At 48.9% G+C, this 71,449-nt stretch overlaps 1 protein-coding gene and 2 pseudogenes across 3 annotated transcripts in view; 2 read left to right on the top strand and 1 right to left on the bottom strand.

The window, feature by feature from the left end:
- The window catches only part of FAM3D (FAM3 metabolism regulating signaling molecule D), a 13,954-nt gene extending 10,939 nt beyond the window's left edge, over positions 1 to 3,015 (bottom strand). For 2 of the 3 annotated variants that reach the window (XM_058678778.1, XM_058678779.1), the window contains exon 1: positions 1,339 to 1,572. In XM_058678778.1, the coding sequence (XP_058534761.1) occupies positions 1,339 to 1,519 (181 nt within the window). In that variant the 5' untranslated portion in view covers positions 1,520 to 1,572. Of the gene's footprint in view, positions 1 to 1,338; positions 1,573 to 2,876 lie in introns of those variants that run through there. The other variant, XM_058678780.1, reaches the window with a different exon arrangement.
- A 37,048-nt stretch (positions 3,016 to 40,063) lies between these two features.
- Positions 40,064 to 40,273, top strand: LOC101530679 (ubiquitin-like protein 5; annotated as a pseudogene).
- Positions 40,274 to 56,556: 16,283 nt separating this feature from the next.
- LOC131482933 (protein BUD31 homolog) lies at positions 56,557 to 70,537 on the top strand (annotated as a pseudogene).
- Positions 70,538 to 71,449: the final 912 nt, after the last annotated feature.

Raw genomic sequence — 71,449 nt, 5'->3', positions numbered from 1 at the left:
GCAAGTGCAGCAGCCTTGGTGGAGTCCCAGCATGCAGGGAGACTCTGTGAGAGACCTTGGATCCAGCCACACCTGCATGGACAGTCATGGACTTCCCCATTACATGACTCAAGACACCTTGCCTGGTGAAAACCAGTTAGAGCTGGTCTGACTCATCGGAAACCCCTGCCTCACTGGCCAAGGGAGTTAGGAGTTCTTTTTTGTCCTATTTCTCTGCCACAGATCCCTTAGATGATTTGGAAAACCACCTTGGAATAAAAGAGTTCTTTCCCTTGAGACATCTGGCACTTAACTACTCCAGTCGACTGCAGTGACTAAGCGCGTACAAGAGAAGTTAGACTGAGTTATAGGGAAACTCAATATGCCAATATAGGGAAAATTACATATCAATATAATAAAAAATAGTGCTCCAGTAATATATGTGCTTCAATATTATGCATTAAGTAATAACATGGGGGTGAGTACCCAGGATGGGAAACTGAGGTCAATGAACTGTACCCCTTTCCTGGCTCAAACAGGAGTTGCTTTGTCAGGTCATCTTTCCTTGACACCCTGCTTGGCACTATCAGTCTTTGCGGTGACTCTGATGCTGTTAACCTGTTTCATATTTGCACACATTGTAATCGAGTCTGTTGTCCCTCTGCCTGTCCACGCATCCATCAACCATCCATCACCCAAGCATCATCCATGCATGTATCTGTTTTACTCGTTCAGTCCTCCCAGTCCTCTGCTCTCTGCCAGGTGTTATAGATGGATGCTCACAAAATAAAAATCCTTGTTTCCAGGAAGTTTCCAATTCTAGAGGGTGGGGACAGGTAGAATGAAAGAACCCAATAAATAAGCAACATAATGATGAGTGATGAGTGCTCTGAAGGAAACAAGCTGACCTGGCAGAGTGAGTGTGAGCTGGAAGGAGGGGACATGGCTACCACAGGAAAGGCACAGGAGGGCGTGTCTGAGCAGAGAGCTGAAGGCTGAGAAGGGCTGAGAGGGGCAGGAGCAGGTGAGGCGACGCAACACACAGACACTCGCCTCCTTCCCTCTCTGCCACCTTTGCTTCTTCCCTCAGTCCTCCTTTCCTGGGATCACTTCTCCAAAGCAGGCACAGGCCAGGCCCAGGCCCAGGCCACAGCCTTGGGAAGCCTTCCATCCTTCCCTGTTGCTCATGGGGCTCCAGCCTGCCTGACAGCCTGGGGTTGCCTCTCTCACATCCTGCCTCCTAGGACGGCAGGTTTCCATGAGCAGGTGCACACTTTGTCATGACTGGCTGCTTCCCAGGTCACCCGGGGCTGGAGGAAGGAATGGGGTCCTCAGCTCCCAGGAGAGGGCTCCACTCACCCATCCAGCGTGGCAGACGGATGGTTCTCATGGTGAAGTTGATGTAGCTGCGCACAAAGATCAGGGTGGTGACCAGGACAAAGGTGAGGGCCAGCATGCGGAGCAGTCCTGTGGAGCAAGGAGAGGCTGCCAGGAGGCCACAGCACCAGAGCCCACATGGCAGGTGCAGACTGCACTGCATTTCATCAGGGCTGCAGGACAACAAGTGAATCTATATGCCATGGCCGAATAGTGAGGTCCTGTGTTCCCCAAGGCGGGTTCCCTGGGGGAGAAAGTGCACCTGCTGAGGCTCGGCCCTCCAGAGTGCTCTACACATGAGGCCTGGGAGGATGCCCTTGGTGCTATGAAGCAAGGGCTGGGAACGGTGCCAGGGGAGCTGGAGGCTGATACTGGGGGTGAGACCTGGAACAGGAATCAGGAAGGCTGCTGGGTCTTTGGGTGGGAGCTCAGCCTGTAAACTGGAGTCCTTTAGTCACTGAGGAGTCATGGCAGGGCCCTTGCACTAGACTTGTGCCTTGTTGGAGAGAATGTGAGAGTTAGCAACTGCAAGGCAGCCTCTGGGGTGCCTTGACAGCAAGGAGGACTGGCCCTCCGCATTTTCCGTCAACTCCTCAGAGCCATCACCACCTCCAGCTACTCCATGAGTTTCTGTGCAAGCCATGGCTGCCCCCTACTGAGTACAGGGACTGGCCCTGGCCCTCTACCGAGTACAGGACAGTGGAACCACCCAGAACCTCCTGCTCCCTTGGCTGTCTGAGGAGCAGCACTCAAGCTCTCTGACTCAGTTCCCCTCTGCCCTGTCACCCAAGGTCAGCGGCTTCCTTCTGAGCTGGTGTCAGTGGCTTTGTACTGGTTGCTGGCTCATTGGGGGTGCAGGCTGTGATCCAGGGACCTGAGTACCAGCTCCCTGTGGGTGGGTGGATGCCTTGTCTTCTTGGGCAACAGCTCACATTCACTCTGCTCTCACGCTGTGCCAGGTCTGACTCATTTCCCCCATTCAGGAAGCTGAAACTCGCACAGCCAATCACCTCCCTGTGGTTACTCAGGCGTTAAACGGCAGAACAGGTGTATGAACCCAGAGGAGCAAACAGACTTCAAACCAGGGCTCCTGTCTTCTCCCAACTGGGAATGAACTCAGGGCGGATAGGAAAGGTGTCGTGCCTTTTCTGCTTGGTGCCTTAGTTTCCCTTTTAACGCAAAGGGGTAGAGTGAGGGTGACAATGAGAAGAACTTTGTCTTCCTTGTGCCTTTTTTTCTGAAGAGTCTAGAATAGTCCCCCTTGAGGTTAAATTTCCAGGCAGGGCCAGGTGTTTTCGAGATGGGGCCCATCCCCAGGACCGGTGCCAGGTGCAGCTGTGGTGCCTGGGTCTTCCCACCCTGGAGCCCAGAGGCAGGAGGTCATGCCAGGCTCCCCTGGGTTGGTTGCTCCTGGACTCCTGACCTGACCATGAGGACAGGCACACCAACCCTCCAGCCCCCTTGCTTTGCACAGTGGGCAGACACAGCTCACAGGAAGCGACCCCAGTGCCTGGTCCTACCTGACACTCTCATCCTGTGCAGGGGAGGGGCAGCTTGCGGTCAGCAGAAACCTAAGGAGAGAAGAAAATCAAGTGGGCAACTGGATCTGGAAATGGTCGAGCCCGAGGATGGGGAGCAGGTGCCTGCCTCTGTCCTACTGGCGGACTGGATTCACTCACTCACCTGTCCCTCTGCCCACCCAGTCCCCATCTGTACTGCCCATACAAAACTCTGAGCTAGCTCCTGCAGCTCAACCATCGGGAGGGAGGAGCCAAGTGCTCCTTGCTGATGGACCAAAACGGAGAACCATCTGACTCACAGGTTACAGATGTGGGGGCACTGGTGCTGTGTATGGATGGAATGCAGCATCTCCCTCAGTAGGCACAGCCTGCACTGTGGGGATGAGTAAGTGCGAGGCACTGTGGCTCAGCCCAAGGCTACTCAGCTTGCAAAGGTGGGAGCCAGAATTTGAATGCTTGACCAACCCTTCCCTTCCAGTCCCCTCCCAAGGCCACAGGGAAAAAAAATTTTTTTAAGATTTATTTTTATAGGAAAGGCAGATATACAGAGAGGAAGATCTTCTGTCCGATGGTTCACTCCCCAAGTGGCTACAACGGCTGGAGCTGAGCTAATCTGAAGCCAGGAGCCAGGAGCTCTTCCAGGTCTCTCACGTGGGTGCAGGGTCCCAAGGCTTTGGGCCGTCCTCCACTGCTTTCCCAGGCCACTGGCAGGGAGCCGGATGGGAAGCGGGGCCGCCAGGATTAGAACCGGCGCCCATATGGGATCCAGGCGTGTGCAAGGTGAGGACTTCAGCCGCTATGCTATAGCGCGAGGCCCCAGAGGAAAGTTTGAAACCAAGGTTTCCTTCCTTCATGAGTCCTGCATGGGGTAAGGGGCGCCATCTTCCCACCTGGCACTGTGGTGCTTGCATATGGTAGCAGTTATTGTGAATGCAGCTTTAAAAGCCCCAGGAGGGTGGGGAGCAGGGAAAGGAAGGGGAGCAGAGGGGCCGGGACATCAACCATGGATGGGAGGGTTCAGGGGAGGGAAGACGAGCAGTGAAAGGGACAAAGGGGAGACGAAAGAAGGAAGAGGGGACGTGCCTGGCACAGTAGCCTAGTGGCTTAAGTTCTCTTGCATGGGGCGGAATCCCATACTGGTGCTGGTTTCTGTCCTGGTTGCCCTGCTTCCCATCCAGCTCCCTTCTATGTCCTGGCAAAGCAGTCAAGGACAGCCCAAAGACTTGGGACACTGTACTTGTGTGGGAGATCTGGAAGAGGCTCCAGGCTCCTGGCTTCGGATTGGCTCAGCTCCAGCCGTTGTGGCCACTTGGGGGATCAGCGGATGGAAGATTTTCCTCTCTGTCTCCTCTTTATCTGCCTTTTCAATAAAAATAAATAAATCCTTTTTAAAAAAAAGGGAGAGAGGATTGGGGAAGGGGGAAAGATAAGCAGAGATGGAGAGAATGGAGGTTTCCTGCCCCCCATTCTTTGGGGCCAATCTGCAGCCTTCTCTGCCTGCTCACTGCCTCTCCTCTGGCATCTCCCACCCCTTCCCCGACTCTGCTCCTGTTTTAGAAAGCACCTCCAGAGCCCAGCTGCCAAAGAGTCAAGCCTGACATAGGAGAGCAGCACTGAACCCCTGGCTTTTGCTAACGCCGTCTTTGACCCTGGCCACATCCCGGAGCCTCTCAGCTCCCCACTGAAGCACCTGGCACGATCAGCCCTGCCTCTGTAAGTCAGTAGCAGTGGCAACTGACAAACCACAGTTCTTCTTTCTTGTCCTGCTAATTATGCAAGTCCGCCCACCTGTCCTGACCCTGCTCCCCGCCGGCCTTACAGGTCAGAAACCCGAGCTGTATCTGGCGCTGCCCCTGGAGATTTTTGTCGAACTTTAACTTCCTGAAATTCAAATTGCCACCTTTGGTTTCCCATCCGAAAGCACATTATAATTATGTGACCAGGGGTGAGCCCCCATGGGTGAGACGTGGTTCCTTGTATGTGGAGGAGCCAGGAGAATTGAAGGCCAGACAGGATGGAAGGACAGACTTAACGCCAAGGCCACGGCCAAAGGGGGCTGCTCAGGGCACAGAGACAGAGCCCACTGAGGGACAGCACTCAGAAGGGGCAGGGGAGGGGCAGAGTGACACAAAGCAAAAGCAAGCTTGCCTCATGTGCACACACATAGCGACATTCAGAGACAGGACAGAGAGCTGGGGGCTTGGTGGGGGTGGGCTACGTACCTGCGTGGGAGGCTAGTCTTGGGCTACCTGGTCCATGCCCAGCCGGGATTCCAGAAGGGCCAGGGCCAGGCCTGACTGAGTGAGGTGGGATCTGCGGGCCTGCTATCCTTCCCCGGCTAAGGCCTTACCTGCCCACCTCACACCCGCAGGGCTCCCTGACGTGCTGAGTGTCCAGCTGGCTCCCCTGGCAGTCTGTGGCTGAGCTGGAGTCAGGACTGGGCCTACTGCAGGCCAGGGAGGGGAAAGACACCTGGGGACAAAGACGCAGGGTGGGGCAAGAAATCTCTCCACGGCCCCCAGACCCAAAAACATTCTGTCTTCCTCCTGGTCAGAGATGGTCACAACCTGTTCTTCAGGTTAGAGCTGCTGGAGAATGCTCCTGCTGCCCCTGACGCTGGCCTGCCGGCCTTAGGCCCAGGGAAGAGGGCCCCGAGGTACTTGCCACCTGCACAGGTGGGATGGGTGTTGCTTTGAAACTCTCCACTCTGATCCAGCCTACCAACCTACTGACCTACTGGGAGAGCCCACTGTCTACCTTCACTGTCCTGGGGCCAGCTTCCTCTGTCCTGCCTCCCCCTGGTTCCTACTATCAGGCTGCTGTGTCAGCCACCTGCACGAAGTGTGTGCCTTCACTGAGTACACTGTGTGCTTGAAAATTTGGAGACTGAATGAACTGAATTCTCACAAATTCCTCGCGGGGGGGGGGGGGGAAGGTGATGAAACCTCTACTGGAGAAGAAAGTTCAGAAGGGGCAAGTTACTCATCTGAAGTCACACAGCTAGCTGTGGATCTTACTCTGGGAGGGTTCTGTGCACATCCGTGAGAGAGCAGGTGGAGCCTCAGGCTGGGGGGCCACGGCTGTGAGAGTCGTGCCCTGGAGTCTCACTGGGTCTTGTAATTGCAACTCTCTAGTCTGAACATGGGTCCCCTGCCTCTTTCCTGGACCTCATGCTCATCCTTCTGGGAAGTTTTCCCTGGCCTTCCAGATCAAGGTTGAATTCCTACTGGGTGGGAACACATCTATCGTGGCATCCTACCTTGACACACAGGCCCTGCCCATCAAAGCTTTGAGATTTCCTGTGATGGTTTTAGGAGTAAGCATGTGACCCAAGCATGGCCAATCAGAGCCTTTCCCTGGGATGGACAGAAGGACACTGGGGAGAGACACTCTTCTCTGTGGGAGAAGCTGTGATAGACATGCCTTCCAGAGATGTGGGTGAGCACCTCGAGCGGAGCATGTGTCCTTGGCCTTGAGAGAGCCAGGCAGAGAAGAGCCTGTGGCACAAAGGGAATGCATTTGGGAAACAGACCTTCTGCAGAACTATATGATGAGAGCGATGCTAATTCCTGTTCTGGAAGGGGTGCTGGTCAGTGAGCAGCCTGCCTGGAAGGGACTTGCTAGAGACAGCATCTATCTCCTCTCCTGTCTCCTAGCAGGCCTCAGGCATCCCTGCTGCTTGCAGCTGATGTATCAAAATGGCTGGGTTCCTACCTGGATGTTTGCTCTATCAGGAGCCCCACAGGGCCATCCCAGCATCTCCCAGTCTGTTTGTGACATTTCTTAATGGCACTACCAGGAGCCAGCGCGTTAGCGTTGTCCTGGTTTCTGAGCCTTGTGTATACAGATGCCTTCCAGCTTAGCTGTGACCTGTCCCAGCACCAGGACAGAGACAGGCTTATCGCATCTCCAAAGCTTGCAGGGTTGAGTGGCGTCTCCTGGGGGAGAAGTGTGTGTGCATAAGTTCCCTGGCTCCTGCTGCCTCCAGACCCTTCCCTGACATTCCCAGAAATGTGCGAGAAGGCGCCTTGTCCTGCTTCGAGGTCAGCCCTGAATTGCCCTGCAGGCAGGGGCTGTCCTTGCCTGGACCCCAGTGCTATCGCCTAGACTCAGGGAAGATGGGCTGAAAGTGATGCTTGAAGGAAGGAAGTGGCTTTCTGTTTGGGAAAGGAAATTGGCTGACTCCTTGCATCTGCATGGCTTCTTCCTGTCCCCCCTTGCCTCTTGCTTTCCTGTGAACTCAAACTGTATCCAGGGCTCTCACTGAGAGTTTAGACTACAAGTAGCCATTGCTGGAAGTTGTGGCTGCAGCCGTGTTCCCCCTCATCCCTGGATATTTGGCAGTCTCTGGGGGGCTTCAAAGGCATGGCTGTGCTTGGTTTTCTGTGATTTTGTTCTCCTCTCCCTCCAGGTGTGCTAGCCAGCCTGCCAGGGCAGGGATTCACTGCGAGGAATGAATGGAAGGCTACAGGGGTAGGATGGGTTAGAGGGAAGAAACAGAGCCAGGATGCACATGTAACACACTTGAATGGCATGCTGGGCTCCTGGCTTTAGCCGGCCCAGCTCCGGCTGTTGTATGGGCATGAGGAGTGAGTCAACCAAGGAATGGAGGATCTCTCCCCCTCTGCCTTTACCATAATAATAAAATAGATGGTAGTAGAGAAGGAGCCACCCACACCAGGCCCAGATTGTAAAATGTCCCACTTAGAACCTGGGGTGTGCACAGCCCTGCCCAGACTGGGTTTACTCCCTGGCCCCCAGTTTCTAACCATTCCCCAGAGCTGTTCTGACCACCCAGGCTGATGGCCCAGGCCTGTGTGAAGTTATTAATGTAACCAGCAGCTGGCTTTCATCACCTAATTGTCCTTCTTGTAAATCCCCGATATTTATCAGCAATTATTGATCATGTCTCCAATACAAAGGGTGATAAACAGATTAAATCCATAAACAATGAGGCTGGTGGCTCAGACAATCTGTCCCCATGACATTTACTTGGGAAGGAAATAAGACCATTATTTCCATTCTGTGCTGCTTTGTTGCTTTAATAGGGCGTTCCCCAAGTCTGGCCTTGTAGGACTGGTGGGCCTTGAAGATCTACACAGTGTGAAATGCAGGAGTGGCTAGGAACAGGGTTGGGCCAAAGAGGATCTTACCCTCATGGTCCTGAGGTGGTTCCCAAAAATAGATGGCTCAGACTCTGCTCAGGGACATCCCCCAATCCTACCAGTTTTTCTTAAAGCAATTTAATCCTCCAGTAGCTCCATGAGGAAGCTGGGGAGGTCAGGCCACACCGCTGGTAGGAGGCACAGCTCCTGAGCAAGCTGTGGAAGCTTCTGTGGGTAGTAAACACGCTGGGCTTTGCAGGCCTTTGTTCTCAGTTGTGCCAACTGTTCCGTGTTCCTCAGATGGGACAGCAGTCATAGTGAGTGAGTGAATGAGTGATTATGACTGTGCAACAATCCAACTCTATTTCTGGAAGCAGGTGGCAGGTTGCATATGGCCTGCGGGCTGTAGTTGGCCAGCTTCCACTCTAGCAGAGCCCCTTTTGGTTTTCAGGCATGCATAGCCCCAAATGCTGCCTTTTGGGGCCTCATCTTGCCTGGGCTGGCTCTGCAGAGGTGACAGAGAGACCCTCGGGATAGGACAGAGTTGCTGTGATTCTGTTTTCTTCAGGACGGTCATTCATCACCTGCTGCTCATTTCTCGTTCATGCATGAGTTGTCGGGGTGGGCTGGTATGCCTGCTTAAGGTCATTTCCCAGAAATAGTGAGAATATACGCATAATGGTATGTATGGGGGGATAGTTGTTGAGTGGGGCCCGGAGCCCTGTCTGGCTTCTGGTGTGACACTCCGGACACAGCCAGCTCTTAGTTTCTTCATCAACATGTGGCCATCCCAATTCTCAATTCCCAGTAGAGTGGAGATGAGATGCCGGCCAGCACCCAGTCCATGCTGCCTGGGCTATATGAGTGACAGGTTTGGTACTCTGACCAGGGAATGGGCTTCTCCAAGTCTCCATGGAGTGGGGAGAGTGGTAGAAGCCACACACAGAGCACTTTTCTTGTTCCATATGTCTGAGATGATAGGCCATCTCACAGGTGCTGGGCATCTTTGGCTCTGTTAGCCTTCCGAGGCCTATTTGTGCTGCCAAGATTTCTCTGAGCCAAGAGTGGGGTTGTGCGTCATCGGGAAGGATTTGCTCAATGGAGGTGGAGCTGCCTGGGTTCATTTGTTGGGCGTGGCAGGCTTGCTGGAGTCATTCCAACCCTATAGGCATGTAGGTCACAGTGCACTCCCTAACTTCTCAGCTGCTTTGATTAATGAGTGAAGTGGTGGCCTGTGCTGAGAGCTCAGTAGGGTCTGAGCAAAGCCTTAGGAGCTAAGCCTTACCCAGGAAGTCACAGGAGCCAGAGATCTCCTTGAAGAAATAGTTACCACAATTGTAGTGAACCTAAGTCTTCTTCCATTGACTTTGAATCCTGTGTCCTTTCATTTTCCCAACAATGTGGTCATGCAGATTCTTTCAGTAACTCCATGTCACTGATGCGAAAACAGATGCTCAGAATTCTATTGACTCACCATCCATTCCTTGCATAACTGTCTCTGAATGAAGTAGAATGGTGGGAACAAGGGTCTGGTAGACATCACCTGTTGTCTCGGTCCTCAGTCCATCACATGTTCCTCCTCCTAGTGCTCCCCTCCTCCTGCAGATAAGCTTTTGGGAGTCAACCCTGCTTCCCACACACCTGGGTTGGAGTTGATCCTGTTCCCCAACTCCAGAGGTGGCCATGTGTCCTGGGCCTAGCTGGTAAGCTTGTTCCATCCCTTGGTTACAGAGATGGGATTAGACATGATCCCAGCCAAGACCAGAATCCCTCCCAGTGCTTCTGATGCCATTTCTACTGGGTTGTTGAGTCGAGAGTTGGAGCTGCAGCTGCTCCTGGGTGTCTGTGCAGCCTGTGAGGTCAGCTTGCCTGAGAATAAGGCAGCTGGGAGAAGGCTCTCAGAGCTTGAGACAAGAGTCAGGGGGCTGGATGGGGTGGGGGTGTCCTTTCAGCCTTCAGACCCAGCCCTGTTGGAAGTTGGATTTCCCTGGGCTTTTCTGTCCTGTGTGCCAGGGTGGGTCCCTTTCCTGTTGGACTGGTTTGAGTTGGCTGCTGTTGCTTGTGCCCCAAAGAGTCTTCCCAACCCCCAATACACAGGAAGCTTCTCATTTCAAACCAGAGTGACATCTGGAAGAAATCTCAAACTCACAGTGCACATCTATCCCTTCCTCATGAGGTCTGAAGACCTTGATTCCTTGTGAAGCCTAAATCCCAGGCCAACTCTTGGCTCCTTCTCTCTGTCTTTAGCTACATCACCTCTGACATTTTCATCAGAAGTGAGTTCCTTAGCCACAGAACCGGTCATGCCTGTGGAGGGCTCGGAGTTCCTGGCAGCAGGCCTAACTTTCAGCCTTCTGTTCTCCATGCTGGGTGACTCCAACCACCACCTCTGTGACTCTGCTCATGCAACCAGGGCTACCTTCACTGCGTCTTGGCAGAGGAATTCCACGCTTCAGATAGTATGGCCTCCCTTGTTAAGGTCTTCCTGGAGTTAGATTGTCTATCCCCAAAACCTCTCTCGACCATGTGTAGTCCTGTGCTATGGTTTGGATATCAGTTGGGGTGGCTCCTGGAGGTCCAAGTGTTAAAGGCTTGGTCCCTAGGGAGGCACCATAGGGAGCTGGGAACCAGTAGGAGATCCTTAGGTGTTGGGAATGCGGGTGCCCTGGGAAGGTATTCATGCAAGGGGAGTGATTATCAAAGACTACAGTAGGTCCAGCCGCTCTCTCTGCTCTTACCACGTGACTCCTCTTTGTACATGCTCTAACACCATCATCTACCACCCACCACCCTCACCAAACCCCAAGCCAAGGGGAACCATCTGATCTTGAGTTTGAATCTTCAGATCTGTGAGCCACACCAACCTTTTTTCTACATTTGTTCCCTCAGACATTTTGTTAGAGTAATACAAAGCTGGCTAACATAGCTTGCTGCTTTGGGGAGCTAGTTCTCTTCCTTAGGCTTCAGTTTATATGTACAGTGAGGATGATAAGATATACCTCTTAGAATTGTGATACTTGAATGAAGCAATGCATGTAAGGTATTCAGCGCCACTGAGTTAACTCTCCTAGTGCACATTAAGGTGCCATGTACCGATCACTTAGAATTTGATGCTGCTCTTCGACAGTGTCTAACTCCCTTCACTCTCCATTACTGATGTGACTATTATCTGATAAACCATCAGCAGAGAGCCTGGTACAAAGTAGGCAGTAGGTTTTGACATCAGCCCCCACCCTGTGTTCTGCACCTACTGTGTGCCTGGCACCATGGTTGGTACTGTATATACCTCTGTCTTTAAAAATTCCTATCAGGCAAAACTCACAGGAATTTATCCATCACTCTATTCTTTTGCGATTGGGAGGCTCAGATGAACCCATCAATGAGAACTTGCTGAAGTTGTCACAGCTGGGACAAATGGAAGAGCAGGGATCCAAAGATAGGACCTTGCAACATCTATCTTTTTCTCTCCAGGCTGTACCTTTTGGGGGAGCAAATCTAGGAGTGCCACCCAGTTCTCCAAAGCCTCCCACAGCTAGGGACTGGTATGGATCATAGGAAGTGGCTGCCTCCTCTCCTGGGGACTCCAGACTGGACAGGGAGGGACTGGCAGTCCTCCATGCAGACTGTGCACTGCCCTCCAGGCCTGCCAGTATTAGGCTGGTCTCATCCCATCCCAAGAGGAGCAGCTGCCCCAACCTGAGGGGGTGCTGACAGAGCCACCCACCTCCCAGCCCCTGGATGTGCCATTGAGCAGTCAGGCCTCTTGGCTCTACAGGCTTGAAAATCTCTACTGCAATAGAGCACTGGGGGTAGATGGGAATTGAGTTCAGAAAGAGCCGTGCATGATCACTGTGCTGAGCCTCTGAGCCTGTAGATGCAGAAAAGGCTGAAAGACTGACAGAGCCATCTCAGCCCACAGCTGGGCTTGACCTTGGCTGCCTTATGGGCCTTTTATTGATATCTGCAACCCCTCCCCCTTGCTCCTCCCTTGTCCTCTCCTCCTCTCCAGTCAAGAGTCCCAGCATTTCTTAGCAAGTTTCATTTCCATGGAGGTCTGCTCTGTTTGCAAAACTATCTCCATGGCAGGCTCCGTGTGAAGTTGTGCCTCGCAATTTGTCTAGCACCATCGGTGTGTGTAACCCTGTGTTGTGAGTTACGGTGTCTCTCTGTACCTGACATTCAGGAAGTGTTCAATACATGCTCAGAGACTGAATCTTCCAGAAGGGACACTCTGGTACTCAGGCCACCTGCCTCCAGCCACGGACTTGGCATCAACTTCATCATAGAAACAGTATCGCTTAGTTATCAGGTGCACAGATTTCATAGCCAGTCCGCCTGGGCTGGCTACTGAATCTCTTGAGTGCCTTATGCCTCATGTATGTAGTGGAACAATGCGCTTACGCACAGCTGTGATGTGTGTGTTAAGTGTGGCAGCACACAGAAAGCACTTAGAAGATGGGATTTTGTGGTTTAGTGGATACCAGAGATGCCTAACCAATGAGAACTACAAGATTGGGGAGGGGATATTCAGACTGGCACTCCCACTTCACGGAAGACAGAGTCTCAATGAAAGCAAGGGACTAGCCTGACATCACACAGCAAGAAATGTCTCAACACCAAGCATCTTTGTCTTAAAAAAAAAATAGAAATAATTTGAAAAGTTCAGAGCAGAATGAGATTCTGGACCAAAGACCACGTTCTTTCCTTCTTTATTCTTGAAATATCTGTGTGGCCCATAATTTATGCTCAAATGTGGTTTTTGTTTTTTGATGAGCAGGTGAGGGACTGATGACTACATGTGGAGAGTTCCCATGGTTCAGGAAAAAAATAAATCTTGCAGCATAGGTTATTCAGTCCGGGCTAGCCTACCCCATATCTCCTGTGCCCCGGGCAGACATAATTAATTAGTCACTGTACACCATTGCCTGGAATCGGACCCAACCCAAAACTCTTCTCACAATCCTCTATCAGCCATTAGGAAAATTTATTTGCTTTCCTCCATCAGGTTTCAATCTCTTTGACCTGTTTTCCCTCTTCCTTTACTTTGCTTTTCTGTTTCAAGCTCTTATTCGTTATCCTCCCATTCTCCACTGCCACCCACCACCATTCTCTTTCCTCTCCATAATGCTGACAAGAAGCTTGACCCTTCCCATTCTGCTGGTGACATACCTGAGATCTTAAGGCTCCCTGCCCAGCTTCAGGGGAGACGGCCCGATGGTCCAGGTGGGGCCCAGGTCCTGACCCTGCCAACGGGTCACCTTGACCGGCTACTGAGAGTCCAGCCTCGTGCGGGGACCCCAGAGGGAGAGGTAAGGTGGCTCATGGGTCCCTTCAGTGGGCCAGCTGCTCCGGGCCCTGCCCAGCTGCCGCGTACCTACAAGGAGGTTTGCCATAAATGCTCCTTGCCCTGTTAAACAATCTCACCAGGAAGGAGGAAGTTTAATCTGAGTGCTCACCCTGGAGCAAATGAGGCTAAGGTCCTGCCTGGCGCCTGTTCCGGGCAGGGGAGCAGCACTTGGCAGTTCCTGTCCCCACAGCTCTCCTGGCCTGGCAGGGGACTTCAGCAACTTAAGGAGTGATATCTCAGAATCTGCCTAAAATAGCCTTAACCTGCTTCTCCATGAAGATGGCCTATCCATAGGAGCTAGGGCTGCAGGGTAGGGCTGGTAGAGCCAGCTGCTCTGGGTAGAGGCTCTTGGAGATAGAACCTGTTGGAGCTGCTGTTGCTGTTGTGAGGAAGGAGATGAGCCTGCCAGTGTGGGCTGGGGGGTGGCCAAGAAGCAGGGGATCAAGGGCCACTTAGAGAGACCAGACCCTGGAGGATGGAGGAGAGCCGGTCCTCCTCCAAGAGCAAGGAAGGTGGGGAGAGGAGGTGGATTTGGGTTGGGGCATGAATTATGTTAAATCTGGAGAGAGGGAAGAGGGAAGGAATAAGAGAAAGGGTTGGTGGACTTTGGGTAAGAATATGCTCAGTGTTTCTCTCCCTAGGACCACCAGGCACTGGGCAGGGATGGGGCAGGGGTGGGGGGACACAGTTTAGTGTCCTGTACCTCTCCTGAGCCAGCACCCTGGGATTGCTGTTCCCATTCCAGAGCTCTTTCTCTCAGGACCAGTTGTGACCAGGAGTTCCACCTTCCACCCTACACAGGTACCCAAGAGAGGCAGGCCTTCCCCTGCCTGCTTCTGAAAAGGATGTGTGACTGCTGGCAAATGCATTTGCAGGGGCACCAAGTCCAGGAGCTGATAAGGAAACCCAGATAGCCCAGGAACTGGCAGCACGGACCCTGGTGACCCCAGTCCTGCCACTCTGGGCACTCCTCCCCTAGGGGGTGCAGCCCTAGAGACAAGCGTGCTTTTCTGGTTCTGACAGCGTGCTTTCTGGGTGCATCATTGCCATCTCCTTCCTGTCCAGACAGTTCTGCCCTCAGCCCCACCTGTTAGCCTTCAAGAGCACCCTCTTCCCTCAGCCCTTCCCAACATGAACAGGTAAGCAAGCAAAGAACTCAAAGTTGTGCTGGGTTCTAGGAAGGAGTCTACTGAAAGGCTATAGAATTTCCCCCCAGTCAGTGGTCAGGAAGGACTTCTCCGAGAAGGGGTCTTTTCAGTGGGCTGGGCTAGTTTGTCAGGGCTGCTCTAATCAAACACACCTGTCTGCTGGCTCAAACCCAACTCAGCTATGTTGTCTGACAGTGCTGGAGGTCTCAGTGGGCTAAGACCAAAGCGTGGGCAGAGCTGGGCCCCTTTCTGGAAACTCCAGGGGAGAATCTACTCCTTTCTTTTCCAGCCTCTAGGGACCACCCTCAATTCTCTGGCTCATGGCTACTTGTTCCCTTGTCTAAGCGAGCAATGCTGAGCAATACTGTGTCTGTTTCTCCTCCCTCTCACTTCCCAGTCACCTTCCTCCCACTCCTTCTAGCTCAATCTTTTACTTTAACCCTTTTGTGCAAATACTGTACAAAGATTTCTGTCCACTGGCTCACTCCCCAGATGGCCTCAACAGCCAGGATTGGGCCAGACCAATTCTGCTTTGTCCCATGGTGTCAGGTGTTCACAGGCAATTAGGATAGGGACGTCTTTGGGAGCCGTGATGGAGTTAATCACAGATGTGAACCCGTTTCATTTCATCGACAGCACTTAGGGCAGCTTACGATGCTATTTGCTCACTAATGTAGGGGAGAAAAGGGGACCTGCTCATCACAAAAGGTCATGCTAATACCTCTTGTGAGAGCTGTGTTAATAAAAGAAAAACATAATGTAGTAGAACACATATGTACACTAGAGCCACACACAAAACTGGGAAGTTAAGGCAGGGGCCACACGGCTGAAGCTCAGATCTTCTCGTAAAGGAGTGGTGGAACCTGCCACAGCAAGGGGAGGTATAGAACTGCAGTGGGAACTGAGGGCAGTTGGTTGTGAGGATCAAGTCTCTCAGGTGATGTTGGGAATCACCCTCAGAGGAAGGAATTAAAGGCTGTCTGGGAGCAGTGCAAGTCTCCTCCCTTCTCTGAGCTTCATCTTCAGTGGTTATTGGACGGGATTCCCCGGAAGTGAGGTGGGGACAATTGCATTTCTTTAGAAAATATTTTCTCGGATAAGGGAAGTTCCTAGAGAGGGTGAGGTCAGTGAAACCTTGATTCCGGGGCAATTTGTCCAACTCAAGCAGGTCAAAGTCCTGCGTGCATGGGGATATTGTTTTCTAGGTCACCACGATATTTGTTGGCTTGTGGCTGTCTTTATCTGAGGGAGAGTAAAACCTGTGAGAGTGGAGTCCTTAGTGATGCTATTACTGGAACAGTGTGTGCGATGCAGCAGGTGCTTGATACAGATTTGCAAAGAACGAATGAGCACTGGCTCATTTCTGCACCTGTATCAGCACAGACGGCGCTGGCCCAGGAGCTGGGAGCTGAGGTCTTCTACTTTAGCCTGTGAAGATGGGGAACCCTCCTTCTCCCAATTCCTCACACACAGCCCTGTCTCCCTGAGAACTGTGCAGCATCGAGACACTAATTACAATCGTGACGTCATCCCTGTTGTCCTCCCTATGGCAAAAGCCTCACCGAAGCATCAGCAGGGTAGGTGTCTGGGGATGTTAGCCCATTGTCTGCTTAGAGAGGAGTCTGCCTACAGGATCTCGGTGCTGGTGCTGGTTCCTGTGTGTGTCAGCTGCTCTCTGCGCCCACCTCATTTGCTCTATCTACCATGCAGGCAGGTGGGTCTGGGTGTGTGTCCTGGCTCTGTTGCTGGTAACCTGTGTTTCTTTAGTGAGTGACAAGTGTGACTTCTGCTTCCTAAACCTTGGTTTCCTGTTCAACAGAAGGGGATAATTCACCAATACGGTGTGGTTATGAGAAAAAGATAAGCAAGTACATTGGAAGGGTCTGCCCTGCAGTGACTGCTTAATGTCATCGCCACTTCTTGGTCCAATGTTATCTGTGAACTTGACTCCCCTGGGGAAGGCAGAATGGGAATCTCTCGGATGACCACGCTGAACCTGTGTGGGGTCCGTGGGGCTCTGAGCAATGGGGGGAGGGTTTAGTCCCAAGAGTTAATGTAGTCATAAAGAGGAGGGAACTTTCAACATTGTGTTGATGACGGACTCAGGCTAATTAATGGCTCTGCTGTCAGCCCAGTCATAAATGTTGAGGGAAGTTACTGCTGCAGGTAAGATTACTCCTCTAATTTCATGATAAAAATAATCTCATCCTTGAAAAACAGCAAACAGTACGAAGCGGAACAGGAAAAGAGGCAGAAGCAGTGTCCCCTGGGGGTGAGGGTGGCAAGAGGCATGCTGGCTTCTTGCCTGGTGTGTGGCTGTGCATCTGCCTTGTAGTCTCCTCCTGCCCTGCTCCTACAGCCGAGGCCTTTCCCCTAGTCATGGGAAACATGGAGAGGAAGAACGCTTGGTTTCCTCATACCCACACATGCCTGCCCGTTGGGTGGCACCATCTTAACTTACCTTCCACGGCTGCTCTGCACTCAGGTTCCACGTGTAAGTGTGTGTGTGCTTACAGACAGGCTGCAACGAATCTTTGCAGGTGTATCTTGGACCTTTGTGCTTCTCTATTTACTCCTTCCCTTTTAATAGACCAGTAATGCCAGCCTTCCCACCCTGCAAGGTTTTACGAGGCTCAAAGAAGGAAATAGATACCAAAAGATATCTAAATGCAGGGACAGATTCTGAGCCACCTCTTCAAGGTGTGTGTGCGTGCGTGCACATGTCTCAACATTTGGGAGACTTTCAAATGGGGGAGTAAGTATAGAAGTGATGGTAGGATTTGACATTTCTAGAGCACTCACTCTGTGCTGCATGCTCTATTTTTTTTTTAATTCTGTTTTTGAAAGGCGCAGAGAGTGAGAATGAAAGAGAGCACTTCTGTGTGTGTTGGTTCACTTTCCAAATGCTTGAAGCAGCTGGATTGAAGCCTGGAGTTTGGAACTCAGTTCTGATGTGAATCTCAAGTAGCCGGGCCATCCTTTGCTGCCTCCCACAGGAAGCTGAAAGCAAAGCAAAGGTGGGATCCAACCCAGTGGCTCCGCCATGAGGTGTGAGCATCCCAGGCAGGGACTTAACTACTGTACCAAACACCCATTCCTGCTGCGTGCTCCATGAACGTTTTGGATTCAATCTGACAGCCACCCTCTAAGGAAAATACTGTTACATACAACTTTAAAATGGGGAAAGTGAGGCACACACTGGTCAAGTAATTTGCTCAGGGTGACACAGCTGCTGAGGGAGGAGCTGAGGAGATCCCCTCTCCCCCACCATCTTCACCCTTGCCCCATTTCCGTGGCATCACAGCAGGTCCCTGGAGTTTCAGAACATCTAGTACCACCAGTATTTGTACTGGAAAGTTCTTCTGTGTTTATGGGGTACAGTCTAATTATCCTGGCGGGTATCTAAAGATGATCACCCCAGAATGCTTCATTCAAAGGGAAACTCCCAGAGGAATAAAACTGGCCTCCAACAGGTCTGGCACCAAAAGGCAGAGTGGAGCCACTGCATGATACCTGAGTGTGGTCTCCATAGCACGCAAGTGTGTATACATGGGTATGTATCTAAGTGGGGTCATAGAGAAGCATGTGTGGGTGTGCACACATAGGGACATACAAATAGGTGTGTGTTGTATTTGACCTTCTGAGTTCCCAAAGACAGAAGAGTTGGCTCACCAAAGAAATAAAGATCCACTGCACTGATTTTTTTCTATTCCTTCTTTAAGAAAGTTATATTTTTGTGTATTTGAAAAGCAGAGAGAAACAAACAGAAGCTCTTTCACCTACTGCTTCATTCCCCTAAATACAATGGTCAAGGTTGGACTGGGTCAAAGCTGGGCACAAGGAACTCTATCCTGCAGGAGTGGCAAGAACTTAACTAGCGGTGCCACTGTTGGCTGCCTCCACACATTGTCAGGAGCCTAGAATGAGCAGCAGAGTCAGGACTCGAACCCAGGTACTATGCCATGGGTTGTAAACATCTCAAGTTACCCACCAACCACTAGGCCAAATGCTTGTCCACCTAGTTTACAGGGTCATTATCCATCTTTGAGAAACTGGACCAGGTCCTGGGCAGGGCTTTGTGTTCCCCTCAGCATTTTTCACAGCAACCATGGGGCTTGTAACAGGAAGCCAGGTGTGCTCTGAGGCTGAGGCCAAAAGGCACCATAAATGACCCTACCCACAACTTTTCATCACCCTCATTAGTTAGCCAAATCCAGTGTTGCCAACTGTGCCTTATGCTGATCTGTTCATGATAAAATAAGAATTTTGCCTGAGCCAAAATTAATAGGAAGTTGGAGATTTCTCTTGAAAACATTAGTAATTTATTTCTTCATTCATTTCTTTAGGAGCAACTTCTGGTCCTTTGAATCGCAGCCAGAGCCAACAGTGGGGATGGAAGCCTTTATCAATGCCAGGGTGGAGTGGTTAGTGTAGGCACAAGCTCCTGGGTGCAGAGGCATTGTTCTCCCATGGCCACACTGGGCAGTCCACAGTGGGACTGTCCACCCTTGAAGTAAAATAGGGTGTGAAGGGCCTGGTGTGGTAGCCTAATGGCTAAAATTCTCACTAGGCACTTGCCTGGATCCCATATGGGCACTGGTTCTAATCCTGGCTGCTCCACTTCCCACCCAACTCCCTACTTGTAGCCTGGGAAAGCAGCTGAGGATGGCCCAAGGCCTTGGGACCCTGCACCTGCATACCCAGAAGCAGCTCCTGGCTCCTGGCTTCTGGCTTCAGCTCAGCATTGGCCATCGTGGCCACTTAGGGAGTGAACCAGCAGACAGACCGATCTTTCTGTCTCTCCCTCTCTCTATATATATCTGCCTTTCCAATAAAATAAATAGATCTTTAAAACTAATCGGGTTTGAAATCTGACTCAGGCTAAAATCATTGGGTCAATGGCCATGCTCTCTTCTTAAATTCCAGGGAAAATTCATTTCTTGCCTTTTCTGGTTTCTAGGGACTCCTATTCTCCTTAGCTTGCAGTCCCTGCCTTAACCCTCAGAGCCATGATGTGACTTCTCTGCGGTCCTTCTCCTGTCATTACATCTCTTTGCCTCTCCCTTTTGTGTGTGTCGGCTCCTTGCAAGGGTCCTTGTGAGAACATTAGAATGATTGATTCTGCCAACTTACATTAGTTCCTACAATAATATAAAGCATTATATGAAAGCATGTTTTGATATAAAATAAAATGATGCGTATTCATGATAAAGTGCTTGGAACAGGGCAGAACTCTCTGAAATGTCTAGTTAAACACCCATGTGTGCTGTCCAAGATGGAACCATTGTTCACAATTCTGAAATACCATTCAAGAATTTTCCACATACACGCAAGTATATATGATGGTATTTCCGAAAGGTTGTGTAAACTAGAATTAAGTTTATTTTAGGGCAAAAAAATTTTTGAAATTTAGGTATACAAAGGATATTCAAAAATGTTGATGAAGAATGAGAAAAACTACTTGAATCTCCACAAGTTTTCTGCACCAAAAGGAACTTATGTTTAAGTTATGGGGTTATTTCAAGGAGTTTGCAGAAAATGTGTGTGTCAAGTACTGCTGTTCTTCATTTCCACTTTGATATGCCCGTGTGTCTTTGCCATGCTTCCATTCACGCAGCCATCTGGCTGGTATGAAGATGGCTGCATGCCACAATAAAAGTCATCATCTTCGTTTCTTTTTGTTATTATCATTTTATGATACAGTTCCATAGGTCCTGGGATTTCCCTTCTTCCCTCCCCAAGTCCCCCCCACCACTGAGTTCCCTGTATTACTACTATAATATAGTTCTTCATAAACAGTCGTATATCCATCATTGCAGGCATGGACAATGGCAGAGTCCAGCATCCTATTGTCAAGATAGAGTTAACACTTTCATTGGGAGTCCATCTCTGATTTGGAAGTACAGATGCATACTGCATTGTATCCTCACATGTGGATGTGAAGTCTCCATTACATAGTTACTATGCACCCCCGTAAACGAAAAACCACCATACAAAAACAACAGGAAGAAAAATAGAAATTTACAACGCCATGAAGTTAAATCACATGCTACTAAATGATCAATGTGTCACTGAAGAAATAAAAAAAATCAAGAACCTTCTTGAAAAAAAATGATGCTACTATATGGTCTATGAGTCAGTGAAGAATTTAATGAGAAAGTGTTTTGAAGAGATGAAACTAAAAAAACCAAAATCCATAAGATATAGTTTCCACTTATCTTTGTTGGTGAGATATGTCTCCTGTAGGCAATAAATAGATGGGTTTTGTTTTTTAAATCCAGTCTACTAATCTGACACTTGAACGAGTTTAATCAACATTTACATTCAGGGTTAATATGAATGAGTGGTAAATTGGTCCTATCATTTTAGCAAAGGGTTGTTCATTGATTTAGTCTTCTGTTGTTATTTCATTGGGATGTTCTTCACATTTGCCTTTGGTTTTGGTGGGTGCTATTCCTTTTAACTGTCAAGATAACATCTTTAAGTATCCTTTGTAGGGCAGGTTTGGAAGAGGCATATTCTTTTAACTTTACCATGGAAGAATTTTATTTAATTTTCTTTTTTTTTTTAAAGATTTATTTATTTTTATTAGTCAGATATACAGAGAGGAGGAGAGACAGAGAGGAAGATCTTCCATCCAATGTTTCACTCCCCAAGTGAGCTGCAACAGCCGGTGCTGCGCTGATCCAAAGCCGGGAACCTGGAACCTCTTCCAGGTCTCCCATGCGGGTGCAGGGTCCCAAAGCTTTGGGCCGTCCTGGACTGCTTTCCCAGGCCACAAGCAGGGAGCTGGATGGGAAGTGGAGCTGCCGGGATTAGAACCGGCGCCCATATGGGGTCCCGGCGCGTGTAAGGCAAGGACATTAGCTGCTAGGCCACACCTCCGGGCCCGAATTTTATTTAATTTCCAAAGACAAAGGAAAGCTTTGCTGGGCACGTTATCCTGGGCTGACAATTTTTGTGTGTGTGTGTTTAGAATCTAGAATATGTCGCTCCATTCTTTTCTGGTCTGTAGAGTTTCCTGTGAGAGTTCTTCTGTGAATTTACTTGGCATTCCTTTATATGCCAATTTATTTTTTTTCACAAGCACATTTAAGGATCTTTTCCTTAAGTTCAGTTGAAGAGAACTTGATAATCATGTGTCGTGGTGAAGATTGCTTTTGGTCAAGCCTGTTGGGAGTTCTGTGCCCCTCCCAGACAGTCCATATTATTTTCCCTATGGGACCAGTGCAATGCAATAAGCTCAGCGAGTTCACTCCCAGCTCAGCGCATGCACAGCTCACTGTTGTCCCTTCAGTCTTAAAGTTTTTGCCACACTGTAGAAAATGTGTCACTACTAGAGTTTTTGATCTGCTGGCCGTCAGGTCTGAGGGCTACCCAGATCTATCTTGGGTGGAACCTGTAGGATGCCATGTTATTGCACTTCACTGGACCAGAGAGGAGTTCACTCCCAGTTCAGTGCATGCACAGTACTGTCCTAGCCTTTGCCTCCCTACATAAAATGGCACTCGATTCAGCTCTAGCGGGTGGACTGGGTTGTGAAATCCACCCTGTTCCCATACCACCCATCTAGGACCTGTCGTTCTGTCTCTGCTCCTGGTCAAATCAAACAGACCATCAGATAAGCAGTTCTTTGTCTGGGTTTACCTCCTGAGCTCCCAGTGAAATTCCCTTCCCACCTTGTTGCTGGTGGAGTTCTGGCTGCTGGTACAGTTCAGATCTGCTGTCATTCTGTCCTCTCCTATTTCCTAAAATGTGCCCTCTCTGCTTCACAATGGCTAATGTTTCTCTGACTGTTTTAAACATGTCCTTACTCTATTTTGTGATCTTGATTCTACATCTTATTTCTGTACTTAAAAAAAAAAAATCTGTTTATGGGGCCTGGCGGCGTGGCCTAGCGGCTAAAAGTCCTCGCCTTTAAAGCTCCATATGGGCGCCGGTTCTAATCCCGGCAGCTCCACTTCCCATCCAGCTCTCTGCCTGTGGCCTGGGAAAGCAGTCCAGGACGGCCCAAAGCTTTGGGACCCTGCACCCGCGTGGGAGACCTGGAAGAGGTTCCTGGTTCCCGGCTTTGGATCAGCGCAGCACCGGCCCGTTGTGGCTCACTTGGGGAGTGAATCATTGGATGGCAGATCTTCCTCTCTGTCTCTCCTCCTCTCTGTATATCCGGCTTTCCAATAATAATAAAATCTTTAAAAAAAAATCTGTTTATGTTCAGGGAAGTGTTGGACAGAGAGATGCAGAGAACTTCTGTCGGTTGATTCATTTCCCAAATGGCCACAAATAACAGAAACTGGGCCGGGCCAATGACAGGCACCTGCAATTCCATGGATGCCGCATGCGTGCGGCAGAAGCCCAAGCCCTTAGGCCACCTTCCACTGCTTTCCCAGGTTCACAGACTGGCAGCGGGATTGCAAAGTGGAGCAGACTGAACTCAAAGTAGCCATCATATGGGATGTCAGTGTCATATGCATTGACATAGTCTACTGTGCCACAACACTAGCCACAGATAAATATGAGTTTTCTAAGTTCAGTGCCAAATGTAAATTCTGAAACTCCTTTCATCCTTTTTGATATTGGCCAAAAAATGAGGATGGGAAGGGGACCCTAGAGATCTTAGACACAGAACCTCCTTTCTTTCCTCCTGCAGAAGCACAGGTTATTAAAATAGTTCTCGTGAACAGTTCTGTGTGGGAAGCAATCAAACACAGAGCCAAGACTGCAAGCAGGCAAGCCAAGTGCCAATAATAGCTGTGCCTTGCTTTGTAGATTTGGACAATGGTGATTTAAATGTTCAGTGTGACACTTAGCTTGCCCCTTTACCTCACTTCAGATATCATTTTATAGTCACGTAGTAAAGTTTATTATAAATTCTCTAGGTACCTTCTATACCTGCCATCACTTCCAGCTGTGTTTGCCCAGTGCTCCATGGTCAAGCCCTCCCTGGGTGTGGTCCCAGGTTTAATGAACAACATAGAACTTTCTGGACTGCGAACTGGAGGTGGCCCTTCCTTCATGTCCCTAGGCTTTGGGGAGGATCTGGGTGGAGCAAGGTTCTGAAGGCCTGGCGAGTCTTCATGGCCATGTCATTGATATATAGGTTCATGGCTATAGTCCTTTTCCCCCTTTCTAGCTTCCTTAGCTGGGCTGACTCTGAATCTGCTCTTGTAGGATAGGATCTCTGCAATGACTTAGGAGTGGTAGAGATCTGTTCTGGGTGATCTGGACTGCCCCATCCAGGAGTGGGCTCCGAGTGGGTGGGCCAGGCAGGGCTGTGTTGGGCCCTCCACTGTGCGGGGGTAGCAGCCCAAGGGGAGCAGGCACTGCGTACATTTGGGAGTTGTCTTCTAGTTTTCCTCATACATCTTTGGAGTAGGAAAAAGCAAGCTGGTACTTGGATCTAACCAGCCCTTTGGACATTCATCTGTCCAAATATTCATCAGCAAATATTTAATGAACCCGTCTCTGGGTCTGAAATCAATCTGGGGCCTATGAAAGCAAACAAAGACAGGGACTGCTTCCTGGTACAGCCTGGGGCAGGTGCAGTCCTAGGGGCTCTGGCATATGTCTTCTCCTGCCTGTCTTGTTTTTGCCATGTCTCCCATGCATCCCACAGAAAGCTTCACGGTGTAGTGTGTGGTTATTTCTGTGCTGTGGATATTCTTGTCCTGGGCAACATCCAGCTATCCCCTAGTTGCAGAGTTCTTGAACAGTTTAGTCAGATGGTTCTCCAGCAGACAAAATCACCACAGATCTCAGCACATTCCTTCTCAGGAACAGCTTGCCCCTTGGTGCTTTGAGGTCTGAGCTCCTTCTCTTTCCCATCACCTGCCTGTCTGTTTCTTTCGGTTTGCCTAGTGCCACTTCGGGCACCTAGTCACTGACTGCGCTCATGAGTTCTTCCATAGTTTCAGTGACAGTTGTCTAATTGCGTCTTAAGAGCTTGTTCTGGGCAAAGCCGGTAAATGAATGAGTGAAATTAATTTGGTCCTTATAACCCATTTAGGACAATTTCAGCCTGTCTTCAGAAGCCCTAATCTAGAGAATGTGGTTAATGGGTCCTGTTGTGAATAGAGAAAACCAGGAACTGCAGCCCAGGTATAAACAGACGGTGCCTTTGAAATCCAGGGAGGCACCTCAGGAAGTTCATGGGAAGTGGAATGAAAAGATGACTTGGTCTAAAAGAACTAAGTCCATGCATACAAGGGGACACCAGGCAGTTCATGAAGGAGCTGGTGGAGTGGTACAGCTTGAGCCACTGGCATCTCATGAGCACCGGTTCAAGGTTGGCTGTTACTGCACCTGGGGAAACAGGGGAAAATGGCTTAAGTGCTTAGGCCCCTGGCACCCGTGTGGGAGGCTCAGATGGAGTTTTGGGCTCCTGGCTTCAGCATGAACCAGCTCGGGTCATTGTAGATTTTTGCAGAGTGAATCAGTACATGGGAGATTGTCACTCTCACTGTGTGTGTGTGTGTGTGTGTTTCTGTCCTCTGTCACTCTACCTCTCAACTATATTAAATAGATTCTAAAATTCATGAAAAATATATTCTGAAAATTATGGAGTCTGAACTTTTTGCAGTAAAATAAATGAATTGTCTGATCCAATTTTCCACAAATTTTGGAACCCACATTGCACACCTCCCAACTCTACTCATCAGGCTCCTAAAAACATTTTTGTCTCTGTGTGCTGCAAGTCTGACCCCTCAGTGGCTCTCAGACCAGTTTCTCTCTGGGGTTTCCCATTCTCACTGAGGGACATGATCATTTTATTCCCATCTCTCCAGTTCAAAGCCTTGGAGCTAACATCAGCAGAGCCCTCCTTTGTGGCCCTCCACTGTTGTCTGTAGACTTGAGCAGATTTCGTGTTGATGTTGCTTACCTCTGCTTCTTTGTATTTGTATTGCCACTCTCAAAAGTTTGTGTTTCCAGCATGTTCCTTCTTTTCCATGATATACTCCCTCAAATACTTATAACAGCTAGGATAGGCCATCCTGAAGGCAGAATTCTAGAATTAATTTTTAAATTTTTATTTATTTATTTATTTAAAAGATTTATTTATTTTTATTACAAAGTCAGATATACAGAGAGGAGGAGAGACAGAGAGGAAGATCTTCAGTCCGATGATTCACTCCCCAGGTGAGCCGCAATGGCAGGTGCTGTGCCGATCAGGAGCCAGGAACTTCCTCCGGGTCTCCCACACGGGTGCAGGGTCCCAAAGCATTGGGCCATCCTCGACAGCTTTCCCAGGCCACAAGCAGGGAGCTGGATGGGAAGTGGGGCTGCCGGGATTAGAACCGGCACCCATATGGGATCTCGGTGCGTTTAAGGCGAGGACTTTAGCGTCTAGGCCACGCCGCCAGGCCCAGAATTCTAGAATTCACTCTGGGTCTCTCATGTGGGTAGAAGGGACAAGTACTTGAGGTATCGAAGATGCACATGAGCAGGAAGCTGGAATCAGGAGTGGCATCAGAAACTTGAACTCAGACATTCCGATAAGGGGATGCTGGTCCAATTGGTGGCTTAATCACTGTGCCAAACACCTGCTGCATCTCCTTTTCTGATCTATTCTCTGAAAAGAAAAGTGCAAACTCCCTCTGTGGCCTTTTGAGCAGGCACTATCTCACTGCCTCCACCTTACTATGTTCTCTTATTTGGCATTTTCTCTTTGCTCCACAATAGAAAGGAAAAATCCACTCTCCCCTCATTAGATTAGATAGGAAGAGGAAGGTTATGCTGTAATAACAAATTAATAACCCAATTTCAGCCACTTCTCCCAGTGGAAGTTTGTATCATGCTTGTGTGGTACAAGGTCAACTGGCTGATCCCTTCCCATCCAAAGTAGCCACTAAGAGGAGGAGGAACCTGGACCTTAACTGGCTCAGCTGGGAGGGGCCTGTGCCACTTGCTCTTGGCCAGTCTTGGTCCCAGGCTGGACACACAGGACCCTGTTGGTCCCATGGCTGCATATGGTTACAAGAGAGGCCAGGTAACAGGAGCACATGGCATGTTTAGTAAGCACCCATGTTGGGTTCTCTCCTGATCTGCTCTTCAGATCTCCATGTGAAGTCGCTCCCCCTGGGAAGCTATTCCTGATTTCCCAGGACTGGTTTTCAGTTTTCCACTTCCATGTGCCCCTTCCACAGCATCACCCCAAGGGTCTGGCTGGCAGCTCATGTCTTGCTCAGTTGTGCTCTGGGAAGGTAGTGGGGCCCACTCACATCTTCCTGGAGTGGGTGGCCATTCCTCACTTGACTTTCAGGGCTTCTCACCTGGACTGACTCCTGTACTTCTCTCTCTTTACCTAGCTTCTCTGGATTATAAGTGTTTGGGTTGTAGCACGATGTATGTGACCTTGAATGTTGGTTAGACAGCTCTGAGTCTGATTGCCAGCTTCGATGTTAGCTTGTAAATGACTTCACTGCTTTGTGCCTTAGATTCTTCAACTGTGAAACAGATTTTATCATACCAACTTCATTGTGGGGACTCCAGAAAATTATTTTTTAAAGGTTTTATTGGAAAGGTAGATGTACAGAGAGAAGGAGAGGTAAAGAACTTCTATCTACTGGTTCATTCCCTAAGTGGCTGTAATGGCTAGAGCTGATAAATGCCAGGAGCCAGGAGCTTCTTCCAGGTCTCCCACGTGGGTACAGGGTCCTAAGGCTTTGGGCCATCCTCCACTGCTTTCTCATGCTACAAGCAGGGAGCTGGATGGGAAGTGGAGCAGCCAAGGACACAAATTGGTGCCCATATGGGATCCTGGTGCATGCAAGGTGAAGATCTGGCCACTATGCTATCATGCAAGGTCTGAAAATTGCATTTTCAAGTGCCTTATCAAACAGAATATATGCTACGCTTTGTTGATTCTCAGGTGTACATTTTCCCCTAATATTTCAACAGAATCAAATTGGGATGCAACTTATAATTTGGTATGTAAGCAATATGTCATGTTCAATTATAGCTTTTCTTTTTCTTTTTTTTTTTTAAGATTTTTTTTTTTATTACAAAGTCAGATATACAGAGAGGAGGAGAGACAGAGAGGAAGATCTTCTGTCCTATGATTCACTCCCCAAGTGAGCCGCAACGGGCCGGTGCGTGCCAATCCGAAGCCAGGAACCAGGAACCTCTTCCGGTTCTCCCACACGGGTGCAGGGTCCCAATGCATTGGGCCGTCCTCGACTGCTTTCCCAGGCCACAAGCAGGGAGCTGGATGGGAAGTGGAGCTGCCAGGATTAGAACCGGCGGCCATATGGGATCCCGGGGTGTTCAAGGTGAGGACTTTAGCCACTGGGCCACGCCACCGGGCCCAAGCTTTGCTTTTTCTTGATGGTACACTAAATGATGTGTCTTAGATTATACCTACACTTTTTTTTTTATAAAGGAATGATTGTTATTCAAAAAGCAGAGTGTTAGGGAGAGAGAGAAAAATCTTTTGTCTGCTGGTTCATTCCCCCAATTGGTTGCAACAGCTAGGGCTGGGCCAGGTGGAAACCAGAAGCCAGGAACTCTATCCAGTCCTCCATGAGGGTGGCAGGATCCCAAGTATTTGGGCTGTCATCTGCCTTCCCAAGTGCATTATCAGAGAGCTAGACACAGGTAGAGCATCCACAACTCACATTGCCTCTCCAATAAGGGATTCTGGCATCACAAATGGTGGCTTACTCCCACTGTGCCACGACATCAACCCTGAGATGTCTAAGTATTGAGTGTTGACCATGTGCTAGGCCCTATGCTATGCTCTCTATGGGTCCTGTTGCAGTGGGTTCCCACAACCTGTATGAAAGGCGCTATCTCTAAGGCAGGGTGAAGGCATCTTGAGATGTTTGATAATGAACAAGACCTATAGCACCAGTGAGTGTAAGAGCTGGGAGATGATGGTGTTGTGTCTGAAGGGAGATTGTGCAGAGCAGTCTGGTGAATGCTGAATGCCTGTGGGCTGGCCGCAGGACATAAGCCAGGGTTCTGCCTCAAGCAGCTGCTGAAGTCCTCTGATCTACTGGTGAGTGGAAGAGGCACTACAGCCAGGGGGACTTTAGTACCACTAACAATGTCAGTGCCCACTTTTGAGTGTCATGTGGAGGATGTTATTGGATTCCTCTGGACTGTGCCTGCAGAGAAGGGTTCGAATGCATTCTTTACAAAACGGTGGTCTACCTGCTCCATCACATTAGGTCTCAGCCACTCCTATTCTATGAAGCCCACTTAGCCATTTCCACATCGTCTCCATGACCACAGCTGGCACCTCTGGATGGCTGCCCATAGTGCAATAAAGACTTTGTGAAAATGCTGGAATGCTCCATTTACTCTCTGCCCCAGCATATGCCAGGGCTGCCTTTGCACGTCATATGGATGCAGTACCCCCACACTGCTGCAAATGTGTATTTCAGGTCTGTGATTTCTTGATAGGCGTCTGTGAGGGTGGAGGAGTAGCCTTTGGCTGTGACCAGACAGGGTGCTTACAGAGCTGGGGTGATGTTGCCAGGTTCTTTCATTAGGTGGCAAGGGGACTAGGTGGTAACCTTGGTGCCCTTATTAAAATATAGTCCCCAATATCAGGGTTTCAATGGCTCCTGTGCAAGTATCTTCAGACCCATGAAAACACTGAAAGCAAACGTTTCCAAAGATTTCCGTAGATGGAGCTGGATGTCTTCAGATTATAGGGCTCGATCATGGCCAAGTACTTTTCTGTTCTAATTTCCTTATATCAAAGACATGCTTTATTGTTGGGTGTACCTTCCTTATCCACAACCTGGTTTTATGAGACCTAGGGGTTCTCCACACTTTCTCAAGGGCTTAGCTTTCCACCTCAGTCGTCTACGTGTGCGTTTGTCAGAGGAGTTGAAAAGAAAAGCACACAAGGGGAGGAGTTGAAAAGCACACAAGGGGAGGAGAGATCACAGGTGTTTGGACAGTGACAGTTTCACAGTAAATTTTTAAAAGGCTGGGCCCTTCCTGAGGGGCAGGTGGGCTTGAAGGCCACATGTTCCAGCTGAAGGCAGGGGCCTCAGGTCTCTGTGCTGCCTGGTGAGGATGTTGCCCATGCGCTTGGCTGCCCCATCCATGCCCTTTATCCTTTGTCAGCTCTGAGACCCCACACGGGGTCCAAGGTGCCTGAGGCAAAGTGATTGCATTGTACATTTTGGAATCTGGATACTAAAGGCGATGAAAGGGGTTGGGTTGTGGGATAGTGGGTATAGCTGCTACTAGGAATGCTGGCATCCTGTATCAGAGTGCTGGCTTGGGTTCTGGCTGCTCTGCTTTTGAACCAGCTCTCTGTAGGTTGACCCTGGGAGTAGCAATTGATGGCTCAAGTATTTGAATCTCTGCCATCCATGTGGGAGACCTGGATGGCGTTCCTGGCTCCTGGTTTTGGCCTGGCCCAACCTTAGCTGTTGCAGGTATTTGGGGAGTGAACCGAAGGATAGATCTCTCTTACTCTGCATTTAGAATACATATGTAAATCTTTGAAAAATAAGGATGCAGGCCTGGTGTGGCAGTCTAGTGGCTAAAGTCCTTGCCTTGCATGGGCTGGGATCCCATGTGGGCACTGGTTCGTGTCCCGGCAGCCCTGCTTCCCATCCAGCTCCCTGCTTGTGGCCTGGGAAAGCAGTAGAACATTACCCAAAGCCTTGGGACCCTGCACCAGTGTGGGAGAACAGAAAGAAGCTCTGGGGTCCTGGCTGTTGCAGCCACTTAGGGAGTGAATCAGAGGGAAGATCTTCATCTCTGTCCCTCCTCCTTTCTGTATATCTGACTTTGTGATAAAAATAAATCTTAAATAAGGATGCATACAAAGCAGGTATCCCAGATCGGACAGTTCTTAGATCCAATCCTGGCATGTTCTACACTCAGCTCAGCTTCTTCCTATGATGAGGAAATTGGCAAGATGTGTCTTGGGTTTCCTTCCTTCTGTCTTCTCAGTCCTGTTGTACTAGTTACCAAGTGCTGTGCAATAGGTTGTTCTAAAATTTGGCTTCATAACATGGTAAGTATCCGCTGCCCCTCACAATGTTGGTAAGAGACTCAGTAACAGGCTAGCAGTGTGAGTCAGTTCAGAACCGTAATGTCTCAAAGAATATAGTCAGAGTTGGCAAGAGCTATGGTCATCGGGAGATTGGGTTGGAGTTGGCTGATGCTCCCTGAAGTCAGCCTACTCTTGTGCCTAGCTGGTACAGGCTGACTGTTGGCTGGTGGCCTCAGCTCCTCACTTTCTGGGATCTCTAAAGGGCTCCTTGGGTGTCTCCATGACTTGGAGAGTGACCCACGGGAGAGCAATGTGGAGACCAGGGTGTCTTGCCTGGAAGGGCCTGGGAAGTCACACTTCACCACGTCCGCAAAATCCTGATGGGGTGACACAGGTCAGTTTGATGTAGTGTGAAGGACCACATAGGAGCCTGAGTGCCAGGGGGTCAAAATCACTGAGCTGCCTGCAGGTGCACTGTGACACTTGGCTCACAGGCTCACACCATGTAAAAATTGTTCTCTCCTATAGATCTTCACTGTTTTCTTGGGCAGTGTAAGACCCAGGAGTGATTACACCTGCAAAGAGGTCTTCCTGCATGAGACTCCACACAGGGAGCAGCTTAGAGGGGATCGTGGCAGGATTCTCCCTCTGGCTGCATGGCACACACAGTGAAGTGAAAGCCTGCCTGTGGTACTCTGTGTGTCTCAGGAAAGGGATGTTGAAGTTAATGGAAATGAGCACCAAACATAAAGAGGCTTGTGGGAAAAGCGAAGTTCGCCAGATGATACAGAGAACTTCTTAAGTGCTAGGCATTATGCTGAGGAAGTGAGGGGCTCATGTGAGCACATACAGATGAGGCACCTCCCCCCCCCCCCTTTTAAGTGAGAAGGGAAACAGAGGTGGAGAGCTGTAGTTCCACTGCTAGGAAGTAGAAGGGCTAGTGACTGAACACAAGCGGTACAGCTTGGAGGCCACCTCTCTGCCATCTGCCCATCCATTTTGTTGCTGTTGCTGCAGGGAGAGGGTCAAGTCAGGGTTAGCCCTTCCTCAGCCCTCTGGGCAGGGCTATCAGCCAGGCTTCCTACCTTAGCAAAACTCAAACCTAGAGTCTTTGTAAATGGCCAGTAATACGTTATACAGTTTACAGATGGATCGGTGGAAAAATATTTAAGCCAGAATGCTTTTTAAAAATTATCAAAATGAAAATAAGATCATGTTTATTTGAAGGCAGAGGAAAGAGGAGATGGAAGGAGTGGAGGTAGGGAGGGAAAGAGGGAGAGGAAGAGAGAGACAATGAATAAATGAATATCTTCCACCTGCTGGTTCACTCCCCAAATGCTGGGACAGTCTGAATCAGGAAGCTAGGAATTCAATCTGGCTTTCCCACATGGGTTATTGGGGATCTGAGTAACCAAGTCATCACTTTCTGTTTTCTGTGATGTGCCTTACTAGGAAGTTGGAGCTGTGATCAGAAGCAGGCACTCAGGTTTCCCAAGTGGGTGGCAGGAGCTCAACTCCATGAGCTGTGGCTCAATGTCACAGTCACCTTCTATCAACTTCTAGAAGCAAATATTTGTGATCTAAGATGATCTGAACTGATTTTAAGCATTATGTAAAAGAATCTGTTAAAAAATTAGAAATATTTCATCCTAGTGAGGTGCAATTATCTGTTTCATCAAATATAAACACAAGTAAAGACTGGCAAAACATCGTTGCAGGACACAAGTATGAGGATCTAGAATCCTTATATAGAACTTTCTCAACTCAGTAGTAAGGAAACAATCTCACTGGTGAATGAACAAAACCCTAGACATTTAACCAAAGGGGATACAGAGAAATTGAGCTCAAATAGAAGTTCAAGATCATTAGCCACTGGAAAAACGGGAGTTAAAAATGTCATGATGTGTCATCATTTTTTATTAGAATGGGTAAAATACTGACAATATCAAGTGCTTTCAAGGAAATAGAGAAACAGGATCACTCATATATTCCTGGTGGGAATGGAAAGTGGCTGTTCTAGAAGTTTGGCGGTTTCTCATAAAGTTAAGTATATATTTACCAAAAGCCCAGTAATTGTGCTTGTGCATATTTGTCCCAGGGAAATAAAAGTGTTCACATAAAGACCAACATGATTGCTCACAGCCATTTTAAATGCCAGCTATCAGAAATAACTCATACATCCTCAAACAGAAGACTGGTTAAACTGCAAAATCTATACAACTATATTCTACTCAGCAGTATAAAGAAATAAGCTGTGTCAGAGGCAACCCTTTGGACTGGCCTCAAGAACATTATACCGAGTGAAAAAAAAGCCCACCTAAATAAGTAGCACTTACTGACACACAACCTGCATGAGCGACAAGATTCCAGCAACAGCAGATCTGTTGCTGGCAAGAGCATCACAATGGTACGAATCCCATGATGAAAGAATCATTGGGGACCATCTTGCAATTTGGCTTCTATAACTAAAGTATAAAAAAAAGAAATTATTGCTCTTCCTTGAATGAGCAGTTTGCGTTCTCAAATGGCTAAAAGAGCATTTTCTAGAGATTGTACTACCTTCTTATTGGCAAGAAGCAACACAATGCTATGGTCATAATTTCTCCATTTAAAAAAGCGTTCACTGAAAATGGGTGCAGGCAGACAGGGAGCCCATTCACTGCTACCCCTGTGTTTAGCTCTCAGATAACTGGACTGCCTTCTCTGCACTTCCATTTCATGCTGCTCTTTCTGCCTTCTCTTTGGTGCTCTCTGCTACAGCCTGTTGAAGCTGTACCAGCCCTGGCTTTCCACCCATGAGCCCAGCAGAGCTGATTACAGGCCCTGAAGAGAGAGGATTTGATCCATTTGCAACTCCCATGGGCCCCAAGCACTCTGTTGGCATCAGTTAGTGGGGTCAGGAGGCAGCTGCTACCTGGCTCCTTCCTCATGGGCAGTGTAAGAACTTCTTTGAGAGGCAGATGGAGGAATTTCCTGGGAGGTGTTCAGGAAGAAAGGAAATCTTGTTAGAGGAAAGATGGCTAAGCAAACACAATTGAGTCAGCTCACCTCTGCAGTTAGCCACAGCTCTGCTGGGCAAGCTGTTGGCAGGCGGGAGGCTTCCCTTTGGGTGAAATGCTTAGAAAGCCAGGACCATGTGGACCAGTCCCAGGAAGGTGTCGCCACTGAAAGCACACAGCTCATGCCATCCAACTGACTTTTATAAACACGTCTGGTTCTTTATTTGTGTTACACTGACCGAGCTTCCCTGAAAGCCTTGCAGTCTGGTCTGACGAATCTTTGCTGTCCAGTTTTGTGCCATGCTGCTCTCTACCTGGTCTATGCACATCAAGCCAAAACCTTCTCCAGATCTTACTCTTGCTGTCAGGCTACCCTGACTTAGCCCTGTTTCTCTCAACTATCCCATCATAGAACCCCAAAATCCGAAGAAACCACTTGGTCAGACGCAGTGTGTGTGAGATAGTCAATTGTGTGTACCCATCTGAGCCATGGTACTCAAATATTTGTGCAAGTATTACTCTGTATATTTCTAGGAAGGAGTTTTTGGGATGAGTTTTCATTTAAATGGCAGGTCTTTCTTTTTCTTTTGTTAAGATGAAGTTATTTATTTGAATAACTTCTCTGGCACTGCTACAGAGAAAGAGGAGAGAGGTTGATCTTTTATCTGCTGGTTTACTCCCCAAATGGCCACAACAACCAGGACTCGGCCAGGCCAAAGCCAAGAGGCTGAAGCTTCTTCCAGGTCTTCCACATGGGTGAGGTGCTAAGGCACTTGGGGACCATCTTCCACTGCCTTCCCAGGCACCTTAGCAACAAACTAGATGGAAGTGGAGCATCTAGGCTGTGCACTGGTGCCCCTATGAGATGCTAGTGTCACAGGCCATGGATTAACCCAGACACAACACTAGCCCCAGATACTTAGACTTTTGAATAAAGCAATTGTCCTCCATAATGTGGATGTGCCACATGTAGTCAGTCGGTCTCCCTTGAACCTGAAGGAACTCTGCCAGGAACAACCTTTGAACTTGAACTGTAACTCCTCCCTGAGTCTCCAGCTCTGTTGCTCTGTAGTTGTTTGGACTTGCCAAGCTTCCACGATATTGTGAGCCAATTTCTTAAATTATTCTGTTCCCGTACAGACAGACATACCCCACTACTTGTTTTTTCTCTGGAGAACCCTGGCCCAAACAGGAATCCTTCCTTTGTCAGTAGAGGGTGAAGGAAGTCCGGGAATCCATTAACAGTGGGTTTGAATGCATGACAGGTGGAAAATGTCATTGTGCTTTCTCAGCTGCAGGTCAGATATTCTGCCCTAAGCAGATTCCACCCTGGGCAGACATTGAGCACACAGTGAGCTGCTTCATGGGGCGCTAGAGACATTGTGTCCTTTCTAAGCTGCATTTTGTTCCCAGTGATGACCCCCAAGGGCCCAATCTTGGCCTTAGCTCAGTGATTCTGAATGAGCGTGACTTTGCCCCTCGGAGACATTTGGCAACATCTGGAGATATTTTTGACGCTCACTCCCGGGAAGTGATGGCATTACTGGTATCAGCAGAACCAGGCAGCAATGTGGCTATATATTCTATAATGCACAGCACAGGGCCACTGTCACCTCTCACGGAGGGTCAAACTCAAGTGACAATAGTGTCAAGGCTGAGAACCCCCAATAAAGGCAGCTACAGTAACTAAGTAGAACAGGCCTATCTTCCATCTTAGCTTCCGGAAGATGCGCATATTTGTCCTCTGTCTGTCCAGTGTCACTTTGTAAATAGAGAATTGTGGTGACACTGAAGAGAGAGCATTTTATGTTACTGTATCTGTTCTTTAACACCTCAGTGCTCACCGTGCCTGGTCTCCTGTGCCCCAACATAAAATCTGTAAGACTTAAAATGCATGCTAGGAGATGCCGTATAAACATATGGGGTATGACTTGTCAAGGTTCTTTCCCAATGTCCACAGTCTTTAGCACAAAATGTTCAGGCAGTAATTGAGTTTGTGGGCTTTTCTCCTATTTAAAGAAGTCCAGGGGAGTCTGTGGTTGGCCTAGCAGCTAAGACCCCCTCGGCCCATGTGGGAGTACCTGGATTTGAGTCCCGCCCACTGCACTAATACAGATCCTGGGAGGGAGCAGTGAGGGCTCAAGGTCATGTGTTCCTGCCACCCATGTGGGACACGTGGAGTGAGTTCATGGCTCCTGGTTCAGCGTAGTTAGCCCTGGCTGTTGCAGGCATATGAGAAGTGAACCAGAAAATTCTGCTTTTTTATGTTTTCTCTCTCTGCCTCAAAACAAACAAATAAAATATGGATGGGGAACCCATTGCGATAGCATAGTGTCTAAACCCTTGTCTTGCAACCACCAGGATCCCACACGGACACGGGTTTGTGTCCCACCTGCTCCAATTACCATCTAGGTCCATGCTTCTGGCCTGGGAAAGCAGTCAAGGAGGGCATAGTCCTGAAACTCTGATCTCACATGGGAGACTCAGAGGAGGTTACAGGATCTTGGTTTCAGCTCAGCTCAGCTCTGGCCATTGTGGCCACTTATGGAGTTAATCAGCAGACAGAAGATCTTTGTTTCTCCTTCTCTGTTCAACTGCCTTGCCAATAAAAATAAACAACTTACATAAGAAGGTTGCTATTCTGATGGGCTGTGTGATTTTTGCAGCAGCAGGATTCTCCGTCTGTTCCTTCTGCTGAGATGTAATGTAAGTCAGTTCTTTCTTTCTTTCTTTCTTTCTTTCTTTCTTTCTTTCTTTCTTTCTTTCCTTCTTTCCTTCTTTCTTTCTTTCTTTCTTTCTTTCTTTCCTTCTTTCCTTCTTTCCTTCCTCTCTTTCTTTCTTTCTTTCTTTCTTTCTTTCTTTCTTTCTTTCTTTCTTTCTTTCTTTCTTTCTTTCTTTCTTTCTTTCTTTCTTTCTTTCTTTCTTTCTTTCTTTCTTTCTTTCTTTCTTTCTTTCTTTCTTTCTTTCTTTCTTTCTTTCTTTCTTTCTTTCTTTCTTTCTTTCTTTCTTTCTTCTTTCTTTCTTTCTTTCTTTCTTTCTTTCTCAGGTGATACCACCAACGGAGCCTCGCATAACTGCGCAGCCTCCTCTAGCGCCACCTAGTAACGAAAGAAACAAACAATACAGACTCCCAGAACATCAGTGTATACCGTCTTCCCTTTTGGCTTTATTTCTAATAATTTCCTACAAATATTTTGTGTTACCTGTAGTGAAATGGATCACAGGAGCAGAGCCTGAGAAGAAAGGCCGAAGATGCTGAAGCCCAAGGAACCCCCAAACTCGAGCTGAAATGGGAATGCAAGGAGAACGAGTCCATGGCGGCTACTCCAGAGATGCCCTCCTGCGGCTTCTGCGCAAGTAAGGTGACATTCTCCACCTGGTGCTTTCCAGAAGTGTCAAGGCTGCGGAGCTGGCTGTGCAGAATGAAGTGGGCCTGGCTGATAACCCACTGGTTGCAGAGACAGCCCCAGGACGCCGTGGGCTACCCAGCCACCCAGGATTGCCAAAGGGCTGGGTGCTGTCGGAAGTGGACTGCTAGAACCTGGTCCTGATGCGCATGTGTCAGGCTGCAGAGCATCAGCAGCTGATTGCCCAGATGCAGTGGGGGGAGACACAGAAGGGCTGCCCATATAGCCTCCTCCCAGGACCCCCAACATACAGCCCTTTCCAGAAGTCCCTGCAATAAACTTGTAACAAACAAAAGTCAATGAGTGCCTTTTACTATTAACAGAGAAGACGGGTTCCTGAGAATACAGTTTTAATTAGCTTAGTTTTTTGGCCTGCTGCTGCCATTAACGTGAGTTCAGAGACTAAAGCCTTTGGGAGCACCCAAAGTCATATCCAGATGACAGCATGCTGCTTACAGCCCCCACTGGGAAATGCATAAACTGGGGCGGGTGGCTCCAGAGACAGAGCAGACCTACCCACAGGCCCCAAGCTCATGACCAAGGCTGCCTGTCAGTGCTCCTCACTCCTAGCCCAGCCCCTACCGTCATGTACAGCAAACAGGACCACGTGATAAAACGCTGTGGTCGATGTCCCTTTCACTCTCAACGAAGGCGCAAGACTGCACCTTACTTTCCAAGCCAGAAAAGTTTCCAAGAAATAAACAAAATGGTGTCACCCACAGAAAACAAATACCAGCTTCTGTGTTCTCTTGCATTGCAACTGCTGCTAGACTAGTGAAATTGTTGACTTAAGCTTTTCCATGTATTTCCCCCTACTTCCACCACGAAACAAGGAGAAACAGAATACGGAAACAATGATCACACCCACTTTCCCCTAACCCTTGATCCATCCCACTCTGATCAACTGTTAACATCATCTAAAAAAATAAATTTTAAACTAATAAGTAAAAATGAGTCTTCAAAATGACAACATTGTCACTCATCTGCTCTAAGGTTTCCACTTAACAGTGAACCAGACATTGATCAAGGCTGCCTTTGGCAACAATTTACAAAAGCTTACAAAAACAAACTGGAAATAAAAATCTGTACTTGAAATCGTCACAATGACCCTGCCATTAGGGCCTTGAGGGGCCAAGATGACAGAGCAGTCGGCAAGCCAGAGCGTGATGAGAGGGTCCTGAAACCTTACCAGTTGGAGAAACCAAACTTCTGAGCCTACCAAGGAGGGAAGGCATCGTTAGTCACTGCCAGCTTGTGGGCGACTTGTACAGAGTGCCCTAGTTGCACAGACAGAATGGGTTCCGTGGTTCAGAACTCAGACTTGGAACCCACTGACCTTCCGTCCCTGAGGGGATTGACGTGAACGACCCCACCCTTAGTGACCGCGCACAAATACAGCTCTCCACATAGGGAGGTGACACCATGCAGAGCCCCAACTTAGCCTTGACCTTTTTTCCCACAAAATGTGGTCCATAAATACTATGCATACTTACATACACGCAAAAAATGACCCTTAATAAAGAAGAGACCACAAGAACAGATGTGGACTGACTGAGAAGCACAGCTATTAGCGTACCACAGGTGGGCGCCACAAAGTAACCTGAGAGGTGTTTAGCCTCATGGCTATGACTGATCATCGTGCCAGCATCCCACAGCGGAGTGACTAAGTTCAGCACCAGGCTCCGGCTGCTGGCGTCAGCTTTCTGCTAAGAGCAGGTGGGAAGCAGCAGTGGTGCTGTAAGTCGCTGCAGCCATGGCACTCACATAGGAGACGGGGTTTAAAACACTAGATGACGTAAGAAATCTGATCAAAGTCCAAACTAGTAAAAGAAAAAATAAGCACATCAGAAAGCATATTTAAAATAGTAAGAACTGTAAAGCTATTGTACATCATAAAAACTGATAAAATTTGTAAAATTGATGAGGATTGTTATAGGACTATCATAAAACAGTAAAGCCGGCAAAACTCGTCAATATTAGAAACGAAAATGGGGTACACAGCCACATGGAGAAAAAAATAACTTTATTGTGACCATCTGACAGAATCTGAGAAATTTTAGGTTAAATTGGATGTATTTCTAGAGAAATACAACTTATCACAACAGAATCAGTTTTAAAAAAATTATAAAGGGTCCAGCACACTTGCCTAGTGGCTAAAGTCCTCACCTTCAACGTGCTGGGATCCTGTATAGACACTAGTTATAATCCCGGTGGCCCCATTTCCTATCCAACTCCCTGCATGTGGTCTAGGGGAGCAGTTGATGACTGCCTTAAGCCTTGGGACCCTGTACCCACACTGGAAACCCAGAAGAGGCATCTGTCTCCTGGCTTCCCATCAGCGCAGCACCAGCCATTGCAGCTGCTTGGGGAGTGAATCAATGAACGGAAGATCTTCCTCTCTGTCATGACTCCTCTCTGTGTATCTCACATTCAATAAAAATGAAATAAACCTTTTAAAGGAGGTTTTAAAGATGTAATAGCTATTGCACAGCTACTAAAAGTAAATTTAAAATTTCTTAGAAAAGTCCAAATCAACTTGATTTATGACATCATCTGCATATTTAAATAAAAAGCAGCAATCCCACACATAACTGTTTCAGGATATAAAAAACAGAGAACACTTTCTAAAAGACTGCATTATCATGATACCCAATGCTCTTGAGAGAACTGCCCTAAAACAGCATGCCCTTCTTTCTCATGTATGTAGGTCTAGAACGTCTAACCAAAATGGGAGACCAAATGCAATGATGTATATGTAAATAGGAAGGAGCAAACCCAGCAGCACCATGAAACCAAGCTTATTCAGGATGCAAGTTAAGCTCTACATTCAAAAATGAGCCAATCTGAATCATAAACTTGCAAAAAAAAAAGACAAAAATCAAAGAGCATGGCTGTTCTGCTGAGCCCGGTACATTCCAGTCAAGAGATGTAGCAGGGAGAGATTTAGCACCGTCATTTTCGCCCCCATTTGGGATCTCCACATCCCAATTCATAAGCCTGGCTTCCAGTCACAGCCCTGTTCCCAATTCAGCTCAGATTTTTTTCTTTAGGTGAAAAAATTAAACCCTGCGTCCCCTCCTCTTGGATCACCACCTGCTGCGACATTATGACCTTTTGGACCCCCTGCCATGATTCCTGTTGGTCTACCTCCAGGCTCCTGTTGGAGCTTTAGGTTTGCCCAAGGAGAGAGAGGTCTTAGCATCTTGCAGCTCCAGGCAGGATGATGGAGGTTGTGTGCAATGACCGTCTTGGGAAGAAGGTCTGGGTTAAGTGCAACACCAAGGACACCATTGGGGACTTGAAATAGCTGATTGCGTCCCAAACCAACACCCGTTGGAACAAGACTGTTCTAAAGATTTTTAAGGCTCACATATTGATGGGGGACTACAAAGTCCATGATGGGTTGAACCTGGAGCTTTACTACCAATAGAGAATTCCTCCTGCTTGTTCCGCCCCAAGAATTAGATGTCCTTTAGGATGGTAAACAGCAAGAGCCCTCCTCCTTTCCTTTCTAAATAAAGCATACTTTGCAAACTAGTTTGTTTGTCTGCATCAAAATTCTTTCATCTGAGACAAGGAACCAGGTTGCTGTTTTTTTGTTTGTTTTTGTTTTTTTTTTAACGTCCAACATGCAACAACAGTGTTTTTCCCACATGTCTCAAATCCCCAGAGCATGTTTCTCTTAAGGACATCCTGTTGCCTGGAAGGACACAGGGGCAGACGTATCAAGTCCGCACCTGGAAGTGGCCTAACTGATCTCAGCTCCAGGCCACTGTCAAGGAGACAGTGCCTGAGTGAGCAGTTTGTCATTAGAAAGGGAATGCGTAATCTAACAGATCCCACCCTTCCAAGACTTTTGTCTCCGAGCCTGGCGCTATGGAGAACAACTTTTTTCCTTAGCCTTCAAGAAATTATTTTGAAAAGGGGTTTTAAAGACAGCATTTCCACCATTAACATTAACATGTAGGGTTTTTTCCTTCCTCCTACAACAATGACAGGAGGTCTGGGATGTTTCCTCAGGACACATGGAGCTCCCTCCTGCCACCATGGCAGGAGCCCTTTTTCCTTTTTTCCCCAAATTAATCCTGCTTTGCAAACTGGAATTGTAATGGGGCGTCTGCTGCTGATGGCTCATACCCGCTTGACAGCAGACACCGTGTCAAAACAAGCCCTGTCTACATCCCCTCCCATCATTCAAATAATTGAAGGAGCGAAAAGTGTACCCTGCTCCTCCTCCTGCACCATTCTGAACAACTGACAGCACAGAAATTACTCGGAGCTTCTGTGCCCCTGGCCCGTCCGCCTGCTGTAGGTGAATTAGCTGTAACTTTGGGCTCTGGTAACTTTCTTCCTGCTTGAAACTTTGTACTCTCAATCCGATTGGAGGATGAGAGCTTAAAAACCCCTGACTTTTGCGCAGTAGCTCCTGGAGTGTAGTGAGAGCTGCTCTCACCAAGCTTAGGAAATAAAGACACCTCCTAACATCCTACACTTGGATCCAGTGTGATCCCTCTCACCGCGCCCCCCCCCCCCGCCCCAAACAGAATGTTAGCATGAATATGCTTCCTTTGTGAGACAAGAAACAAGGTAGCTGCCATGTTTTGCGTAAAACATCCGACAACAGTCTCTGTTTCTCTCTCTCTGCACAAACAGGCCTCAGGGAGCTAACAGATCCGAAGATGCCCTATCATCTCAGACGTTGTAGGGAACAGGAAAGTGCTGTGTGTGTGTGTGGCTTCCACCCTCTTCCTGCTGTGTCGGGACTTAGAGAAGCCCATTCCCTGGTCAGAGTACCAAACCTGTCACCCACATAGATCAGGACCTTGGCATTTAAACCAAAACTCACCTACCTGACACCTCCAATCTAAACCAGCTCCCCGATTTCAGAGAGAGATTGGCTGGATGGTCACATTGGCAGGAGAGTCTCCCCCTCCCTGTGTCCTGCTGTGAGCACCAGTGCGAGGGTCCTTGGGGGCTGTGGACCCCGAGGTTGCAGGCAGCTGAGAATAGTAACTACAAGCCAGATCCCAGAAAGCTGACGCTCTGCCTCCCGGGCCTCAGACCTCCCATGGGTGTTCTCTCCCTTCAGCCAGAGCTTGACAGTGAAGGACAGGGTGGTGAGACTATCAATTCCGGAAAAGGCTGCTTAAGCCGGACTACTGACAGCGGCTGGCTCAGGCTTAGCTGTAGTTGATTCACTCCTGGCTGGCTCCGTGGTGGGCCTTCAATCTGGAATAATGCCCTGCCCAGCACAGGTGAGGACCTCTACTCTCAGGACAAACATGGGAGGGGACAGGGACTGGGGAGTGGGCATCTGGGACCCGGGGACACGAGAGGGAGGGGAAGAGGCAGGTCCACTAGACTGCCAGCCCTCTCCTGCTGCCCAGCTGCTCCCTGGCCTGCTCCCCGCTGTCTGCATGGCAATGCCCAGGTGTACTGAGGCCAGGAAAGCCAAATCCAGCAGCATCCCCCACGGGAGCTGCATTCACTCCTAACTGGGGAACCTTTGCCTACTCAAGGGTGTCCCGAGCTCACCCAGCCTGTGGCAGCACGTGCTCTGACAGCCCTCACAGCCTTGGGCTCAGACCTCCTCCTCTAAACAAGACCCCAGCCTGTGTTCATCCCACACAGATTTCTCGAGTGCCTGCTCAGTGTTGGTCCAGGAGTTGCTGGGCAGTTGAATGAGACACTGAGTATAAAGTACTTGGCACAGTGCCTGGCACACAGCAAGCCCATAGTGGTAGGGCTTCTCTTAGGCAACCGTGAGCCCAGCAGATGAGCATGCTCCAGTGGGGTGCTGGGCCCAACGCCTGGCCCAGGGGCTGGGGATGAAAAGGCTGCCCAGTCCTGGCCATCCCTTTGGGGGGTGGGGGGAGTGACCCTTGTCTAATTCCCTGCACACCAGCCCTTCCCCAGCATGGCCTTGTCCAACCACTAGGTGGTGCTGAAAGGCATCTTTTGGGAGTAATTAGGACCTGCCACACTGTGAGCACAGGTGTCATCCCTGCCCATGGAGGTCCCAGAGTGGGCTGGGATGCTCCAAGCTACATCTCAAGGTCTGGACCAAGTCTCCTGCCAATCATGGCTTTCCTGCGGTGAGGGGTGGCACCAAAGGTCTCAAACACCTGTTTCTACTTGGAGTACCAAACAAGAGAACACACACTTCTCCTTGGAAATGTGGTCCATCCTCAAAGCCATTCACCTTGAAGCCCATCCCCACACACTCTAACACACGAGGCCATTGGGGACATTGTGTAGTAACACACTGGGTGGACACCATCATTCACTCATTCAAGAATCACGGAGAACAGCTACTGTGGGCCAGGCCCTGTGCAGGGCCCTGGGGTCAGCTGTGAGCCCACAGGTCGAGGCCTCTCACAGTGTGAGCACCAAAGACAGTATGACGTAGTAACATCTGTTGAACACTTAATGTGTGTGAGGACAGAGCTATGCCCAATACTCCCTACTTTCAAGGAGATTCAGGTTCCGAGAGGGTGAGTCACTTGCCCAAAGTCACACAGCCAACAAAATCAAGTAAGAGTGAGCCCAGATCGGGCTGACCGAACATGTATGCAGCACCTACTGCATGCAGGCTGGGCTGTGTCCTGTGCAGAGCCAGAGCAAGCAGAGGGTTGCCAAGGCAGACACGCAGCCGGGCGACTCTCAGCTTGCAGTGGGGCACAGCTCCCCTTTGAGCACTCCATACCCTCACACCTGCTCCAATTCCAGAAAAATCCACCAGCACAGGCAGCCACAGAAGCAGTTTCAGGGGGTTGTAGCACTCTGGTGGGGAAGTCACTCACACAGCTGGCATCCCTTCTGCAACACCTCCATCTAGTGGCACACTGCAAGAACTGCACCTTTCCTCCCAAACAGCCCATTCCCTGGAGGACCAGGACTGTGCCACAAAACCCAAAGCCAAACGCAGATTCCTGCACTCTGGGCGGCCAGTCGCCCCAGCACAAGCCTTTGCCAGTTGGAAGGCTCAGGGTGCGGATATTCCATTTGAATGGGAATGATGATGACAACTACCATTCTTATTACGGCTTTGCATCTTAAATTCGTCCAATACTCACTGAGTGAAACATTAGTTTCCACAACCCATTGCCTAAGACTGAGGTCAACATGCTGAGACATGTACTACAGAGACTTGGATGGGTTCTATTCCTTTTCACATCCAAAGCCCTTCCAGCGTGTGGTCTCACATGGGTCTCACTCTCACCCACAGCTTCAGCCACAGCCGTCCGACTAGATGTTGTTTCATCCTCATTCTCTCCCTTAGACCTTAGCCCATGGAGCCACTGTTGGCCCAATGGCAAGTGGCATGACCCACGCTGCAGAAGTAATCCCTGTGCTCTCGACCCCCAGGAACCACGGGACTGCTGCTGAGACACAGCTCCTTTGACATGTACTCTGGAGGTAAGCCCGTGTGGGCACATGCACACACCCCACGACAGGGGACCAGGGAGTGCGGAGAGGGCTGCTGGCGCTTGTTCTCATGGGAGAGGACAGAGCCTGAACTCCAGGTCCCTTGCTGCCCTTAGACTGCCTTCCCGCTGTCCCAGTGAGGCTTCCCCATGTGCAGGGCTCAAGACAAGGACCCAAGGGCACAGGTGGGAGGTGTGCTCACTGGGTCTGGGCAGACAGATGAGTTTGGGGCCAGACAAGGAGGGAGGCCTACACTGAAGGTGTCCAGAGCCTTGCTGCAGTGCAAGTAGAGCCCATGTCAGACATTCAGGGAGCCCAGGGGGCGAGGGGACCGGGCACTCAAGCTCCCAACCCCTTGCTCCTGCCCAGCACTTCTAGCCTGCCTGAGTACAAGTTGAACCTATAGGCCCAAGTATACTTTTAAGGAAAAGAAATGCCAGCGCTGCTAGTTGAAGCCAAAGCATATGTGCCCTGACATGCAGAGTTCAAGGACCATCCCAATGGCCACAGCCTTGCCAGGTACTTGCTTCCAGGCCTCAGGGATCTCTCAAGCACCCAAGGGCGGGTTGTGGCCTCCTGAGGCCCAGGAAGGTGCTCTGTGAGGCTCTCAGCTCCCTGTGCCTCCTGCAGCTGCCCTTCTACCCTGCGCCCAGCCACGCTTCCTGGGCTTCTCCCTGCTGTCCCTGGGGAGTCACCGCCTCCTCCCCCTTCCAGGGGAAGCCAGGGCCTGGCCCTCCGCAGACTGGAGTCCCACCAGCATCCATGTTCCTACCAGTAGCTTCCTCGGGACTGGTGGGCCCCTCAGCCCTGTCTCCTGGTACCTGTCAAAGTGGGGTCCTCAGCTCTGTCTCTGCTGATGGCTCAGTGCAGCAGGTAGCCAGCCCTTAGCAAACAGGCAGGGCGATGGGCCTTACAAGGACAGCCTGCCATCTGACCTCAGTTTCCCATACAGGCGTGGGCCATTGTGGGGGGTTGAACATGTGTATTTCCAAGGACTTCTGTGCCGGGCATGCTGGTTCTGCCATCTGGCAGCTTCTCAAGGGAAGTCATGAGGCGTTTATGCACAGAGATCTTTAGGGTATCCTCACAGGCTGCTTAGAGCAGGACCAACCTGGAACCTCCCCATCCACTCTGGGCAGGGTGGTCATGGAGGTTGTGATATTTAGAGAAAACAAAAAGTTTATGCAAAGTAGAATTCAAACATGAGTTTACTTGGGTGCACAATGTTTTTGAGATCCACACCTAGTTACTGTACAGTACACATTTTCTGGCAACTTTTTGGAGACCCCTCGTATTATATTACATGCACTTCAAGATGTTCTGCATCCAAAGTGATGGAGCAGAAACTATGTAAAGGGCACAGGCATTGAGCACAGTGGTCACCTGTGACGCCACTCAGGGCTCCCCCATCCCATCTCAGGGTGCCTGGGTTCAAGTCCAGGCTTGGCTTCCCCTTCTAGCTTCCTGATCATGTATACCCTGGAGGAGGGGGCTGTAGGGACAGCCAGATGGAGTTCCTGGTTCCCAGCTTTGACCTGGCCCAGCCCTAACTGTTCCAGGTGTTTGGGGAGTGAACTAGCAGGTGGGAGAGCTCGGTCTCTGCCATTCTAATGAATGGATTTTTTTTTTTTAGAAAAGCAATGTCTAAGGACACAGAAAGATGTTTACCCTCCAGTGCTACAAAAGTAAATCATGCCGAGTCATGCACTGCCCAGTGACGTGTTGTTGCTCGGTGTCCAACCACATGCTGTGATGCTATCACCCAATGACATCATCATAGCCTAGTTTGCTAACTGCACCTATAACAAGTGGCTCAATAATGAAGTCACCTGATGCTGTGTTTCTCAGAATGTATCTGGGATTGAGAGCTGCATGACTGCATTAAGCCATTCATGCTGATTGTGTCTAGAGGAGGGGGAATTGTTTGTCAGTTACTTCCTGGTGATGTCCCATTGGGAAAAAGGGAGACTTTTTCCTGCCAAGGGCTGTTTGGATATTTAGAACACAAAACCACAGGCCATACTTCAAGTTATCCACTTCAAAACCCGCCTGCTGTGGACTTTCTGCATTTCACGTCCCAGCTGGGGATACTGTGCCAGAGCCCGATTCCACAGCCAGATGTTGCTGACCCCTGCTCTCAATACCAGCTGGCCCACATTTACAAACAGGGCTCCTTGGCCCTGCCCAAGGTCTTTGGAGGGGGAGGGCTTCGCTCCCTAGAACTGTCCTCCTGAGTGCCCAGCAAACGGTGGGACAAGTCAGTGAGTTCTAGCCCTGTGCCAAGGGGTGTTCAGGAAGTTCCAACCTAAGACATGGAGCCAGTATTGTCCTTAAACTTCAGCAAGCCAATTATAGCCTCATCCGTCTGGGGCTAACACTTAACCTCCCCATTCCCTTCTGACATGCATGAGTCAGATTCCCACTGCAGAAGCCAGGATGGGCACCAATCTCCTGCTGCATGGCTGGCCAGCACTGTGATTTTGGTCCTAGCCAGCAGGGGGCAGTCCAGCAACACTGGAAAGGTGGCACCACTCTCCACCTATGCACCAGGGTGGGAAAGGGCACTGGGTAGATCAAAGGGCATCTCCTGAGCTGTGCAGCAGACAATGGATTGATTGCAGGGACTAAGAGTGGCCTCGTGGAAGCACCTGACGTTAATGGACTGTCGCTGCTTCCCAGATGCTCTGCTCAGAGTTGGCCCACTGAGTGACCTCATTCCCTGCCCTGAGCCCTTGGGTGGGAACCAGCGTTAGCCACCACCACTCCACGCCTCCTGCCACCCTCCCTGGAGCCCACTGGAACATGCGGCTTAGGTCAGGCAACTTGTCCAGAGCCACACACAGAGAGGCTACCTCAGGGTAAGAACTGGATCTGTTTGTCCCCATAGCAACTCAGATAGACCTGACAAAGCTTGGAGGCACCCGGTGGTCCTCCTCCTCCTCTTGCTGCCTCCTCCACTACCCCTCCCCCTCCTGCCAAGGCCTCGGAAGACCTCTGAGATCTCCCAGATCCCGAGGCCAAACCTCCATGGCCACCATCAGTGCGAGACAAGGATAGTGAGCTGTGGGTGGAAAATCCCCTCCTCGGTTTCCTCCTGTCCCAGCAGGAACCATGCCAGGGGCAACCACAGACAGCTGCCCAGGGAGCTTGGCCTTCGGGGTTGTTGGGCAGCACCTGCCCAGCAGCAGCCGCCTGCCAGTGCAATACCTGCCCACCCTTTGCAGTGTCGTAGACTCTCTCCTTACAGTAAAGCCATGACCAGAACAGGGAGAACAGGCAGAGCGACAGGGGACTGGCCAGGGAGGATGAGGGGAAAGCCGCCATGTGTTTTCTGGGCTGAGGAGGTCACAGGGACTGGAGAGCAACACAGCAGCCAGCCCAGCCAGCCCAGGCTCGGTGATGGCCAAGCACTGAGCATGGGTCAGGGCTGTGCCGAGCACCTGCACTCGGACACGACTTCATGCACTCCTTCATCGCTTCCTGCTCCAGAGAGCTGTGTAACAACCAGCATGTGCAGAGCACTGGCCTAGACTCGGAGCATAGGGCAGGCAATGAGTTAGACAGGGTCGCACCCAGGCAGGGACACAGACAGCAAACACAGAAATCAGAGCTGCTGAGAAGAGCACCAATAACAATAGTAATAGTAATAACAAAACAGCTTATGGGACGGCTTCAACAGGAGGTCAGAGAAGACATCTTAGAGGAGGTGATAACTGAGGATAAAGGGGGAAAGTCATGCAGAGATCAGAAACAAGGGGCAGGGGTCCAAGGGAAACATTCAGGCAGCGAGAACAGTGAGTGTGAAGGCCCTGGGCTGGCAGGAGCCCAAGGAGTGAGGTCCCAGAGCCCCGCGGCTCACAGGGGATTTATTCTAGCAGCAAAGCAGGATCTGGAACGCCTGATCCTTGACCGTCCACAGCCAGCTGCCATGTCACAAACTGAGGCTGGACTTCTCACACCTACTGCCGGCAGGCGCTGGGTGGCAGGGTGTCCCCACCAGTGCCCCTCTGGGAAATGGGGTGCTGTGCTGATCAGACTAGCTGGCAGGAGCTCCCCAGGGCACCATGGCTTTGCCCCTGGTGTTAGGAACAGTGCAGTGACCACAGCACTCAGCTACCATCAGACACGGTGTTCATGACTGATCACCGAGGGGTGGGGTCACAGTTGGCCCAACTTTGGTCAAGGGTAAGATTGAGGTGGGCAGTGACACAATCTGACACAACAAAATGCACGTCACAACCACACACTCCTGCCCCCTTCCAGTCCTGTGCCGCATGACTGGCTCCCTGCCCATGCCACACAGAAAACAGAGGGCCAGTCACAGGTCACAGCACGTGAAACTGCTGCCTGCAGTGCCGGCATCGCACATGGATGCTGGTCTGAGTCCCGGCTGCCCCACTGTGGATCCAGCTCCCTGTTAATGTGCCTGGGGAAGCAGCAGAGGACGGCCCAGTGCTTGGGCCCCTGTACTTCTGAAAGAAAACTCAGAAGCAGCTCCTGGCTTCCCTTGCAGCTACTTGGGGAGAGAACCTGAGGTGAAAGGTCAATCTCTCTCTCCCTCCCTTCCCCTTCTCTGTAATCCCACCTTTCAAATAAGTAAATAAAATCTTAAACCAAAAAAGAAGAGACAGAGGCTCAGGGAGGTCCGGCTGTGCCCCCAGGTCACACGGCTGTGAGGGACAGGACAGGGCTGACCGCAGCCTTCGTCTCCATCCCACACCAGTGACAAGGAGAGGGAAGGGGGTGGCCCGGAGGGGAGGAAGCATTTGTAGATAGTGGCTCTCTGGACCCCACACATTTCCCTGGCTTGGGCAGACAGGGCACCTGTGTCTCTCGGCACTGGTGTGGACTGGGTATGGAATATGGCAGACTGGGCTGAACTCCAGCACCCACTGGTGCTTGTGAGAACCAGGGTAGGTGTAGATGGGCTGGGTTTGGTCTCTGTCCCTGCTGAGCCATGTGTGATCTGTCTGGATGCGGACCAGACTTTGCTGGGCTATAGCATCCAACAGTGAGAACTGGAATGAGTGATAGCTGGTCAGGAAAGGCCACTGTTCCTGCTAGGGCAGAAGCTGGACTAAGTAGGGCTGACCTATGGATGCACTGGTGTGTGTGAGATCGAGCACTGGAAGAGGTTTGATGGAGAACCTTGGGGAACTCCTCTGTTGGGATGTGATCCCTGCAGGTGAGTGCAAAAACCAAGACAGAGAGCAGCCCAGACCAAGCCAGGTAATGGTCCCCACCGGCATACATTTGGTACATGTTACAGGCGAACCAGGCTGGGCCAGTTCATATGACCCACTGGCGAATCCGAGCTACAGTACGCAGTGTGGGTCAGGCTGGGTTGGGATGCAACACAAGCCAGTTCATATGAGGGCTAGGACCAGGGGCTGGCTGAACTGGGCTAGGCTGTGGTCCCCACCAGCATGAGCCAGAACTGGGTGTGGGCTGGGCTACAGCACCCACTGGCAAATGCTGAGGTGAAGTGGGCCATGCCAGACTGGGAAGCAGCACCCAACCAATACATGTGAGACCTGAGTTGGGGGAGGGGGCAAAGCTGGTAAGGGGCTTGGAGGGCTCCGCCCCTGGACCACCACCCTCACTGGTGAGTATGAGAGCTGGGATGGGGGCAGACCAGACTGGACAGAACTACAACACCTCTTGGCCTCATGTGAGCTGGATCAGGGGAAAGCCAGGCTGGGTTGACTGTCCCTACAGGTGCATGTATAAGCCAGAGTGAGTGTGGTTGGTTGGACATTGCTGCAGCATCAGCTGGCAGATGTTGGCATGGGGAGCAAATTCTGTCAAGCTAAACTGCAGAACCACCTGGAAAGTGCAAGATCTTGGAGTGGGAATGGTCCCTGTAAGGAAACAGTGGCGCCTCCCTCTTGGATTGCAACTCCCACTGGTGAACATGAGAACCAGGACTGGGGCAGGCATGCCTAGACAGAGAATGGCACCTGCCAGCACATGTGTGGGCTGGATAGTGGGGCTGGTTGGGTTAAACTAGGCTTCGATGCCCATTGACATGCATGAGAGCTAAATGGGATGCTGGACAGACTGGACCAGTTTGCTGTACATACTGGTAAGCATGGGAACCAGGGCATGGGGTAAGCCTGATGGGGATCATCTGGGGTTGCTCCAACCAGGTTGCAGCTCCCATTGGTTGTGTGAGGACCGAGTGAGTGGTGGGCAGAATCGAGCTGGGCTGCAACACTCATTGGTTTGTTTAGAAGACAGGGCTGGAAACAGAACTGATCCAGCAATGGCAACTAGCAGTGTGTGTGTAAGCTGATTTGGGTGACAGACTGTGCCGGACCCTGTATTGGCAAGCACACACAAAATCAGGTCAGGGATCACCTCAGATGAGGTTTCTTTGCGGATTCCCCCCAACTGAACCACTGGACTCAGAACCCCAACCATGGAGAGAATTGCAGGTTCCATGGTCTGACCACGGAGCCTATGTGTCAGAGCTGGGCCTCCTCAGTGGCTCAGACAGAGCAGTGGACAGCATAACCAGGTATACATGGAGGATATGGAAGTACATTGGAGTCTGCAGAGGACATGTGGTACCAAAATAGAGGATGGAGGACAGAACAAATCAATCAACTACCATAGCCAAGGGTTGGCAGTGAAAATCCGGGCAAGTGGAGATGCTAAGGCTATGTCAACCAGTGGATTCTGGAGTGATTTCATCATGCTTAGAGTGGTGAGGTCATCAGCAATTCAGAACTGTTGAACTATCAAAACCTCTTGAGCAGTGCCCTCGGAGCACACCCCACATCGGGGATCCTGGAGTGGTGTCCGGTGACTTCCACCATCTCAGGGGGCAGAGGCGTTTGGGAGGTTGGGTGTGGCTTCTCCCCTTATCTCTCCCCTTCCCCAGATACAGGAAGGAAAAAAAGAGAATGTGGAAATAATGGTCTTACCCACCTTCCTGTAGTCCCTGGCCCTAATTATCCTAATTAACTATGCAAAAATCATCATCAACAAATAAATAAATACATAAAAAAAGATCAGACACTGATGTGTGTAAATTCCCCTGGTGATGACAAGATGGAAATCAAGGGTAAGAGCCACTGATTTCACCCACGTGGTTTTTAAGGAGAATGAGAGAGTTCAGTCCAGAACTAGCAAAGGGATTTCTTCGATAGGAACTGTTAATAGCAACACCGGCTATTCCGTTCTTGGTTTAATCTACAAGAATTCAAGGCTTGGAGTTGTGCAATGCACAACCTCCCTTGCCGAGTGTGGCAGCCCTGCCAGCCAGCCAGCACTGAGATCTCAACCCTGTACCAGGCATTTGCCAAATGCCTTTGCAAGTCTCCCCTCGTTTGTTCTACAAAAGCGGCCCTACTAGAAGGCCTGCTTTAGAGAGCAGAAAACACCAGATCGGAAGCAGCTGTCCCTCCTACTCAGCCCTGCTCTCATAGCAGGAAAGCAGCCCTAGCTAGTGAGTGAGGAGCGGGTGTGGCTGGGAGCCAAGGAGCTGGAGTTTGGTCCAAAGCTGAAGTTGTCAGACTGCAGCTCCAGAAGGCAGCTGTTAACTTGCTAAGCTAAGGAAGGGACAGAGCTAAGACTCAGACCCAGGTCTGCCACATCCTCCTGCAGCACCGTGCATTTCTTTAAGGCCATAAATCAAACAACTCACTCCTCCCCACGGGCCTGTTCCTCCCCTCGGCCAGCTCTCCCCTGGAGTCTGTTGTCTTCTGTTGGGAGATATCCACCTCGCCCCCTGCGGCCACTTCTCCAGAGGGGCTGGGGCTTCAACCTCTCAGGGTCCCCCAGCTCCTCTAGGAAGGACCCCAGACATCTGCCCCTGAAGGCTCAGCTGCCCCCCGGGACAGCACCAGCTCCTTGGGCCTGGCTCTGTGCTTTGCAGAGCTGCCTCTGTTGTACCACGCCCTGTGGGACACTCCTCCCTACACGAGGCCTCACTGAAGGGGGCAGGCATCTGTCCCAGGGATGAAGACCACCAAATCCTGTATCAGAGAGCCTGCATGTAGGTCCAGCTTCTGGCTTCTGATTGCAGCTTCCTGCCAACAGGCACCCTTGGGGGCAGTGCTTGAGTGTGTGGGTCCCTGCCACCCACATAGGAGACCTGCATTGAGTTCTGGGCTCCTGGCTTCAGTCTGACCCATTGCAACCATTGTAGGCAATTAGAGAACGAACCAGCAGATGGGAGCTCACTAGTCCTCTCTGCCTCTCCAATAAATTAAAACATATGTAACTGAAGGGCAAGATGGCCGGAGCCACAGTTCTCTATGCCCCAGGACTCCCAGCAACACACCCCTGACACATTCGTGCTCATGCGTATCACCTACCATTTGCTGGAGTCCAGCCCCTAAGTGGCAAAGGCAAACCCAGCTACAGACCCAGCCAGATCCTTGTGGGTCCCTGCTGCAGCCAGCTAGCCTCAGAACAACTCTGTCACCCGGGACTGACCACGGCTCGGCCTGGCGGTGCAGGACAGGCCCTGTCATATACAGGACCTTCAGCAAAAGGGCACTCGTTGGAGAGGTGCAAAGAATGTCAGGGCAACAATAACGGGTTTAAACTGCATTGGGCCCCCCTTGTGACCCTGGCAGGCCAGGGTGCATGGGACCCTGATGCAGTCAACCCCGTGGCCGTGCCTGGTGACCCATGGAATGAAGGATCTCAGCCAGGCCTATCAGAGAGTTTTCTTCTGGAATTTAATGGGGCGGGGAAGGGGGATGGACATAGAGTCTGCCCATTGCAAGTGAATGAAACTGAAGTTATAAAAATTCCCCACACTTGCTGACCACGCTCCCTACACAGCAGCCAGAATGACCTTTTCAGCACTGAGACGTGCTCTCCCCCCACACACCCCAGGCCCACCGGCCACCCTCACAGCAGACACCCTCACAGGGGATCGCGGATGCCTGGACAGCACACAGTGCCTCTGTGTGCCCCGAACAGACCCAGCTTGTTCAAGGTGCATGAGTCACACTGGCTAGTCCCTAGCCACCCCAACCCCTCACCAGCAGCTTCTCCCTCCCTCCAACCGTCAGACCTCGGCAAGGCCCTCTCCTGCACCCAGCTGGCCAAAGGTAGGTCCTTTAGTAGTCGCTTGCAGAGCAGCCTGCTTCCCTCATCAAGTTCATCACCATTTGTTATCAGGTGCTTCTAACTGCTTTGTGCTTGTGTGTAGCAATGCATTAGCTAAGTTCATAGTGTTCACTCCATAAGAACAGGTACCTTGCCTGTCTGGTCACCTCTGTATGTCCCGGATGTATGCAGAACCCAGCAAGGTCTACCAAATGAACATTTACAGAGTGCATGACGTTTTTCTTAATGTTACCTTCTTCATGGTCATTGCTGTCAGGAAGGTGCTCCTGGTTTTAGGGACTTGCCTTTTTTAAGATTGATTTATATGCACAGAGTGATGGGGACAGCCAGAAACATATCTCCCACGCTCTGGTTCACAAGCCAGGGCTGGACCAGGCCAAGGTCAGAAACCTGGAAGTTTATCTTGGGTCCCCCACATGGTGGCAGGGGCCCAGGCACTCGGGTTCTCTGTTGCTTTCCCAGGTGCATTAGAAGGAAGGTGGATCAGAACCGCCTCGAACCAGGGCTCTAAAACAAGATGTGGCTGTTGTAGGCAATGTCTTCACTCACCGTGCCATACACCAGCCCCCTGTGCTTACTCTGTATCTGGCCACATTACTCATGAATTCCATCTTGGGTTCCAAATGCTTTTCTGCTAAGCATTTTGAAATCTGGGCTATACAGCTAATAGTTTGCAATCATGACCTCTGCCTTCTCATTTCCTAAAATTACACAAATTATTTCAGCTTTCTGCCTTATCGCCAGGCAGCCTCAGTACTTTAGGGTGGGGTCAGAGTGACCTGGATAGGACGAGAACTGAGGAAACAGGACGGAAAGGGCACAGCTAAGGGATATTCTGTTCAAGGGTTGGTGGAATTTAGTAATAGGCAGCAAAGGAGGAGAAACCCATTCCAATGTGATTCAGGCCTTTTGAGGCCTTGGTTCCCAGATCACTTGGTCCCACAGAGCAAGAAAATGCCCACACACACCCTCTCCCCAGCCCCCGCCAAAAAAGTTAGGTCTGCATCTGGGGCAGAGGTGCCACTTGGGATGGCCACATCCTACATCAGAGTGCCTAGGTTCAAGTCCCAGTTCTGCTTCTGGTAGTATCTTCCTGCTAGTGCAGACCCTAGAAGCGAGCAGGTGCACAAGTGTTGGCGCGCCTAGCGTGTGCATGGGAGACACAACGGAGTCCCTGGCACAGGGTGCAGGCAGGCATTTGGGGCTGTGCCAGAGGATGGGAGTTCTCTGTATTTCTGCCTCTCAAGCAAATTAGACTAATATTTTCTAAGGAGGTTGCTCTGGTTAGCCAACTATCTATTTTATCAAGTGCCCCTTTTTAAGCAACTACCAAACACTATCATTTTTACTTTCTAAGTACCAAAAAATCCAAAAGGCTATAAACTGAAAGCAAACATTATTATATAGAGATACCCAGGAGAGAGAAAGTTATTTGGAATTCCCACTTTAGAAATGGGTCTGAGGATGCAAATTCATGAAAACATTAGCATGGAGGTGTTATGCTTTGACACTTTGACTACATCCAAAATATCTTACAATAAGTAACACTTTTCTCGTTTATATACACGGGGTCTTAACTGAGCTCCTCACAGCCCAGCCATGGACTGTGACAGAAATGCCAGACGTCTCTTCCTGTGCGTGAGGCAGCCTCCCCTCGGATGCCCCTGTTGACCAACACATCCCCTCACAACTCACAGCCATCAGACAGCTGCCTCTGTGTCACCTGAGCACAGCGACCACCTCCATGTCACCACGCAGACCACCACACCTGGCTAGTTGACGCAGAGAACGCCTGTGCCCCCAGCACGCCTGCTCCAGTCGGGAGGCAGTTGCGGCCCTGTTGCCCATGCTGGAAGTGTGAGCCTGTCCACAGCCCAGTGTATCACGGGAGAACCGGCTGCCTCCAGGGGCCACATGGCAACCACAAGCTTTGGAGAACACCATTTCCCCATGACCAACTTCCAAAGCTTTGTTGTCTCTCATCAACATCGATTGAGAGCCTTGTGTATATCCGATCAGACACCTGCAGTGCCTAGCACACAGCTGGGCTGGAGAAGGCACAGAGCTAATACCTCAGCTTTCCCTGACATCCCTAGAAGGAGGTCATGGTCAGGCAATGTCTATCCGCTTGAAATTGTTCTTGAAAGACTGGAAGCCTTGGGCTGGGTGGTCTACCTGTGGCTGGGATACTCCCACTGCACGTCAGAGTGCCTGGGCTCAAGCCCCCGCTCCAGCTTCCTGCTGAAGCAGCCCCTGCAGGTGCTGGTAGTGGCCCAGGCAGCTCCTTTCCTACACCTGTGGGGAGGGCCTGGATTGGAGCCACTGGAACCCAGCTCTGGATCTTCCCCCAGCAACTGCAGACACCGGCGGAGGGGCTGACAGATGGGGGCTCTGTCTCCCAAATACATCACAAGCTTTTAAAAAATCCACAGAACTATTTTCTCTCCTCCTCCACCTTCTCTCTTGCTGTTGGACATTCCAAGGAAACGCAAACCATCTTGTAGAGGTAAGAACCCTTCCACCTGTATTTCAAGCAAATGGACACATTTCAAACTGCTATGATAGAAGTGAATAAACCACTCACCAGCTCAGCAGGCAAACGTTTGCGTTCATGATGACGTCTGTCTCCTCGCGGTCAGTGGCACAGCCCCTGCATCTCCTCCTCTCCTCTTGGATGTGCAGAAAGTGAAAATCCAGATGCTGCAACCACAACACTTGGACCTATGGATGGAGAAGTTGGACAACAAGGATTAACATTCATTTCATCACTGCATGTGTCCAAAGTATCTTTAACAAGTGCATATCACTTCCCTTTTATGTTATCCAAGTTCACTGAAACACAGGAACCCAAATATAGTTCTTCTGGTGGAAGAAACTGATTTTTGTAACCAGGCCAAAAGATCATGTGGGTGTCAACCCACACGCTGTGACCTAGTGTCACTCGCTTCTCTGCCCCGGGTTTTTCACAAACACCATCTCTGATCCTTATTACCCTGGGCATCAGTCCAATTATTATCTCCATTTTACAGAAGAGTCCGTTAATGCTTAGGAAGTCAAGTGACTTGCCCAGGTCTACATGGTGGCAGGTGTCCAAGGACCCTGTGACATGAAAAGCCCTTCAACTACTTGTGGTAGGCCTGGGCGGGACCGGGGCACCCAGTACTAACAGATCCTCTGACCATCTCTACAGCCTCGATGTACTCTGAGATCCAGCGGGAGCGGGCAGACATCGGGGACCTAATGTCCCGGCCTGATTACAGAGAGTGGAACCCAGAGCTCATCAAGCCCAAGAAGCTGCTGAACCCCGTGAAGGCATCGCGGAGTCACCAGGAGCTGCACCGAGAGCTGCTCATGAACCACAGAAGGTGGGGATAGCGCTGGGCTGCCCTGGCTGGGCTGGAACAGGTGCCCCAATGGAAGCAGCCCAGCTTCACCCTGGGTTCCCCCAGGCTCAGGGTGGGAAAGGGCGCCCCTAGTGGTCAGCAGACACTGCAAAGGTCCATTCCCACAAAGCCTCGGATGCCCACTCAACCAGAGCACTCAGAGTGCACCCAGTCCTAAGAGCACAAGGAGTAGGACTCGGTTCCTCACCTCCAGAGGAGGTGCGTGCACAAGTGGGCAGGAGGAGAGAAGAGCTTCTTAACTTACATCAGGGGCAGAGTGAGCGATAGAAACCCAAATGTCCACTACAGCCAGAGCTGGACCAGGCCAAAACCAGGAGCCAGGAGCTCAACCCAGGTGTCCCACAGGAGTGACAAGGACCTGAGTACGTACATCATCACCTGCTAACTCCTGGGCTGCACACTGACAGGAAGGCAGAATCAGGAGGGGAGCCGGGACTGCTGGCTGCTCCTATATGGGCTGTCTGCATGCTGAAAGTGGGGCTTTGACAGGGCATAACTAGGCCTGGAACCCCAGAGCAATCCAAAGTAATGTCATGCAAGAGGTGATACCTCAGCTGAGGCTCAGAAGAGTGAGCCAGGCTAGGAGGTGGGCATTGCATGGCATGAACAATGGGCAGGACACACGAGCAGTTCAGTGAGGCCTGGGGAGAGGCTGAGGGGGCAGCCTGGGAGAGCTTCCAGCAGAAGCAGCACATGATATGGTTAGATTTGGCTTGGGAGGAGTGCACTTGCCGTACTGGAAGGTGAAAGCAGGAAGCAGAAGGCCCAGATTAAGGGCAGAGAGAGGAGCTCCAGGGGCAAAGAGGTGGCAGCAGGGCAGGGACTCTGCAACTGTTGGGAGAGGGTGGCCTGGGCGTTCCAGAACCAGGAGGAACGCAGCAGCGCCTCTGTGGCGCCCTCTGCTGGCCGGTTCTGGTACTGGAGCCGGTTGAGATCTGTTACTGTTTTCAGTTGTGGCCAATGTTGTAGTGGACATCCTGTTATATCCTGGTTGTTTGGGATTTTCTTCTCACTCGGCATTATTACATGAGAATTTCCTCTGGTTGCCTTCCAGACGCATCCTCTTTAATATCAAAATTATCACCATTATCAAAATCAGAAGCTTGAAGACAAGCCAGGGGAAATACTCGCAAAACTAATAGATTATATTCAAAAGAGGTATATATATATAAAAAAGTAGTAAAACCAGATCTCTTAAAAATACACAAGGGGCCAGTGTTAGGGCATATTAAGGCATCAGCATCCCATCTGGGTACTGGTTTGAGTCCCAGTTGCTCTACTTCTGATCCAGCTCCTTATTAATAGCCTGGGAAACCACAAGAAGATGGTTTAAGCATTTGGCCTCTGCACACATGTGAAAGACCTGGATGAAAAGCGAGGCTCCTGGCTTAAGATGGGCTCAGCTCAGGTTGATGGGATCACTGGGGAGTGAACCAGGAGATGGAAGATTTCACTGTCTCCTCTGACTCTGCCTTTAAATGAAAATAAATCGTTTCTTTAAAAAAAAAAAGTCTACAAGAAAAAAATATAAATTAACAAAGTAGCTACAACTAATTCACAAAAGAGGAAATGCTAGTCACTCCTAAATGTATCAAAACCTATTCTTTGTGAATAAATGAAAATCAAATATTTAAGATTTGGTTGAAAGACAGGAAAGCTCTTCCATCGGCTGGTTTGCTCCTCGAATGGCTGCAGCAGGCAGGTCTGGGCCAGGCCAAAGCCAGGAGCCTAGAGCATCATCAGGGGCTCCCCACATGGGAAGACAGGTGCCAGGACCCCAAGCACTCATCCAGGCAATCAGCAGGGAGCTGCCTCCAAAGTAGAGCAGCTGGGCCTCGAACCAAGGCCTAACATGAAATGCAGTGTCACAAGCAGCTGCCTAACGCCCTGGGCCACAATGCAGCACACCCCCCACACCCATGCTGTTCCTTAGCCCAAACCACCTAAGACTGTACCAGCATTGTGGTTATGACCGATTTTGCCTGGATGAGGTAGACTCCCGCCAACCATCGTCTTCCCTTCCCTTGGCAGTGAAACATAACATCCTGGGCTTTTATTTACACCTTCAAAACGCAGCCTATGCTGAGCCTCTGTCCCATGCCAAGCCCCATTCCATGCCCACCATCCAGCCATTTCTCAAGCTGACTCCAATGAGCTCCAAACACAAAGCCTCCTTTATTTTGGCACTGAATCACAGCCTGTGCTAAGCAGCAAGAGGAGCATCCCGATGCCTCCCTGCTCCCCACCATACCTCCCTGCTTCCACCATGCCTCCCTGCTCCCCACGATGCCTCCCTGCTCCCCACGATGCCTCCCTGCTCCCAGCCATGCCTCCCTGCTCCCAGCCATGCCTCCCTGCTCCCCATGTCTGCCCTGCTCCCACCATGCCTCCCTGCTCCCACCATGCCCCCCACCATGCCTCCCTGCTCCCCATGTCTGCCCTGCAGGTCAGGCAGGTCTTGAACTTTTGGCCTCCTAACTCCTGACTTCCAGAAACAGCCTGAAAGACTCATGCTCCAGTTCCCATGTGCTTACTTGGCACACCAATGAGAAGGTGCTCAGAAAGCATTGCTGTCCAGCAGTTTGTTTCCCATTTCATGCCAACTGTCAGAAACCAAGCCAGCTGAGGCAGTGCAAGTTTGCCACCTCCAGGTCACCCGAATGGCTGTCACCACAGAACATCTGGCCATGCTCAACATCCCAGCAGAATTCCCAGACCTTCCTGCCGCCAACAAACCACACATTGCCAGTCAGGTTGCTTCCCACGTGTGCCTGTGCCCTGCTTCATGTGTCTTACAGTTCTGTCATTTTAATTCCTATTTGTTTGGCAGCTTCTTACAATGTAGGAATGGGAACTGAGTTCTGGGTGGTGATGGTTGAGTTTGCATTTTTGGCCTGTGATCTGCTACTGGGCCCACAAAGAAGATTCAGACCTGTGGGAACTGCATATTGAATCCTACCCAAGGTTCCTGAACTCTACAGAGTATAACTGTTTAATCCATTGACTGGCCTTGTCTCTCTCTCTGCACCCTCTTTTTCCCTTCCCCCAATTCTACATGCTCAGTTTGTCTTGCCCTTGGTCTCACAGCTGACCCTTGAGAGCCCTGGTGTTTCTTCTCTCTCCTCCTCCACATGTGTACCATTTCATCACTTCCCTGCATGTCTCCCTTCCAGCCTAACCATTCCAGCCACAGCAACAAAACCCTTCAAGGCCTACAGTGGCAGGTTAAGCTGCTGCTTGCATGGTCAGTCTGTCCTACTGGACTGCAGGTTTTGGTTGCAGCTTCTCCACATCCACTCTAGCTTCTTCCTACTAATGCATGCTGGGGGAAAGGGTGAGGTGGGGTGATGGCCCAAGTGCTTGGATCTCCAATGCCACGCATGTGGGAGACCCCAGTGAAATTCTTGCCTTCTGGCTTCAGTCTGACCCAGCCTGTCTGCTTTAGGGATTTGGGACGTGAACCTGGACTATTAAGGAGTACGGGTTGTTGAAGGGTGCGGTGGTGTAAGATTCCTGACTTGTAAGCAACAGACTCCCTGAATCCCATAATTTACAGACTTGCTCAATGATCAGGCTCCATCTAGGAGGCCCAGGGATCCTGGCAGCTTTAGGGGTAGTCCCTGGAGGAGAGGGGTGTGCTGTTAGCAAAGCAGAGAGGACTGCTGGGCAAAGAAGGCAGGTGCCTATCTGGGCAGTCTAGAAGCATTTTCTCTGCTGCTATTTCAATTTCTTCTGTCATCTCTTCTTGACCATCTCTTACTGTGTCTCACTGCATACCACTCGCAGCTACCCACAGTCCACCTGGCAGAACCCAGCCGCTCCACAGCCCACACATTCACGTCTCACGCAAGCAGTAACTCTCAGAAAGCCCTGAGTGGGGATTCCAGTTGGCCACCAACTCTTCTGTACATGAAGGTAAGGAGTTGCTTTTGAACTGAGCCACTACCTTGAAGCTGTCTGCCGCAGTCTTGCTATCCACTTATTACACTTTATTTGCCTTTTTTAAAAGAACTTCATTTCAGCTGAGATTTCTTTGTAGGCGTTGGAAAATAGAAATAGATGTGCTTCATGCTGCCAATTTTAAACCAAAATAGGGTGACCACTTTTTTGCAGTTTCAGTGATCATGAACTTGGGCACTGGCTGTCAGGTTTTGTTCCTTAGCAGAGACTCCTGCGGAGTGTTTGGAAATGTCCACACCTAGTCCCACACCCGAGTCTGACTTGGTGGGGACTCCTGTAGCCCAAGCACTGGGAACTTTTAAGGGGGTGCAGAAGCTCTGCCCAGTGGCATGTCTACCTGTGGGAAAGACACCATGCTACTAGTTTACATTCTCAAGACCTTAACTTTCATTGTTTTAAACCAATCCATACCAACTGCTTACTATTGTAAATGAATACTAAAATATATAGACAGATTCAATATGGAAATGCATCTTAAGATAATTTGGTAACAATCTTGGGATATATTCAGGTTCTTGTTTCATATAATCTGGGTGCTTCTTAAGAGACTTTAATTAATGTAGCTCTGAATTGCTGTTTAATTACAACAACAAGTTAATAAGAATTATGGAAAACCAAATGGCAGTGAGCCCTTTAATCAAATCAACAATTTAGTACTGTAGCAAGTGTAAGTTTTCCCTCCTTTCAATTACTTTTATTTTCTATTAAATTCAAATACTGACATGTAACATAGGTAGGTACATTTGCAGAATACCTTTTCCTATTGCGTCAGTCCTTTGAACTAATTCCTTATTTTTTTAAGCACCGGCCATGTTTAATAACAGACTGGTGTAGTCACATAATGTACAACCAACAGGACAATTGAAAAAACTAATTTTAAAATTGCCCCTTGGCTTTAATTAAAGCTTTAGCTCCTGGAAATTTCCTGACAGTTCTTTCAATAAAAAAAAATAGTGTGCAACACAGCAGATACAATGCCAAATTCAGTCAAAATATAACCTAGAATAAACTATCAATTTTCAAAATTTAAACAAAAACTAAGAATCATCTATATAGTTTCATAACAGGATTTTTATTGCATACGTCATTCATTTTTTATTCCAGAAAAGTTGATAATAAAGAGAATTCTTATCCAGAGAATTCTATTTTCTCTTTCTCTCATAACTATAGTTAAAATGAAATAATCTAACTGGGTCTAGAAACCATGATCATTTATAATTGATCATTTATAATTGATCATTTATAATTGATTTTCTAATTGAGGATCATGAGATTTACACTGGCAAGTGAGTTGTCCAAAGGCAGCTGGGTGTGGATGGGAGAATAGAATCCATGGTTCCTCATGTGAGAGCCAATTCTTTTCCCACCCTGAGGAACGGATGTGAGGATCCACTCGACAGATTCAGAGTAACATCACAAGTCCCTCCAGGGGTCACCAGAGCATGAGTTTGGGATTTGGTTCTCACTTGCATTTTTCCTTCTGTTTTGCTCAGGACACAATCTCTCTCCCATCAGTGATGAACCTTTATACTTCAAGGATCAGTATTTTCCAGTATGTGTTTGATGAAACAGAACTGTCACTATATATTCATGAGTGCAGTGGGAATGAGGAGTGGTCTCTGACCCAGTAAAGTTACACAGTGCTGGAGGCTTGGGGCAGTCATTTGCCTTCACTGGACAAAGTTCTCAACAGCTTCAATAGACTCCCATGCACTGAGAATTGCAAGGGAGGAGGAGGGTGAGCAACACTCTGCACATGGATTTCATCTGTAGAAGCCATCTTGAGGGCCTTGGCCCCCATGCCTGCTGCTGGTCACAGCTCCAGAGCCCAGGTGCCCTGAACCCTTTTCGCCAAGTTGGTTGGTTTGTTTTGGGGATGATTGGTTGGTTCACTGCTTTGTTGTTGAGCTGTGCAAGAACATGTGCGCTTATATACTGTTTGGTATCAGTATGTAAGTGTATAACCTATATAACTTATCAGTACATAAGTGTATATACTGCTTGGTATTAGGAAGAGGTGTTTGGGCTTATTATATTGTTTCATTGTTTCTCCTTTCGTCTTTTGTTTTGCCTAGGTATTTCACAGATCCCTAACCAGGCTGTAACAAAACTATTTCTCAGATTCACTTTTCATCCACAGTAGCAGGTGCTGAAGCCTGAGCACTCGCGCTGCCCTAGCATTTTGTCCCCTACAACACAGATATTCAGCTTCATCTCCGAATTTAGAAATAGATGATGCAGTTAACTGATAACAAAGGATAATTCTAAATGAAAGTTCATTCATCATGAATATGTCAGCTTTCCATCTTAATGAATATCTTGGTTCTGGTTTGCATGGTTTCAATATAATTTATCATCCCATGAAGTCAAAATAATTTGACTTATAAGAATTAAATGACCAATAAACATAGGCCACAGATAACACTAATTTTTACTGCTGACATATACTTGTGTAGTTAATCACCTGTAATTCCATGAAGCATTACAGAAGTGAAGTGTGGGAAATGGTATTGATTGGTTTTCATCAGTCCAACTTATCATTGTCAATGTTTATGCTGAACCCAGCAAGATTTAAGCATATAAATTTGTTCCTAATAGTAGTAAGTATTGTCGATACTTTATCCTGTGAAGCAGGAGAAATTATCTCTAATTTGCTGTTAGGGGTCCTTCTAAAGCATGAGAGGAGGGGTGCTATTGGGACCTTAGTAACCAATATGAGCAAAGCCATCAAGGATTATTTGATTTACAAGATTTAGGATGGGGGCCCGGTGAGGTGGTCTAGGAGCTAATGCCCTCGCCTTAAATCGCTGGGTTCCCATATGGTTGCTGGTTCTAATCCCAGCAGCCCTGCTTTCCATCCAGCTCCCTGCTTGTGGCCTGGGAAAGCAGCCGAGGACGGCCCAAAGCCTTGGGACCCTGTACCCATGTGGAGACTTGGAGGAAGCTCCTGTCTCCTGGCTTCAAATCAGCTCTGCACTGGCAATTGTGGTCACTTGGGGAGTGAATCATCAGATGGAAGATCTTCCTCTCTGTCTCTCCTCCTCTGAGTATATCTGACTTTGCAATAAAAATAAAAAAGATTCAGGATAAGAACTTACTCTTTATTTCTAATAATATGCCATCCTAAATTATAATTCCTACTAACAATGGAGTTCCTGTAATATTTAAATCATATGTAAATCATATGGGATTAGCATCATCAAGTTTTGCCTTAGGACTTTCCAAAACACAGATTATCTGAACTAGATAAGATCCATCCAAATTTCCTCATTTGTTTTTCCTATTAGCTTCAAAAGTAGATTCAAACATTTTAAATCTTCAAAACTTACACACCTCTGAACCATCTCATTTGAAGAAAGAGCTTCCTTTTTCTCCTAAAACCCTTTGAAACTGGCCAGAGAATTTGATAGCACATTACTGTGGGCTAGTTTGTTAAGCAGTCTTCCCCCAACCCCTCAACAAGCACACAATACTTATCTTTTCTTTGACTTTTCAGTATCTAGAAAGTTCTAAAATCATCTCAGAGTCTAGGTCTGGACAATCAACTTTATCTTTTCAATTCACTTCCTTCAAAAGCTTTTAATCTGTTTAGCTCAGGTCCTCCTCAAGAACATCTACCATTGTCAAAAGAAATTCAAGGGAGAAAATGAATTTAGCTAAGCCTAAGGATCCAGGGATGTTCAAAGCCCAGACTGACAGAGAAAGTAAGTGCAGATTCTTGCTCTCATTTGCTGTGATCAGAAAATACATAATCACTCATAACGTCTATGCCTTAACATATAAAGAGCATAACTGTTTGTGTTTCTCTAACTTCCAACATCCTTTTGCTTGTTTAACCAGTTACTGTTTTCAGTCTAATATGTAGCTTTTTTACACCATAACTGCATTGTATTATCTGGGCATACTGCTTGCCTAGCTCTCACCTGAATAGTCCCACCCCTCAGCTGTGACCTGGGAAACACTATGGATCAAGACACCCTATTAGGCTAGCCTCTGGCCTAACCTATTCTCATCTCTCATCTTTGCCCTTTTACTTCTTATGGTGATAAAATGGGCAGATGGGAGATCCCTGAAGGAATACAGTGTCAGTGACATTTGATAGTTTCAACCAACAAACTAAACTTCATTTGCTGTATTTTCTGTGGCCAACCCAGTAAGTTTCCAACAACCTCACTAACTACCAACTATCACTAATGACCATAAAAATGGGGAAACATTTCGTTTTCCTTTTCTCCTTCTGTCTCACATAGCACTGGTTTCTGCTTGGGTGACACATTATCTTCCTTGTTCATGAACAAATTAACAAAGAGAGGAGGATTAATTGAGTGACCATGAGTAACTAATCAGAGCTAGTGTCTGGTCTCATGACTAATGTATCCACGGCAAATACAGCTGAAGGCCCCTCTATGTGGGTTTCCATTATTTTTGCTGCAAAATAAACTTAGCTTTAATTCCATTGTGCACAAAGTTTTAGCAGTACCTTCATGCGCTAATATTCAAGTCGTATGAATTTGGGACCCCCCTCTTTCCCTCCCTCCCTCCCATCTCTGTGGACCTCAGTTGATCATAAGTAACTGAAGCCACAGAAAGTGGAAATTCCTGCAGATAAGAGGTTATATTTGTGAGTACCAATTTTATGACTAAGATGTACATTATTTGTGCTATAGTTTCATTAAGTTAAATCCTCTTAGATTATGAGGGTCTGGCACAGTGGTGCAGCAAGCTAATCCTCTGCTTACAACAGTGATTTAAGTCCCTTCAGCTCTAGTTCCAGTGCAGCTCCCTGCCAATGACCTGGGAAAGCAGGTGAGAATGGCTCAAGTACTGAAGACCCTGCAGGCAAGTGCAAGACTGGGAAGAAGCTCCTGGTTCCCCATGTTGGGTCATCTCAGATGCCACTGTTGCAGCGATTTGGGTTGAATCTGCAGATGGAAGATCTCCATTGCTTTCTTGTAAATCTGCCTCTCAGAAAAGTTAAAATTCTATTAGATTATGGCCGTGAATATTCTGGGAACCTCACCAGTGAGTGAAAATCGCTCTTGCTGAGTTCACCTGTTGTGTGTGGGGCGTCAATCTATCTGGGGTTGTCAGGAAGGCCTAACCCAGCTTAACTTCTGCAATCAAGTCTGGGGTTGAGACGTCACCGCAGACTCCTGGCTACCTGTCATCTGTTGGTGTCTGTTCTGTTGTTCTGTGGTATCTGTTTCCCTTTTGTCAGCAATATGGGACAAAGTGTGTTGTCTCTTCCAGCTGACCACCCCTTGGCTGTTTTCTCAGGAACTTCAGTGAAAGTCAAGCAGCGCACAAGAGTTGTTTTTGACTTTCATAAATTTTGTGACTGAGAGTGGCTGACTTCCAATTTGTTGTTGTGTTTCGAGTTTTGTTTTGTCTTGCCCTAAATTCTGATCATGCAACAGAGTCAAAGTATGGCTCATCAGGTTTTTGAGTTCTCATCAGGTTTCTGAATTGTTAGAGTGTGGTAGCCACTGTCTGTCTTAATGTCTGTCATTTAAAACTGGTTCAACAAGTCTGGTACCAAGATTACATCTGCTAGTCAGAGTTCTATTCTCACAGTCTCCTAAGGTATATGTACATTTTGCAAAATAAAAGGCTTTGTCTTACAGCAACACTGCTTAGCCTCAGCACTGCTTGAGATTAAATGAGTGGCCTGGTAATAAATCTGTTTTATGCCACTCTTTTCCAATTAAAGTTGTTACAAAAAACTTCAAAGTTGTTTGCACTAAAAGTGCTAATGTATTTGACTAATGTATGTTTTCTAAGTCATCTTTGTCTAGTTAGTAAGTATAAACTGAGCAAAGGTAAAAGATTACTGTTACAAATATGATGTTAGATTAGGTATGTTCTTCCATGTAGGATTGTTGTGTCCTCAGTGAAGAAAAGGGTTCAGGAAAAGAAAAAATTATGGATTTCTTATGAAATATTTTCCCTGCAAGAGAATGGCTACATTACCCTGGAATGTAAAGCACGGTAAAAAAAAAACAAAACAAAACAAAAAAAAAAACAAAGAAAATTTAAGAAATGAGTCTCATTAGTATGCTAATAGTTGAATTAGTTGATGCAAATTTGTTAAATTATTAACATACATACAATAAAATGCTCAAGCTCTAATTGTTTATGAAGAGCTGAAGTTCAACAGTAAAAGTTGCCTCTGGATATAAACTGACTTTAAAGTATTTGAGAGATCACTTTATAAGTGTAAGACTATGATCTGTAAGCTATAAACTGTAACTGTAATGTATAACCTGACTAAATGAGTAAATGTTATTTTGTGCTCCTTTGTGTATTTTTTAAAAGATTTATTTATTTTTATTGCAAAATCAGATATACAGAGAGGAGGAAAGACAGAAAGGAAGATCTTCCATCTGATGATTTACTCCCTAAGTGGCCGCAATGGCCGGTGCTGAGCTAATTTGAAGCCAGGAGCCAGGAACCTCCTCAAGGTCTCCCATGCGGGTGCAGGGTCCCAAGGTTTTGGGCCGTCCTCAACTGCTTTCCCAGGCCACAAGCAGGGAGCTGGATGGGAAGTGGAGCTGCCGGGATTAGAACTGGCGCCCACATGGGATCCTGGCGTGTTCAAGGCGAGGGCTTTAGCCACTAGGCCATTGCGCCAGGCCCTCCTCTGTGTATTTGTTAGATTTGGTTTCTCTGATTGTGAGATTTCCAGATGGGTCCCGGAAGGGAGGGAGAATCCTGCCAGGATCCCCTCTAAGCTGCTCCCTGTGGAGTCTCATGCAGGAAGACCTCTTTGCAGGTGTAATCACTCCTGGGTCTTACACTGCCCAAGAAAACAGTGAAGATCTATAGGAGAGAACAATTTTTACATGGTGTGAGCCTGTGAGCCAAGTGTCACAGTGCACCTGCAGGCAGCTCAATGATTTTGACCCCCTGGCACTCAGGCTCCTATGTGGTCCTTCACACTACATCAAACTGACCTGTGTCACCCCATCAGGATTTTGCGGACGTGGTGAAGTGTGACTTCCCAGGCCCTTCCAGGCAAGACACCCTGGTCTCCACATTGCTCTCCCGTGGGTCACTCTCCAAGTCATGGAGACACCCAAGGAGCCCTTTAGAGATCCCAGAAAGTGAGGAGCTGAGGCCACCAGCCAACAGTCAGCCTGTACCAGCTAGGCACAAGAGTAGGCTGACTTCAGGGAGCATCAGCCAACTCCAACCCGATCTCCCGATGACCATAGCTCTTGCCAACTCTGATTACAAATTCCTTTAAGACTTCAATGTTCTGAAACTGAATCACACCATTGGCCTGTTACTGAGTCTCTAACAGAGGGGCATTGGATACTTATTATGCTCTGAAGCCAAATTTTAGGGCAACTGACTATACAGCACTTGGTAACTAATACAACAGGACTGAGAAGACAGAAGGAAGCAAGTCCAAGACACATCTTGTAAATCCCCTTATATAGGAGGGGGCTGAGTGTGGAACATACCAGTAATAGATCTCAGAGCTATCAGGTTTGGAGTACCTGCTGTGTAGGAATCCTTAATTTTTTTTATTGATTAATTACATTTTATTATGTGACACAGTTTCATAGGTACTGGAATTCTCCCCACCCCTCCCCAAACCCTCCCACCATGGTGGATTCCTCCACCTTGTTGCATAACCATAGTTCAAGTTCAGTTGAGATTCCCTCATTGCAAGCATATACCAAACAGAGTCCAGCATCTTATTGTCCAGTCAAGTTCAATGGCTTCTTAGGTATACCCTCTCTGGTTTGAAGACAGAGCCAGCAGAGTATCATCCCGATCAATTAAAAGCTCCAACATACCATCAGTAAAAATTTACATCATTATGGAATTAATTGACATAGTAATGAGTGGCCAATATATTAAAAATAAATGCTAAGGGAAATGAGCCAATCCCAAAAGGTTAAATACCACATGTTTGCCTTAATTTAAGATGATATGATGTTATGTATAACATGTTATGTTATGTACGTTATATGTTGTGTATAAACTAAAATTGAAACGTCAATGAGGTGGTCACAGAAGGTGGTTAAGAACTAGCATTTATTTTTAACATACTGGAATCCTTAATTTTTAAGATCCTATTTACATAGGTACTTTAAAGGTGGAGTGATGAAACAGAGAAATCTATTCTTTGCTTCACTCCCCAAGTACCTGCAGCAGCTAAGGTTGGGCCAGGCCAAAACCAGGAGCCAGGAACACCATCCAGGTCTCCCACATGGATGGCAGAGATTCAAATACTTGAGCCATCAATTGCTACTCCCAAGGTCCATTACCAGAGAGCTGGTTCAAAAGCCAGCACTCTGATACAGGATGCCAGCATTCCAAGTAGCGGCTATACCCACTGTATCACAACCCAACCCCTTTCATCACCTTTAGTATCCAGATTCCAAAATATGCAATACAATCTTTTTGTCTCAGGCACCTTGGACCCTGTGTTGGGTCTCAGAGTTGACAAAGGTCAAGGGCATGGGTGGGGCAGCCAAGTGCATGGGCAACATCCTCACCAGGCAGCACAGAGACCTGAGGCCCCTGCCTTCAGCTGGAACACCTGGCCTTCAAGCCCGCCTGCCCCTCAGGAAGAGCCCAGCCTTTTAGAAAATACTGTGAAACTGTCACTGTCCAAACACCTGTGATTCCCTCCTTCCCCCTGCGTGCTTCTCTGTTCAGATCCTCTAACAAACGCACACGTAGCAGAAAGCTAAACCCTTGAGAAAGTGTAGATAACCCCTAGGCCTCATAAAAGCAGGCTGTGGATGAGGAAAATACACCCAACAATAAAGCTTGTCTTTGATATAAGGAAACTAGAACAGAAATGCACTTGGCCTTAATTGATCCCTATAATCTGAAAACATTCATCTCAATCAACTGGACTCTTCAAAAACATTTGCTTTTGATGTTTTCATGGGTGTGAAGCAGGGGACAGAACTGCATCCAGCTGCAGTGTGAGGAGCCCTAGCAGGCTTTGGTCAGCTGAGCAGGACCTCGGGGAGGCGCTGGAACTCTCCTGCTGCTTGCCAGCATCTGTGTCAGTTAGGATTTGGAGGCAGGAAATCGAACCCAGGTACTTTGATGGGAGATGCAGGTGCTTCAGCCACTAGGCTAAACACCTGTCCTGCGGCTATCATTGTGATCGTTGCTGTTAATCAGAGAATTTTAGCGAGTAAGGTCATAACCTCAAACACTTTCCAGTCCATAGAAGAGTGATAGAAACACACACGTCAGAGAAGTGGCAGCCTGCAGTGGAGTAGTTTCCAACGAGGCAATCACACAGTCAGCACGCTCGGAGGAGCCTGTAACTGCAGAGACCCGAAACAACTCCTCTTACCACTCGTGAGAAGTTGCCCTGCAGATAGTTACAGATTGCCTTAAAGGAAGATGTGCCGAATGTGAAAGGAAGCCGCAAAGCTCCTCCGGACGGCTGGGAGTGGATAGAATCAACCCTGCATGTGTTAGATCAAAAGCTGAGAGAAGCAGAAACAGAACTTCACAAGGGGAAGAGTAAAGTGGAATCTGTGGACTGTCCTCAGGATCCACCACCAGAAAACCCACTCCATCTTCGAGCTCTTCTATAGGTGGAAAGCCGTCTGCAGATCACTTTATGAATACTGTATTAAAGAAGGCTACACAGACAAAATCCTGGTTGCAAAGTGGAAGAAAGGCTATGAGAATTTATGCTGTCTGTGGTGCATTCAGACAAGGGACACAAATTTGGCACAAATTTTATCTTCCAGGTTCCCAAAAGCAAGCTGGAAGTGGGCCGCACCATTGAGTGCACACACTGTGGCTGCCAGGGCTGCCCTGGCTGAGGCCCTTGGGCTCCCGTCCGTCCCTGCCCTGGACTCTGGACTCTGGCTCCCTGCCTTTCACACCACACACTTTGCTAGGAGCAGCACTTCTCCCAGAGCGGTAGCCCTGCAGAGGAAGTGTATATCAGCTGTGATTTGTAAAAATAAAACTTTTAAACCTCAAAAAGAGAAACACACATGTTTGTAATATTCAAGAGGAGTGAGTGATAGTGACAGAGGAGCAAAAGCCAAGGGGAAATGACAGGAACTGCTTTGAAGAGGAAGAGCTGATTGGTACATCCACTCTGTCAGCTCCTGAAACTCAGCCATTCCTGTTTATCCCTAAGGGATGAAGACTCATGAGTGAGTGAGTGAATGAGTGTGAACAAATTAAAGGCAAAGACTTCAGCCTTCAGACAGGGGTAGGACCTCATCCAATAGTTTCTTGGGACATTTCACATCAAGGTCTAGGAGCTTGGTTAAGCCAACATGCTTTTTGTTCTTTCACAGAGACTACCAACACTGAACTGAGTCAAGAAATGTACCTAACTCTCTTGGTGGTCAGTTCAAGCCAGTGGGCTACAGCTACCAAGAGAAAATTACCACAGAAGTCCCACTTTTACTTGGGTTTCTTGGAAACCATCAAAGAGGAGTCAACATCCCCCAAGCACCTTCCTCTTCTCGCAGTGGCCCAGCCCTAAGAACCAGCCTCTCTGGACAACTCCCCGATTTCTTTCTTCCCCTCCCATCCACCTGTCAGCCCTTCGTGCCTCACTTCAGCCAGGCTTTCTGAGCTAACTCTTTCCCTCTTTCTTCTTTGGCCATCTCTGTGCAGATGTACATGACAAACACTCCGAGACCAGGATGGTAACAAGGACCCACCTCAGATAGGAGGAAGAGTATAAAAGGAGAAGGCGGCAAATCCAAATAGTC

The sequence above is a fragment of the Ochotona princeps genome, chromosome 21 (assembly GCF_030435755.1).
Source record: "Ochotona princeps isolate mOchPri1 chromosome 21, mOchPri1.hap1, whole genome shotgun sequence".
Lineage (NCBI taxonomy): Eukaryota > Metazoa > Chordata > Mammalia > Lagomorpha > Ochotonidae > Ochotona > Ochotona princeps.
Note: the sequence above shows the minus strand (reverse complement) of the source record. Positions and strands in the feature narration are given on the sequence as shown.